The following is a 72,089-nucleotide window of genomic DNA, read 5'->3' on the forward strand; positions in this document are numbered from 1 at the left end:
TTTTATAATTATTTTTAATGCATATCAATTGTTTTCCCAAATATTTATTTTTAGTACACATGTATTTATATTCATCCATCAAATAATAAAATATTTTTTGTAATTCTTTAAAAGAGTAAAAGTTAGAGTTATTACCTTCTTCCTCTGATTCAGTTATTGTCATGAAGTGTAAATTGACTCTTTCATGCTCCAACTCTCTTTGAATTATCGTTGTTGCTCCAAGTGGCCGCAAGAACTTCTTTTTTTAGTTTCTTTTCCTTTTTCCTTTTCATGAGTTGAGGACATTCTTGTTGGATATGACCAGATTTCTTACATTCATAGTATATCACTTTGTCGTCACTTTCCTCTTTCTATTTTGATTCGGAGAAGTTCTTGCCTTTGCTTTTTGAAAGAAATTTTTTGAATTTCCTCACAAAAAGATTCACATCTTCCTTATTCGTTGAAAAATCATCATTTTCATTTTCTATCTTCAAGACAATATTTTTCTTTGGTTTGGTATCTTCTTTCCTAGGCTTTCTTTTCATCGCAAATGTTAATAGGCTTCCAATAAGCTCATCCATGTCTATTTTGCTTACGTCTTTTTATTCTTCAATGGTTGTCACTTTCATGCTTCATGATTTCGGCAACGAGTGAAACATCTTCTTTACAAGCTCAATGGTCTTAAACTTTTTTCCAAGTCCTCTAACATCATTTACCAAGTTTAAGAACCTCTTGTACATATCAATTACATTCTCTTCTGACTTCATTTTGAACAATTCATTCTTCCAAAAAAGAAGTTTGATTTTGGACACCTTTACTTGATTTATACCTTTATGAGTGGTTTGAAAGATAGTTCATACCTTTTGGGCTAAATCACTTAAGGAAACAAGTCATCATTTTCAATATATAGCCTTTGCATTTAGACTTATCAATTTTTCATCTTCCTTATTAAAATCTTCTTCATTCTTAGGCAAATTTGTTCTAGGATCCTTAGGCACAAAGTCACCATTTTCAATGATTTTTCATAACTTATAATCTACTAATTGAATGTGAAGTTTTATCCTAATTTTCCATTGAGTATAGTTTGACCTATAAAACAATAGTGGTCTTGTAATACTATGTCATTCACTAAGAACGAGGGTAGATGTACTAGTCATTATAAATTTGATCTTAAACTCTAAAATTCGTTGGAATTTATAAACTTAGAGTACAAGCTCTGATACTAATTGAAAAACCTCAAATGATTAATAATCCTAGAAGAGATCAATAGGATTATTTACAAACTTCAACCAAATAAAGGCTTTTGAATAAATTTATAAATAAGCTTAACCAAACATATAAACGTAAAATCTTTCAAACAAACATTAAATCAAAATCAATCACTTGAGCAATCTTAACAAGGATAATAAAACAAAATCAATATTCAATAAATTATCATAACACATATATATATATAAAACTTAAGGTAAAGAGAAAGAGATAGAAATGCTCAATAGTTTATAGTGGTTTAGAGCTTTTTATTTAAAACCTCTTATGTCTACTTCTTCAAGCAACCTGCTTAAAGTTTTACTCGTAAAAATATTATCTTTTTGTAATAGTTCTTTGGGATTTCACCTATGTATACCAGTTCTTTGGGATTGCGCCCACTATAATAATTATCTAAGATTTCGCCAAAGTATTTGAATATAGAAAATAATGTTTATGAATGCATCTATAAAGGTGATATAAAAAAAGAGCACAAATGTATCTCTCAAGAATTTGCGTTATGAGCTTGTGAGAGAAATTGAAGAATAAAATGAGTATAAGATTTTACATGTATGATTATAACCTATTCTCAATCAAAGAGTCTTCAATTTATAGTCTTGGATAACTGAAATGACTCAAATGACCGTTGGTTGGGATAATGTATTTTTTAAGCTTTGAAAATGATGTTTTGTCCTTGAAAACATGATGAGATGAGCGTTCTTTTACGCATTCTAACTTTGGCAATTTTGAATTAGATGTTCAATGGTCAAATTTTCGAAATGTGCCACTCTAGGGACCGGTGTCCTTCTTTGCACCTTCATAATTCAATTCCAAGTGCTTTAAACATAAAAGGACGGTCAAGGGACCGACAGAGGAATGGCTGTCTCAAGCAAGGGAATGGGCATCCCAGTCATAGGGATGAATGTACCTAATCTAGGAATGGACATCCTAGTAATAGGGATTAACGTCCTTATTTTAGGAATAGACATCCCTGTTTATTTGACAAAAATTCTCAAGAGCTCTAGACTTGCAAGGATGAGCATAAGACTAGAAAGGGAACCAACATCTTATAGGGGATAGACATCCCACATTTAGGGACAAGAATCTCATGTTTGAAAAGTTGAAAATATAAATTTTGCCCATCTTTTGGTCATAAGAATTTTATGTCATGGATTTAATTAGCTCAGTAAACATAAATTAACAACTTTAAACTTAGTTTTGACATAATCAAAATACATAAAAGTCCAACATAGTGCATTCAGGCTCAACACTTTATTACACCTTAAAAGATTGCATGTTACACAAGATTAAAAGGAATGAAATATATTAATACTATATTTGATGTATAGTGTAGTTGATTATTTTTACATATAAATACACAAATATATATATATATATATATCTATATATATATAAAGTATATTGATTGATTGATGTGTCAATCATAATAAATTTGTACGTACACACTATTACATAACATTTAGCAACAAATATATTACAAAATATTACAAGCTCAACAAAAAAAATCTTTTGTATTTCACTAATGAAAAAATTTTCAAACTTGAAAGTCACTTGAGACTTACTGAAAAATATTTAATGTTGATGAAAAATATATATAATTGACAAAATAATGTAGCAATCCACCAAAGAAACACTAAAGTGTTGGAATATTACAAAAATCTATTGAAGTCTTGTTCAATTGATAGAGATTTCCATATGAGAAATAGATGAAAAATCATAAGGTTAGCCACCACAGAAAATAAACTATATATAAGAGTGATTTAAAAAAAAAAACTTTTATAATATTATATTAAGGAATGTTACATAGTGCATTTTGTAACTGCTTTTTCCACCTTCTAAAATGCCAAAAAACGGTGCTTAAGTTAGCTTCTGAACTTCCTGTTCCCTTGCACCTCTAAAAGAGTTAAACCTATTGTCTTGAGCTGTTTCACGCTTACGTGTGCTTTTAACAACTATATAAGATGCTATCTTGGATCACAATTCCACTAAATGACTTAAAGTCATGGAATCCAAAATAGACTCAATTTACTAGAATCAAGTATGGACTCTAATAGATCCACCTAAAGGTTAAAACCTGTAGCATGTAAATAGATCATCAAAAAAGAAGACCAACATAAAAGGTAAAGTACATACTTATAAGACATAGTTGGTTGTAAAAGATTTCACACAAAACATGAAATAGACTACGAAAAAACCTTTTATTAGTTGTGATACTGAAGTCTATTCAAATTATGCTTATGATAGTTGCATACCATGACTATAAAATTTGGTAGATGGATGTCAAATCCATTTTCCTAAATGGAAACCTAGTAAAAGACGTGTATATGATGTAACCCAATGGTTTTGTTCTTAATAGATAAGCAAACAAGGTACGCAAGTTACAGAGATCCATTTACGGACTCAAATAAACATCCAAGAGTTAGAATATTTGTTTTGATGAAGTAGTGAGAGAATTTAGATTCCTTAAAAATGAAGATGAACCATGTGTATACAAGAAGGTCAGTGGCAATAAAATAACATTTTTTATATTATATATCGATGACATATTAATTATTAAGAATGATATACCATACTTACAATCAATAAAGACTTAGTTATTCAAGTGCTTCTTCATGAAAGACTTAGAAAAATCAGCATATAACACCCTCCTCTAGAAGTACTATCCTCTAGAGAGAGAAGTCACTAAATTGTCTATTTTGAGTATACATTTCATATAAAACATAATAAAAAACTTAAAAACCATTTGAATAAAATCTCATTTATTAAACTTTATAAAATTATTAAAATGTCTTAATCAAAACCAAATAAAAAGCGTTCAAAAGACGTCAAATTATAAATGTAATTGAAAATCATAACATGTGTAGTTTTAATACTTAAATAAAAGTCCTGATGAAATAAAAGCTAAAAAGATGGAAATACCTTCATTACACTACGCTCATTGACCGTTGCTTATTTCGCAGCCATCATAATCACCTATACTATCATGCAAGTGTGCCCCTTCAGACTTTTATTTACTTTGCTTTTTAAACTTATCACAATCGTGCCACTTTGTAGGGGTGTTCCGATCATCTCTCCCTTATACACGATTGTATTAAAGCTATACACAAAAAGTTCACGTGTCTTTGTTGACTGTTAACTAGTCAACAACATCTGACAATCATTAGAACTCTACAAAACTTAACTAGAATTTTGGAACTTACGCACATGGACGTGTCCCATACCACATAGTCATGTATCGAGTCCAAAAAATGGAAAAGTCAACTTGTACTCGAACTCTATCTTAATCTCTATAGAGTTCTTTCATCACAATGTCAATTCAACAATTTTCTAACAATTATACTTGCATAAACATCATTAATAGACTGATATTATCCATATAAAAAAGGCCAAACGACTATTTCCCACCCAAGGTATGCTGTAATGACAAGTTTCCCCCCTTTAACTATGGAAATACCAAACACCCACCCATGGCCAGTTAAATTTAACAGAACCCTAACGCCTGAAAATTTTATCTCCTTTTGCCCCCCTAAAGTTTGAAAACAAAAATTTCCCCCCAGCCTAAGTTTAAGAAAATGGCAGTTTCACCCTAGGGTTTGGTTTTGAAATCTCCGGCGACCTCTCCGGCTCCGTTGCCGACGGCTTCGTCTTCTTCTGGGAAGACGATCGTCTTCCCAGACGAAGACGACGGCTTCTTCGTCTTCGTCTGGGAAGACGAAGAACTTCGTCTTCCCCGACGAAGTTCTTCGTCTCCCACCGCTTTTCGGCGACGATCGGGCCTCCAAATGGGAGGAAACCGATCACCGAAAGGAGAGGATTCTTCGGGAGGGAGAAGCCGTCGGCAACGGAGCCGGAGAGGTCGCCGGAGATTTCAAAACCAAACCCTAGGGTGAAACTGCCATTTTCTTAAACTTAGGCTGGGGGGAAATTTTTGTTTTCAAACTTTAGGGGGGCAAAAGGAAATTATATTTTAGTTTATTTTTTAATATTATAGAGAAAATGACAATTTTACCCTTAACCCCGTTACTTTTAACTGGTCATGGGTGGGTGTTTGGTATTTCCATAGTTAAAGGGGGGAAACTTGTCATTACAGCATACCTTGGGTGGGAAATAGTCGTTTGGCCTATAAAAAATAATATAATGCAAGTACATACATATTTTTCTATTTTACATTCATCATCGGTAATAAACATAATTTATCTGAACTTTTACATTACTTGCCAAATAAATTACTTGTCATAACTAGAGATATTGATATTAATAGCCTCTACATGGAACTGTATACATACATACTCATGTATCTCAACCTAATCATGAAACATGTAATTACAAATAGGTATAATAATCTCAATTTCAATATCAACAATTCAATTCATCACTCAACTCAATTTATAGGGGATAGAATCCCTATTTATTCTACTTAGACTAATGATTAAAAAGACTAGAAAACCCTACTTACCTTAACTCTATAGAAAAATAAGCACATGAGCAAACCTTCTTCTTCCTAAAATTGCCATTGATCGAGTTACCTAAAAATGTCATTGGAGCTACTAAACAGAAGTTGGAAGTTTAGACTTGAAGTCTCTCCCTTTCTTTGTGTGACAACAAGTGTGTTTGATTAGAGATAAAAATCCCTAAAATGCAACAATCATGCTTTATATAAAAACTAAATTTGTGTTCAACACACACAAAGGTGCATCTAAGGCACATGATCATATGTCACTTAGATTTGAAATTTATGTGAAATCATCTTATTGAATTGACATGACAATGCACATAGGCATGACCTCATTATGAATGGCTGGGTGTCATTGAAAACTCACATTTTAACTTTCAACTTATATTAACTCATGCACACATTATATAAACCCATGACTAAGAACTATTTTGCCCTTGAGATACACCTGTGGGTGTTGCATAACATATATCCTTAGAATAAAGATTTACCAAAACAGATCACATAGGCTGATATAACTAAGTCAAAGCACATACATTAATAAAGTGCTAAAGAGATTCAACATGAAAAAATCCCAAAAAGGATATCTTCCAATAAGTTATGACTTATATCTCTTTAGTGAAATGTATCTTAAAACACAACAAAAGAGAGATAAAATAAAATTGATCCCATACGATTATGCGATATGATCAATCATGTACGCTATATTATGTACGAGGATTGATGTCTCATATGTTTTAAATATTTGTAATAGATATCAATCAAATTTAAGAGAGTGTCATTAGATGGTTGTTAAGAATATTTTAAAATACTTTAAAGGGACTAAAGATATGTTCTTAGTTTATGGAGGAGGATCAAGCTCATTGTGCAAAGATATAGTGATGTCATTTTCTAAACAGATCGTGATGACTTCAAATCCTAATCAGGATTTGTATTTTGCTTAAATAGTGGGGTAGTTAGCTAGAAAAACTTTAAGTAAAGCACTATAAATGATTATGTAATTGAGTATTAGTACATTGCTTTGTCAAATACAATAAAAGAAGTGGTATGGATCAAGAAGTTTGTTATCAAACTTGGTGTAGTTCCATTTATAGAAAACCTTATAGAACTCTATTGCAACAATAATGAAGTAATAAAACAAGCAAATGAGTCATGGTCTCACCAACGATGCAAACATATACTCAAGAGATATAATTTGATTAGAGAAATTATTTAATGTGAAGATGTTCAGAAAGGAAAAGTATATGTCAATGACAATTTGGCTAACCTATTGATGAAACCTCTATCACAATAGAAGCATGATATACATATAGCCTTGTATGACATTAGATATATGTCTGATTGACTATAATGTAAATGAAAAATTGTTAGGATAATGCCCTAGAGCTAATCATCACAATTGATATTTGATATAATCTTTGATATTTAATTAATAAAATGACATTTATATTATCTGTATTTTATTTAAAATAGATAATTATTTTAAAAATGGTTGAACTATGACAAGGGTATCAGTGTTTGACATTTCATCATGAGAACCCTATATATACATTAGGTAACTATTCTTAAAACGTTTATAACTTTGATATTACTTTGATAAAGGGTACGAGTAATAGTGATAAAACAATCATAGTGTTAAATAACTTTATTGAAAGATTATGACAATTTTCATGTGTCAAAATTGTTTGTTGACAACTTGACACATGGGTACACATTATAGATGTGTCAACTAAACTAAGTTGCCAAAGGAATTTCATATGGATAATTGTTCCAGTGTCTATGAAAAATATCTTTTTAGTGAATAGAGGTATATGTGATCCTTAGACTTGGGGTCACTAAACTATTTTGTATGATGATTGATGTGGTTTGACATTAGCCTAATGTAGTCTATTTAGAGGATTGTCAAATCGAGATCTATATGAAGACTATGATATATCAATAAAAGATTTATCACTCTTAAGCACAAAGGCTAATATCTTAGTTAAGGCCTACTAATGAATGTTAATGACCAATCAAATCTACAACCATAGTGAGATTAAGTTGTTGCTTGATTCAATATTATTTGGTCATTGACAAAAGTCAATCTATGTATTTCAGGGAGCCTTGATAGAGACACGTAAGCTATACCTCAACCTTGAAGGGATATTTATAACAAAATTATCAAATTATACAAGTAATCATATCATTGATAGGTTAAAAGAAATCGCATGTTAATCTCTATTGATCGGGTGATCATGATGTCTTATTAGAGGCCAATCTTGATTTGTATCTTAATGAATATCATATTAAAAGCTCAATACAAATTTGATCATTACTGACTTAATGAAGAGTCTATAGGTTACACACAATAGGAGTTGATAAAATTTGGAGGCATGAGGATTCTTCAAGTTGGATTCGATCTAAATTCTCGATGGAGAATTTAGAGCCTTGGAAAGACCTATGACTCAAAATATATTTTATTATGCTTTGACACTTAGTGTAATAATCTTATGTTGCTAGTGTGTATGCGAGAAATGACAGGATTGAGTTAGATTAACTCAAATCCACATAACCTAATTTGAAATTCAAATTAGGATGATTATATGATTTTACCCTATATTCTTTAATATCATAATCTCTTAATTATGGGTTGGTTGCCAAAAATGGTAGGAGAGTTAATGTGATATTAATGAAGGAATATACATAATTAATATGTTGACTAAATATACAACTCTTATGAGTTGTATACATGTAAGCACAGGTGGGACTATTGCCACCTAATTGATGTCTGCCCAAAATGCCTATTAGTTTCAAGCATGCATGGCTGAGTTGCTTGGAACATATTCAAGTCCCAGACAACATATGTGTTTGTGTATATATATGTATGCGTCCCTCTCATTTTAGAACATACAAAATATATTATTTTAATAACCATAGCCCCAGAGTTTTTCCTTCCCTTTCACACAAAGTTGTCCTCAAGTTCTACCAAGCTTTGAGCACAACCAAGCCCTATTGCTATTGCTTCATATGGATACCAAAGAGTAGAATTATGCTTGGTTATGAGAATAGCTTCGTGACCTCTCTCTATCAACAAAAAATCATTTATACACGTATATCTCATTAACACCTTATAAGTGTTATTGTATATTTGTGAATTAATTATATTACGGGAGTGATCTAAAAGGGGTTTTGCAGAGTGACTATATTATTTAAAATTAATTTTTTAATTTGTTATTCTGTTGCCGAAGATCACAAAATCCCTATAGATATATGATTTTATCTAATGTCGACTCCCTCAAGACTTAAAGGGTTGACTAGGTCAACTTAGGCTCCTGCTTTTTATTCTTTGTCTTCTCGAGTTTTCAAGAATATAATGTCATATTTTTTTCGTCTATTCAAATACATTACAACAATTCCTATCTTAAGTACATTGATTAATTCTAATATAAATTAAATCAATAAATATGAAACTTTGACTTATATTCGAAAGAGTTATAGTAAGAAAAAATTTACATAAGAAATTAAGAGATGCAAGGCACACATGCCTAAATTCAAAAAGCCCAACAATGAAAGAAAAATGAACACACTAATAATCTTTAGGCTAATGTATCGAACACCATATCATGCATCCATAACATGTTATTAACTACACACAATATTTATAGTCTTTGTTAAACTATCAAGATTTCAATTTATAGTTTTCATCATTTAATTAATAACCCTTTTTAGTTCCAAAATGACAATTTTGGATCTAACCATGCAATAACATGAATTCATATGAATAGTTGTTCAATCACGTGTGACAACGCATAACAAAATATATAAAATATACGCATTAACGTATATCGGTTAGACTTTTTCGTGTCAATGAGAAAAACCAAAAATACATTTTTTATTGAAATTTGATCAAAAATTTCAATGTACCGATTGATCGGATTGGTCAACCATATGAGCCTTTAACTCTTGTTTGAACTAATCAAATGATTCAATAACTGATTGACTAAATAACATTTATCTTGACATATTTTAAAACATATGCAGTTATAAATAAAAAATATCACTAGAAGATATTTAAATACGACTTAACATAAATTTATATAGTCAAGAATAATGACTCTAGAATACCAACTCTAATAATAACAACGTATCTAATCATATAGTCTTTTATGTTTTGTTAACATTATATGAGGTTACATATATTACCCATTACAAAAAGTGGATTCAAAAGTAGATTCACATGACTATCTTAACTTTGTGAATTAAATTTGTTGTTGCCTTTTTAAGTGTTGTGACATTTTTTTCGCAATATTTGTCAATATACCTTCGAAGGTGTTTGATGTCCTTTGAATTTGCACATGTTAAATTAGATATGAAATGTTTGCACAAGGTGTGTCAAATCATTATTCCACCAATATTTTCTTCTATTTGACTAAAATGTTCACAAATTGTTGACTTTTACTTTTTCTTTTTTTGGTGATAGTGATTGTGATGGTGGTTTTTCATGAAAATATTAATTTTTTTCATTATTAAAAGGATTAAATTTATTTGAATTAAAACCCAATTTGAAATGAATGTGAGGAATTAAATATAATTGATTAATGTTTAAAATAAAATGAAAACAAAAATAATTGAGAAATTGAAAGAAATTGTGTGAGCTTGATTTGAGAGTGAAGAGAGTTGAACGGTTGATAGAGTTGAGAAAATTGAAAGTTGAGTGATTTTTTGAAGAATTGAATAAAATTGTGGTAATAACTGATATTTGTAAGAAATTAAAAATTATATAAAAATGAAAAATGAAAAAATAAAAAAAATTTGAAGCAATCATTAGTAACAACAACTTGACCAACAACTATTTTTCAATAGTCTATAATTGATTCTTTTAATTTAAAAAATAATTCATGTGAGGTTACCTTGTGGGCCTTTAAGATAGCCTTAACATAAATAAACGTGGGTTTTTATATGATTCGTAAAATTGTGGGTTATGTTTGACCTGAGTTTGCTTATTTTAATTGGGTTGTACTATCTTTTGTTACTTCTAGATTGATACAACCATTTTATCATCCAATGCAAAACTTTCGTCCTCAATTTCCTTCTACTTAATTTACAAGATGTTTGAATACTTTTGTTCTATTGGAAGAAGATATTAGAGTTAGGAAAGATAAGATTGAAAGATATGAAATGACATTGGGTTACAAAGCTGTAGTTTCTACCATCAAAATATCGCTATTTATTAATGGTGTTCTGTTTGATTTGGCTATTTTGTTGAGAATTATTATTAAAAATGATATAATAAATTTTAAAAAAATAAAAAGTAATATGATAATTGTGATTTCACATATATTTTATGGCTTAATTTTCATTAATGAGGAAAAGTATTTTGTTGAAAATTATTTTTCACTATCTTATTGAAACAAAACTATTAAATTTTTAGAAGCAATATCAACATAACTATTTTTAAGTTGAAATTATTATTTATATCCTTGAGATGAATAATTAAATTTGAAATTCAATTTTCACATAAATTTACATCATAGTTATAATTTTTGCATGTGTAAGATTTGAATCTAATTTTATTATTGAAATTAAATTTTAATTTTAATGTAGAAGAATAATTCATTCTTTTTTTTAGTTTTTAAATAAAAAAGAATAATATATATATATATATATATATATAAATATAAATATATGATTAAATATGATTATATAATTAAATATTATTTTATTATTAATTTTAAATTATATAATAATTTAATAATCTATATAAAATAAATTATGTGAATATAATTTTATTGTCCCACAAAACCATGAAACTTCTAGAAGGAATTTTAAAATTCAAAACTACCATTTGTGTCTTTAAAATGATCTATTAATTCAATTTTATTAGAGACCATATCACAGGAGGAACCACAAAATAGTTCAGTCTCTTGTGATTGTTATTGGGTATGGAGAATTTATTGGTATAGTAGTCACCATCCAAGAGATTCAAGGGTTTGGCTGGTTTTGGTTGCAAATATTTTAAAAGAGCTTTTTGAGGAGGTAAAAATCAGGCACTCTCTTTTCCTATTCATGTCTAATCTACCCTGATTTGAGCTTTTTTTTTTCATGTAAACAATCCATTGCATCTCTATTATTATAAGTTTTGTGGCATCACTGTTTTCTGGCTACATTTTTGTAGCCGGTAATTGCTACCGGCCTGTCTTTCATTGAGTTGTTTGTAATTTTTCTGAGGCTTTTAACGTTTACCTCGCGGCGTATGTTCAGTGATAATTGTATTTAGTGGTAGGAAACTCTCCTTTACGTTTCACTGGACAATATAAAATCGATGAAACTACTGCCTGAAACTTCTATTGCTATGATTCTCTCCCCACACATGATATATAATTTTTGAGCAAGAATGCCCAGCTTTGAGTTCTCAATTGGGTATTCAGAGATGTGTGATGGTGTATCATCATAAGATTGAGTGTTATTTAATACTTAATTCAAAAATCATATTATGACACATTATCTTGGTATTTAGTTGATCCTTGAAAATGAGTACGCATAGTTTTATTGATAAATTTTTGTTTTGATCGAAAGCTTTTGAGGTTACGTTATTTGTTTTTCTCAAAAGGCATACTAGTGGAAAGAGTATAAATGTAAGAGTTCTATCTACTTTTCATCTTAACAGTTGTGTGAGATTGAATTCATGCTCTAATTGCACAACAAGTTGAGTTCAAGTTAATTTGAACATTTGAGTTAAGCTAGATCGAATTCAAAATTAAATTGTTTTTGAACCGAGTTTGAGCTTCAATTTGTCGATCTCAAGCCTATCTTGAATTGATTCTTTTGGATTTGAGTTGATTTCAAATTGAGTTTTGTTTGGGCTTGTCTTGGATCGTATCTAACCCTTCTCATAACCCACCATTCTCTTTCCTGGCAAGTGTAGCCCATCATTCTCTTTCTTGTTAAGTGCGATGTTGTGATGTAGATTTGGGCACTGGATTTTGAAACTTTGAGCCATCTCATCCTTCTCTAATAAAGTTAATTAGATGATGTATAATTTTGACACCTCAATTTGCAAAGAGATACGAGCATCTCAACTCTTCCTTGTCTAATAAATTAAAATGAGATTTTGAAACCTTAAACCATCATTCATTAATCAAGGGTTAGATGATTTTAATATCTTGGCCTATATTCTCTTCCTTTTGCCCATCTTGCTTTTTAAGGTAAAATGAAATTTTGATGATTTATAACTTAGAAGTGTAGAACTTGGTCTTAGTTATGTATATGTGTGTATGTAATGTATATTTTGAATTGTCTTGTGAAGTGAGTTTTAGCACGGTAAGTTCATAGTTGTCATATGGAGATTTCCTAGAAAGTAATTGGCCTTGTTTGAGTATCATATCTTACATTGCTAATGGAACTTATATTGGCTTTAAGGGGGCGTTTGGTTTAGGTAATGTTTTATTATCAAAATAAAGAGATTGCCTTGAAGATAGATTACTTAGAAGATTATTTGGTATAAATGATAACTACATTTGATAAAATTTGGTAGGTATAAATAATTATTGTGTTTGGTTAAAAGTAATAAAAGAATACTAGTAAATTATTTTACTTAAATGCCCTTGAATATAATTATTTTTAAAAATTTTTTATATTATATGTTATATTAATTAAAAATAAATTTATTTTTGTCTCAAAAAATTAATAAATAATAATATAATTATAATAAAGTCAAAATTATCTTGATAATCTTTTAATACCTAAGGTGAAGACGATAATCAAATTATCACCTATACTATTTGTCACATTAGCATTGGTAATAGAAAATTACTGTAATTTTTTATTACTGACAAATCAAATAAGGTAATGTAAGTAATAAAAAATAGATTACCAAGGTAATCTTTAAATCCTTGGAATTAAACGGCCCCTAAACATTAAGATGCTTCAATTTAGTTTATGTGTCTTGGATGAAGGATTCTAGTGTGAAATTCTAAAGCAAATCAAAATTAATAAATGATATATACATGAAACACAAAAAAGATGATATGTACCCAATTGGTTTGACCTTAGTTATTTTTTGTGATATTGGAGCCAACTTGTGCTTTATTTTTGTGATTTTATGCTGCAAAGTGGTTGTACTCATGATTGTTTGAAGTCGAGGAGGAGGGTTTGCCACATTTCAAAATTTTAGTAAAGATGAACACTAGTTTATAAGTGTTCAGAATGTCTAAATTAAATAGATGAATTTTAGGAGAGAAATATGTTCATGAAACTCAAATGCAAACTTTGTGATGTTGAAGGACATGTGTATGAAGTTAAAGGAGGATAATATCTACTCATTTTGTTAAATCTAAGCTATTAAATGGATTTGTGACAACAATGACAAAGCTCAAAGAGGATAATGCCTATTCAATTGGTTGGACTTAACTTATTACATGAATTGTCTAATTACAATGAAGACTCCTAACTTGAAATATTTCAAACTATCTCATACACGTCGGTCAATGAGGATATCCTATTGTTAGTTATTAAAATTTTATAGTTTGTTGATTGGTGAATTACAACCAAGATGTAGAATTTTTTTTTTTTTTTGGGAAAGGAGAAATGCCAAAACTCTTAGAAAGGGGGTGGTTCTTACTCATTTATGGCTGTTGGTGTTTGGTTTTTGTGATTCTGGTGATTGATTATTGTACGCAGAAACAAAAATAAAGATTTGAAGAATTCTTGCTCACTTTTATTCATAGAGAAAATGCATATATAACATAGTTTGTAATAAATTAGGTCCCTAAAAATCAGAAACAAATAATGTTAATCTAGGAACTACTTTGACTAAATTAGGAAAAAATAAAGGTAAAAATAGGAAGGAATAAAATACAAAATATATGAAGTAATTAATTTGAAATTGCATCCTAAACTTGAGACTTATTTCTAGTTTCAAACACTCTTCTCAAGTTGGAGAATAAATATTTTCTATTTGCAACTTGGGTTGTTGTTGATTGTCCATGCTCTCCTAAAATTAATATCCCATCTTGAGGAATTCAAAAAATAAAAGTAGATGTCGGGTACGATTTATGGCCCCATTGTCACATGCTAATGCTTCCTTCAATGAGTCATTTTATTGCAACTTTTTTCACTCTTTGTGGGAGTTAAGGTCCAATATGGTAGTTACACTTATTGAAAGGAACTACCATGAGAGTTTCTTTTAAATTTGTGATAAGGGGTCTTTGAAATTTGCCACAAAGGGCCTATTTTGAAGCTTTCCACAAAAAAGTTTTTTTCTTTTTTCTAATCTACCCTAAAGGCCTTTTTGAAATTTTTTATGGAAAGGGGTTATTTTAGTTGGCAATGATGAAAATAGATTGACAATTGAAACAACTGGTGAAGATAAACCTGATGAAAAAATTGGGTCAATTTTCTAGTGGAGTTGTTATGGAACTTTCTACAACATCTAGTAAATTTGACACTTTCGGTAGGCTGAGATTTCTGGCAAGCAACAAATCGACAATTTTTGGCGATAGATGTGACACTTTTGATGACTTCCAACAGATCTAGAAGTTTTTGACAAACTATAAATCACAACTTTTGTCAACAAGTGACAATAGATCGACAACTTTTGGCGGTGTGTGGTTGTAGATCAACAGTTTCCAATTTTTTCTGAAAAGGTTTGAAGATTTTTTGATGAGATCTTAGGTTTCTGACGATGTCTGTTTTTTTCGATGGCTATCCACTATGATAACTGAGAGGAGCTTTGATGGTGTCTGAAGTCTAAAAATTTTTTAGCAGTATTTCGGCAAATTACACCTTTTTTTTTTCCTTCTAAGAGTGAAAAATATAGAAAAAGAGTTCTTAAGGCCTATGCTCTAATGATGTCAACTCTTTGTTTGTTTTGGTGATTGTTTACTAACTCATCTTTCTATGTAGATAATGGTATGTGTGCTGAATTGAGGAATCCATCTTTCCACATAGGTGACAACGTGAGTGTGTTGAATCGATAAACTCATGGTTATTCATTTTTTATAGTCTGTTTAGAAAGAAAACACTGATAGGATTGCTTAACTCTGAGCTTTGAAACAAAAATGAAGATTTGAAGAATTCTTGCTTACTATTATTCATAGAGGATAGACAAATATATACATAGTTTACTATAACTCCTAGGGGATATCCAAATATATGCGTAGTTTGCATTAAGTTAAGTTCTAGAATTCAGAAATAAATCAGACTAAACTAGGAAAGAATCAAATCAAATTATGAAAGAATCAAGCTAAACTAGTAAAGAATAAAATTCAAAATATATACAATAATTAATTTGAAATTGTATCCTAAATTTGGGATTTATTTCTAAGTTCCAACATACACAAATTTCTTTAAAGCCATGATACTAAAACATTTTATTGTTTAGCAACCCATACCAGCCCAAGTCCTATTTCTTTTTAGGTGGAAAGAATCCTCTTGTGTAAGTAGCTGAAGTGATGTGAAATGAACTTTTTAAGTTCTACGTTTATTCTAGAAGCTAATTATATAGGTTTACTCAATTTTATGTTATGAGGATTTAGAGCTTTTATCTTCATGTGTTGGGGTTTTGGTTCAATTATGTGTAGATGTTTTCTGAATTTTTGTAAATGCAACACGGGATTTTTAGAGAAGACGAAATCATTGACTTAACTTCTTGCTTCAGATCTTTTGGTCATGTTTTAAAAAAATTCATTATGTCTGAAAACTTTTAAAATTTTAAGATGTTCAAACTTGGGTATTTCATGTTCTATATATATATATGTATATAAGACCCTTGATATTTTAGACTTTTGACTTGTATGGCCATTGAATATTGATTATATAGTCTCTCATACTTCTCCTTCTCTTTTCTAATCCCTTGTTTCTAAGCTTCTATTTTTTTCCTTTCTCATATTTATCTCCTATTGGTCTTACATTGAAAATCTAATAAAACTATATGTTTCTGTCACCAAAAGGATTTATGAAAAAGTGAGATTATAGAAAAATGATATATGAAACAATGAAAGCTGATTGGGGGAAGCTAACTATACTTTTTAAGTCTATAGTCCTATTGATCCCTTGATTCCTTGTGTTTTTTTCCTACTGTATCCCCCTATTTTGGTTCAACATTCTTGGTTGCCATTGTACTTCCAGTGAGGAAGATGAGCTGCACAGACATTGTGGACTTGAGTAGTGATGATGAAGCTGGACCAGTGGATATAAAAGCTATTAAGTTGGAACCAGATTCTGTTGGGAGCCCATTCCTGCACAAGTACTACCATAACCTAACATCTGAGCATTGGAAGTCCAAAACCCAATCTGGAAGACAAAAATCTGAAGAAAATGAAAGCTCAAATGCTCTAAGTGCTGGGAAAAGTAGCAATAGCATATTGGAGCGAGGACAGTCACTGGTTGATGACACAGTCATCTCTTCTGCTTCATCTATATGTCCAGCTCCTCTTTGTCGACAATTCTGGAAAGCTGGGAACTATGAAGATGGGTTTGGTTCTAAGGTCACATTTCAAAGTATGCATTTATCAATTACCTTATGTCAATACTTAAGCAAATTGTATGTGATTGTTTGCTATATTAATAAAATTTGTGATAATCTGTTCAGTGTGTTCCGACAATTGATCATCAAATGAAACACTGAAACTAACTAAATGCTATGCATGATTTTTTTTATCTACCATTTTTTTTATTGGATGACTGTCTTTGGGATAACAGATGGCAAAAATTTTCTCCATGTCCACCCTATGTTCCTTCATTCAAATGCCACTTCACATAAGTGGGCCTTTGGTGGTATGTCAGCTAATGTGGTTATTTGTTTCACTTCCTTCTCTCTTTTTGATGAATTTAACTTGCTGCAGTTTATAATTTCTACAATTTTCACTTGATCATTCCTGTTTGCAGCTTTTGCAGAGCTGCTTGACAATGCCATGGATGAGGTGATTTTCTTTTTTATTTTTAAAACTTTCTATTTTGTTATTTTTGTTCCTTCTGTTATTCTGGATCATAGTCACATTACTTTTTGGTTGCTAATATTTTGACAGATTCTTAGTGTTTTTTAAAACAACTCCTTGCGGGAAAATTTCTCTTTTTTGAATTGAAAAAATATATATCTTTTCAAAATTTTAGTTTAGTTATTTACTGTCTTAGTTCTAATCTGTTTGCCAATGACTACCTAGATTTTTAATGTATTTGGCTATTTCTAAGGATGTTGGAAGCTTATTGATCTATAGGCTTCTTCATATACATTTCCTTGACTACATGTAATTTGACAGCCAACAATTATTTGCACCTTTTTTCTTTACATATTCTTAAGAAATAAGTATCAATATCTTCAAAATTCCAGTGAAAAGATATTTCTAGTTAGATTTACTTCTATGTTTGCTGCATAGGTGCAGATGTGAGCTAAATATCAATGAAACAGGGTATTCAATTGTTTTCACTATTTGTTTTAAACTATCATATCCTGACGTCATGTTTTGCATTTCGCCTTTACTTTTTTGCTAAATTGGATAGATCCAAAATGGGGCCACTTTTGTCATTGTAGATAAAACCATAAATCCAAGGGATGGAAGCCCGGCATTGTTATTTCAAGGTATTTTGAATTGAATTTTTATTTTCCTAAACTCCTGATGGGAGAATGCACTACTAACTGTTGTGTTTCCTAAACTTCCCATTGTACATGTAGATGATGGAGGTGGAATGGACCCTGAAGCAATTCGACATTGCATGAGTTTTGGATTTTCAGAAAAAAAGCTGGAATCAGCAATTGGAAAATGTACTGGTCTTATGTTATTATACTTCAAGAGTCAATTTTTTTTTTTGTATGATATTTATTACATAGTTGTGGCTTTTTAGATGGCAATGGCTTCAAGACCAGCTCTATGAGACTTGGTGCAGATGCTGTCGTTTTCAGTCGCCATGTAAACAATAGGTTTGACCCAATCTTATAATATTTTTGCTACGACAATTTTCAATTTTTTTAATATTACTGTGAGTCAATAGGTTATTTATGATCACACAGTGCCTGAGGAAGCAATTTAATGAAGGTTATTGGAAAATTTAATTGCATTATTCTTATCATATGGCTCCCTGTTCCCTCTTCATTTTATGGAATTTTTTCCCAAAGAGATTGAAGGGTGCAAGGGTCTGACATTTTTTGTCGAGTCTTTTGCTACTTATGTAATCGATATATGATTGAATACCATTAGATAAAGTTTGAGGCTTTGTATTTTTGTCACCAACATTAAGAATAGCCTGTTGGAACATCATATGATTTTTTGCTCAAAAACCAAGTCAGAAATTGGATTTTAGTTTCTTCTGGAGAGAATGAGAGACACAAAATCGCACTTGATACTTTTCACTGGAGTTAAGATAAAAATCCCAGAGTTGGGTAATAGATTTTTCTTTCTTTCCTTTCCTTTTCTTTGTCTCTAACTTTTTCCAAACGGTTACATTAAAATGCTAATTTAGAACTGTCATTTTTATGTTTAGCTGTGGATTAATCTTCATGCAATGTTTTGTTGCCTAATCAAATCTGACCTTTTTAGTTACTTATTAGGATCTGTACTCAAAGCATTGGTCTCCTCTCTTATACATTCTTGACACAGACAGGCCTTGACAGAATAGTAGTACCTATGGTGAGTCCCTTCTGTGTATTTGACTTTCTCTTTCAATCCCTACTTTAATCTTTTTGTCAATTTCAGGTGGATTATGAGTTCAACACATCAACTGGTATATTAAAAACATTGCATGATGGGGAACATTTTAGGTCAAATCTTTCCTTGATGTTGCAGTGGTCTCCTTTCTCTTCGGAAGAAGAGCTTTTGAAGCAAGTATGCACACAGTTTTTTTTAGGGGTGATTTGATTATTTTATTTTTACAGTTGGATGATTATCACCTAACTTTGTGAAAGACTATTGTTAACTAAAGAATCCCTCAAAACAATTAGCTTTAAAGAGTGTTATTGTGATGTTCAGTTTCACTGCGAAGTGAGGCAGTGAAAAATTGGTGAAGTACTGTAATTCTTTGCTGATAACTGGATATGGTGTTCTTCATTCATTCTGCAATGTGGCCAATTGAAATAAAATTTACTTGATATGGGATATAAATTCCCACATAATGCTCCATTTATGGTATTAGATAGGGTTGATTTTGTGAAGTCAAAGAACAAGGGGTGATTTTGAAAACTTATGAGTTGCTTATCATTAGGAACATAGAATATACCAAATTATTCCTCTACTTGTTTAGCGAGAGATGTGATGTAATTTGATCGATATACTTCCTATATTGATGGTCTTTGGAGTTTTCTTTTTTCAAGATTCTCTTTATAATTTTTTTCTCCCCTCATAAATGTAGTTTGATGGCATTGGATCACATGGTTCAAAAATTATTATCTACAACCTATGGTTTGGTGATGATGGTAATACGGAGATCGACTTTGATTCAGATCCTGAGGTTGACATTTCCTTCATAATTTAATTTTCGTCATTTTAAAATCTTTTGTTCTTTCATGTTTGATGTGTGGTCTTGTGGTTGAGTGATTTCAGGATATTCAAATTAATGTGGATTTAAAAAAAAAGGAGAAGTCGATAACTGAACAACACATAGCTAGCAGATTCCATTATTCTTTGCGTGTAAGTCTACAACAAAAAGCTTCTATTTGAATATATTTGTAGAAAAGTAGTGTTATGTGCACAAACAATGATATGTCACTATGCGATTAAGTAGTTTTAAATTAGAAATATAACAACACCCAACATATAGTGACATGTCATTATTTATGTACAAAGTTGTGTAGATTGTTTGTGTATATAGTTTTATTGTTTGTAGAAAGGAGCTCATGTCTTGCTAAGCCTATTCTCTTACTTTACAGGTGTATCTGTCCATACTGTACCTGCGAATTCCTGAAAGTTTCAGTATAATATTGCGTGGGCGTGTTGTTGAGTATCATAATATTGCTAATGATCTCAAATTTCCGGAATTCATCTTATATAGACCCCAAAGTAGTGGATGCTTGGAGGTTGGTATTTTGTTATGGGAAACTTCTCATTCTTTGTTACAATATTGTCATTAGAAAAATATCAAATTATAATCTTGATTGGTTATTATGTGGTGAATTTCTCTATACCTTTGTTGAATCTCTACTTGCAAAACCAGCCAAACAAAATCCAATCTCCAAAATATAAACACGTAGACAAAAGAGATTATTTAAATGAATCTAGTATTATTGATATTGTTGAGTAAAGAAAAGTTTGCAACACTACTTCTACAATCAATCTAACCCTTTCATCTAGTAAGATGAGCAACTAAGCCTTAACTTGGTATTTCGACTACCAAAAAAAACCTTTCTTATCACTCCTTTCATAATACATTATTCTCTTTACCTTAACCACCTTCAATGCACCCTTAATTATTTGCCAAGTCACCCAACTTTTTTCTCCCTTCCTTTGCTGTCACGTTGCTTAAAGAATCTTCGTCAACTGTTTTTCCCTTTGCAACTTTTCAATTGGGTGCTTTGTTAAGGAGTGTAGGCAATATGGTTGAAGCTTGAGAAACAACCAATCGCCCATCTTTAATTGCACTTCTTTTTTAGTAGTATATGCATGCTTCTTCATTTGATGTTGGGCTTTCAATAAATTTTCCTTTAATTCATCTAAAATAAGGTTATACCCTGAGAGTTGGCAATTTACCTCTTTATTTAAAGTAGGCTCATCCATAAGGCGTAAGAGTATAGTACATGACCATACAAAGCCTTAAAAGGAGTCATGCCTATAGATTCAAGGAAGGTTGTGTTAAACTAATACACAACCCATGAGAGCCACTTATTCTACTGTTTAGGTTGCTCACTAGTGAAACTTCTCAAGTAAGTCTCCAAACTCGGATTAACTACTTTCGTTTGCCTATGTGTTTGTGGATGGTAAGCAAAATTGTGTTTCAAAGTGGTACCACGAACTTTAAACAATTTCGACGAAAAATGACCCATGAAAACCTGATGTCTATTTGATATGATGGAGCTAGGATGCCCATGGAGTTGTACAATTTTTCTAGTGAATAACATTGCCACTTCCTTTGCTATAAATGGGTGGAGCAAAGGAAGAAAATGGACATTGCTATTCAATCTATTGACTACCGCGAAAATAGTATCAAACTAGTGAGACTTAGGTAGTTCGGCTACTAAATTCATCGAAATATCTTCCCAAATTTGTGAGAGTAGTTAAGAGTTGTAACAAGTCAATAGAGCTCAAAGCATCATGCTTGCTTCTTTGACATATATTACATTCGACTACAAACTTCCTCACATGACCTTTCATCCCTTCCCAATATAACACAACCGCGATTCTCTTATAGGTGCATACGAATCCCAAATGGCCTCAAGAAGGTGAAGAATAGACCTCTAATATAAATTGAGGGCTGAGAGTGGAACCCTTTGCAATAACTAGTTGACCTTTATAAAGGAAAGTCCCATGTCGCAAAGTAAACCTTGGATGGTTGGTCGGTTCTAGTAGTAACTACTTAATACTTTACTCAAACAGTCATCGTTTGCCACCTTATCTCCATGATCTCAATTGCCATGGGTTGTACTTTTGATAAGGCTAATAGCTCACTTGATTGAATAGATTTTCTAGACTAAGCATTTGTCACCTTATTTTCAACTTTAGGATAGTAAGCAATTTAAAAATCAAACCCCAACAATTTAATGACCAATTTATGTTGAGTAGTGTTGAGCACTTTTTGATCCTTTAGAAGGTAAAAACTTCTTTAATTAGTGTGAACGATGAAATGTCAGCCCAATAAATACTGATGCCATGTTTGTATTGTAAGAACAATGACCATTAACTTACTCATAAACTACCTTTAGACGAGCCTTCTCCATCAAAACATGATTGAAATAAGTAAAGGGTTTGCTTTCTTGCATTAGGACAACCCCTAACTTTGCACTTGAGGCATCAATCTCGAACACAAAAACTTTGTCAAAATAGGGTAAACCTAATTTTGGCACTAAAGAAAGAGTCAGCTTCAAAGTATCAAGGATTAATTGGGTTTCGGGAGTCCATTATAATGCATCTTTTTTCAGCAATCGAGTAGTGAAATAATTTTTCCATACCCTTTGACAATTCACTTCGGTAATAGTTGTTTAACCTTAGAAAATCCCTTAATCCTTTAATATCTTTTGGAATAGGCCAATCTGTCATGCTTTTCACCTTAGCTAGATCAGTAGCCACCCTGTCAACCAAAATTATAATGTCCTAGATACTCAAGTTGCGATTGGCCAAACATGTATTGCTTCTTATTAAAATAAAGATCATGATCCCTTAATATTGCCAAGGCGGTTTGTATGTGCTCCAAGTGTGTTACTCAATTTGTGCTATAAATCAAAATATCATGAAACAATACCTATATGAATTTTCAAAGGTAAGACCAAAATATTTTATTCATGAAAGGTTGAAACGTTTTAGGTGCGTTTGACAATCTAAATGGTATTACCAAGAATTCAAAGTGACTTTGTTTCAAACCATACAAGGATTTGTGAAGCCGACAAACTTTCTTATACTCCCATTAAGCGACAAACCCAGGTGGTTGTTCTATATAAAGTTCTTGAAGGTCACCATGTAAAAAGACATTTTTGATGTCCAACTGATGTAAGGACCAATCATATGTAGCTATCAGAGAGATGAATAGATAGACAAATGTTAACTTAGCTACAAAGGAGAAAGTGTCAGAGTAATCCACTCCATAAGTTTGGGCATTTCCTTTAGCAACAAGACATGTCTTATGGCGAGCCATTGATCCATCAAGGTTAACTTTAATGACAAACACTCATTTGCATCCAATGACTCTCTTTCCTGCAAGTAGGTTTATCAAGTCCCAAGTACCATTATCATCTAAAACATTCATCTCTTCCACTATAGCATCACGCTAGCCAGGATGATATAAGGCTTCTTGAATAGTTTTGGGAGTAGAAATAGTGTCGAGAGAGGAAATAAAAAACAAGTCAAAGGAGACAAGTGATTATAAGAAACAAAAGATGAATTAGGATACAGGCATTGGCTTTTACCTTTCCGAAGGGCAATAAGAAGATCAAGATTACTTGTGACTGGATCTACTAACGAAGAGATCGGTTTAGGACATGTATTCAGAGGTTGTTGATGTCTGGAATAAACTTGGGTAATAGGTGGCTTAGCAAGTGTAGAATTATCAGGTGGAGAAATCTCTAGAGAACTGGCGGTTGTAGAATTAGCAGGTGGAAACACTTTTGGCGAATTGGAAGATGTAATAGTGTAAACTAGCAAATCATCATCCTTCCTTTGAACAGAATAGGTAGGGGAGGTGCAAAAGAAAAGATTGTTCACCAAGAAGGTAACATCAGTTGGAACAAGATATCGGTTAATAGTAGGACAAAAATGCCTATGACCTTTTTGAAGATGAGAGTAACCAAGAAATGCACATTTTAAAGATTTTGGATCTAACTTTGTGACATAGGGATGAATAACACAAATAAAACAAGTACTATCAAATATTTTAGGTTCAATACAAAACAAGTACTACCACATATTCTAGGTTCAATAGGAAACAAGACTTTATTTGGAAAGAGAACATTGTAAGGAGACTGATCTTGAAGAACAGATGAAGGCATGCGATTAATTAGAAAACAGGATGTGGAGATTGCATTATGTCAAAACTGTTTGGGAACTTGCATTTGGAATAAGAGAGCTCAAGCTGTCTCAAGGAGATATCTATTTTTCTTCTTAGTTACACCATTTTAAGATGGTGTCGCACCACAAGTAGATTGATGAAACAAGCCATTTTGAAACATGTATGATTGGAAAGATTTGAAAAAATATTCCTTAGTATTATCACTTCGTAACTTATGTACAAAAACATTAAATTGTGTTTTTATTTTAGTAGAAAAGGCACGAAAGTGAAAAAACACCTCAGAATAATTTTTTATTAAATAAAGTCAAGTCATATGAGAATAGTCATCAACAAAAGCAACAAAGTATCTTGTGTCATCTGAATAAACTAATTCAAAAGGAGAAACTAGCTCGTTTATTGACTTTAGAACTTGAAGATAGACGATGATGTTTGACAAACTGACATGATTCACACTCTAATGACGGTACATGACAAAATTGAGGGCAAAACATCTTCAACAAGGGTAGAGAAGGATGTCTTAGCCAACAATGTGCTTCGAATGGAGTTAAGACATTGGAACAAGCAATGGGTCTTGGTATTTGCATGTCAAGTATGTATAGAACCTCATAATTCGTGTCTTCTACCAATAATCTATTTCGTCATAAGATCTTGAAATAGACAATGGTCAGGAAAAGAATGAAACATAACAATTAAAGGCAGGAGTGAGCTTACTCACAGAAAATAAATTAAAAGAAAAATTTGGTAGGCTTAAGATAGAGAATAAGGAAATTAATGGAGTTGGATCGAGAGTGCCAGAATCAAGAGCTTATGATGTTGATTCATCTGCTAAAGTAACAATAGAAGGAGATGCATGTGATTGGAAGGTAGAAAAGAAACTAGGATTACTTGTTATATGATCTGTGACAGCAGAATCAATGACCAATTTGGATGATGAGGAAACAAGATGTGTTTGGTTTACCTGACTCAACAATAGAAGTGAAAGAAGTAGATGAAAACTTTAGTGATTCCTGGTATTGAGATAACTTGGCAAATTCATTTGTAGAAATGATGATGGTCTTTTCAGTTGCAGAGTTGGTGGCTATAATATGTGTTGACTGGGATTTCTAAGTCCGATTCTACAATTTTCTGCAAGTGCGTTTTTTATGTCCAGACTCATGACAATAATAAAAGACAATCTCTCTTGAATCCTGACTCCGATTATCACTAACTCTTTCACGATTGTTGGTTCCCCCTCATTTATTACCATTTCTATTATATGGATGACTGACTTCACTACTTCGACCAACAAAAACACTATTATTTGAAACGATAAGGTACTCTCTGTGTGAAGTACCCTTGTAAATGTGTCATGCAACAATGAAATCTCAGGACTAGAAAAAATCTGAGTCTTAATAGTCTCAAACTCAAGAGGAAGACCGACTAGGAAACTTATAATGACTATCTTCTCCTGTTGGGCTTGTTGAACTTTCATATTAGGATTGAATGGTAATAGCATATTGAGTTCTTCATAAGTCCTTTTAAAGTCCATAAAGTAAGACGTAATCGTCTTGTTGTGTTTTTCTGCACGATAAAAGGCTTTGCATACCTCATATATGCAACAAATATTCCTTCTTCCTGGATACAGGAAATCTAGATACTCCAATTCTTCAACCAATTCACAGTGATTAAATAAGCTAATCACCTCACTCTTGATGGAATATCGTATCTGTAGGAATAATTGGGCATCATCTCTTAGCTATGTCTGTCTAGTACCATCTGTAGGAGGGGCTTCTGTTAGGTGATCATCTTTCTCAAGGCTTAGCAGATAAAGTCGAATTGTCTTGCTTCATTCCAAATAATTAGAACCATTAAACTTGTGTTCCGTGATTTTTGACATTATAGGATCCACATCAGCGATAGTTATAGGTTTATTTTTGGCCGTGATATTATTTGAAACAACCAAAAGTCAAATATAGCAAGAAAGTTCTTGACTGAATGCGTTTTGCAACAATAGAGACCAAGATGTGTTGTACAAAGAGAGATGATACCAGAAAAAGATGAACGACGTTTAAACAGTCAAAAAATTCGGCAAAGTCGACTGTTTCAGCGACGGTGGTGGCATGTGCGGCTGTGAATGGCGATGGGCTTATGAGGTTATGATCGTCAGTGCCTTCTGAGTGCAATGATGTCGGCAGTGAGAACTCACGCTCGTCAGAGAAGGAGATTGACAATTGACATTGCCGAGGAAAGAAGCGGTGTGTGCAGCTCAGGCGCTGGTCTTTTGTTGACTGGATTCTTGGATCTGGCTGATCTTTAGGCAGCGTTTCTCTTCATGTTGGCGGTGAGGTGAAAAAGTCTACTACAAGGGTGACCCAAGAAGATTGCTCACTAGGGCATGATGAAATACACAAGTTTGCACACTAGGGCAAACCTAGCTTTGATACCATGTACAAAATTGAATGGAAAATAATTTTGTTCATATATCATTGCTATAACAATATATGTATATCTATAAATAAGGAATCTTATATTAGAAAAACAGAATATTTGATTTCCTAGGATTACGATCCTATAATCAAGTCCTACCATAATTAAATCTTTATAATCAAGCCCTATTGTCTATATAATCTACTTTGATATGGTAATATATAGTTGACATATTCTGTGACATTAAGAATTTATTTGTTCTTATTTATGCTTTGATCAATTGATTGATCTCACTCCCAACCTTATGCTTTCTTCATGTTTATCATATGTTCCAGATTCACTGTCTCTGGATTATGGTGAAATATCAAGCTTTATTTTTGCTGTATTATATTTATTTATATATTTGATTTTGTTATCATTCACATTGGTGTTCTCTGGTTTAATTGTGCAGGGTACAGTGATAACTACAATTGGGTTTCTAAAAGAAGCACCACGTGTTAATATCCATGGCTTCTGTGTGTACCACAAGAATCGACTAATTTTGGTATGTCATTAATTCAAAAGGTTTATTGTCCTTTCCTTTAAGGTTTTTACTGATGTGCAGGAGATTTTTATGTAACTGCCATATAAAATTCACTGCATAGTAACATCATTAAAATAGCGAAGGACCATTGTCATTAAATTGTTTTTGTTTATGCCTGTCTCCTCTTTTTCATAGTTTGTGTTGTCACTTTTGTGGCCGATGATTACAATTTGTTTCATGTATATAAATTCATTGAATTCATTTTCCAGTGGGATCTTCATATAGTCACTTTTGTGGCTGTTGATTACAATTTGTTTCATGGATGTAAATTCATTGTGAAATTGAATTCATTTTCCAGTTGGATCTTCAGATTACTACTTGTTATGGTTAATGATAGAAAGGCTACTTGATTGATGTCGTCAATTGAGGGAGGGAAACATTTGTCCTTGATTAGACTGGTTCAATGTAATTTTTTTCACTTAGATATTTTTTAAGTGAATGAGGAAAACCATTTTCCTTTGATCAGACTATTTCAGTTGTAATTTTTTTGTTGCTTATTTGAGAATCTTTATGCTTTTGAGTACGTTGAAGCTCTTATAAAAATTGATGCAGAACTATTTGCATATTAGGGGCATTCCTCTGTCTCTGCGACACACACACACATACTTCAACTCTTATGTATACATCCATGCACAAACACTTGTACTGGAACTAAGTCTTGCATGTTTATTATGCTTTATAATTATTATTTTCATTTGACATGAGTTTTTCACTTTTTTTGCAGCCATATTGGAAGGTAGTTAGCTATTCTAGCACTAGTAGGGGAAGAGGAATTGTTGGTGAGAATTTCTGTACTGAAGCATCTGCTTCCCTCAGTTTTTTGATGAGCTTGTTTGTTCAAAATTTGTATTTAGTACATGCTAGATTTTCTGTTTTTATTGCTGTAGGTGTTTTAGAAGCTAATTTTGTGGAGCCAACTCATAACAAACAAGACTTCGAGAGAACTTCCCTTTTCCAAAAGCTTGAAACTCGGTTGAAGGAAATGCAATGGGAGTACTGGTAAGCTTCAGATAATATCGGAATTGCAGGATTTTACATTAGGTATAAATTGTTAATCTACAAGCAGCTATAATTTGTTTGGATCAGGTTCTCTGAAGACACATTGATACTTTAAGGATGTTATTTCTTTTTCAAACTATATAGTACATGCACGTGTATTATTTGCTTTGAAGTTAATCTAGTTTGTTGATGAATGGGGTGATTTTGAGTTCTGTTAGAAATAATTGCTGAATTTAATGTTATCTTTGCTGATTCAATTTATGGTTAAAAAAATTAGTTTTGCAAGTTCAAAAATTTGCCCTGAAATTCTGAGTTGAGTATCTGGAATCTGGTGACTGAATTCTTCTACTGATTAGAGTTTGCAGTTGGCTGTCATACATAGCTGATGTATGTTATTGCACTTTGATAGGGATTATCATTGTGCACTGATTGGCTATCAAGCCCTTAAAAAGCCTCGAGCAACAGTTGCATCGCAGGATTCATCCCATTCTGCATTACCTAGGAATATAAAACCTGTAGTGTTAAATCAAAGTTCCATTGCTGTTGGCAGCACAAAACCAGGTAAATTTTCTAGGTTGAAAATAGAATGATTTAATATCTAACTTTCAATTTTATATTTTGCATATTGTGTCTTGTGTTGCAACAGGATCACGTAAGAGGAAGGAACACGGAGAGTTATTTGGATTTCAAAATGTTAAAAAGCACTCTGCTAAAGGGACTAACACAAGTGATGCTGAGCAGACATTGGACAAACAGGTAGATATGTCGGAAATGATTAGTTGAAACCATTTTTTATGTAATGCATCTTTCTCAAATATTATTTAAGTGCATCTCAGCTAACTTTATTTGGTGAGCAAAAATATCTTAGTCGATGGTTTTTGTATTGCTTTCCCTGATGCAAGTTCATTTGCTTTGAATTTTGATTTGATGATATATGACTTCAGAGGACAAGTGTGATAGAGCCTCTTTTATTTTAGAGTTATCATTTCAGTATCCAAAATGGTAGGGTGGCTTGCGAAGCTGGATGTGTGTGTCTTGTAGTTTTCTTGCTTTTTACCTTGATTTACAGCAAGGATACACGATTCATCATCTTTAGTAGATATATGTTCCTTTGACCTTTTTTCTGTTTTGTTTCCCCTTTATTTAGCATTTCTCCAAAACATTTGAAAATAGGCTCATACTTATTCATCTTTTGCAGCCTGTCATTACTGCCACAAATGAGTCCAGAAGTCAAGAAGCCATACACTTGATGCAAGAAAACAAGAAGCTCCATGCTAAGTGAGTATGCAAGTATTCTAATTTAGTATGTAAAAGTATTCGAGTTATGGTGGTTAGTTGCAGTTTTACTTGTCATAGAATGAATTTTAGAAACTTTGCTCTCTACGTATTTGACTTTTTCATCATTTGGAAGATTTACACTTTTGTATCATGATTATACGGTAACTGCTTCCTGAATAATGACAGCCAAACTTAGTTTTTAGGGTGACCCTTGCTACCCAAATCTGTCAAAACTTAATCCTTGTTTGGCATGCATGATGCATATTGATTTTATCTTTTGAAATCCCATGTGTTCACATCCTTCAAAATTCAGTTCTTTTTAGGAATCATGCCGACATACCTTTTTTCCTTATTCATCATTTCAAATATTGACATGGAGCACATTGTTGTTTCAGCTGCTTGGAATCTGATAAGAGGATTGAAGAACTTAACCACAAGGTATGTCATTTGACATCAATGATCATTTTGTGTAACATCCATTGTACTTAGCAAGCAAAAAATATTTGAGCAATTTGATGTGAACTTGAGCATGAGCATTATTATTCAAATTTATGCAGATGACACAGCTTCAAAGTGAACTTGAAGAGTTGGATCAGGAGCATAAGCGGCAATTAGCTGAAGTAGAAGCACTGGATACCATAAAAGAGGAAAGAAAGGCGTAAATAGTAGGCTTAACATGTTACATTAATTCTTTTTTACGTAAAAGATTGTTGTAGCAACAGGTGTATATACCAGTCTGCCTTGGAGTTGATTACAGTTGTAGCAGAGAGAGGTCCTCCCATCAAAGGCAAGGATTTTGAAGGTAGTCAATTTTTTTTCTTGTAAATATATGAGTTAGAATCAATCTTAATTGTAGTTCAAGTCTTGATACCTTGATGTGGAGCATAGTTCACTCAACTTGTCTGAATGAGTGGTTGATTCTTGTACTGACCACTGATAACACTTCCCCCTGTAAAAAAGATAATATTTAGAAGTTAATTATGAAAATTATAGAGGACGTTCAAATATATTAGTTTGTTTACAAATATTTGAAATGAAGAGTTGTCTTTGTAAGACCTTTGATACAAAATTTGGATAGTCATATCCTTCAATTTTCTTCTTTCTCTTATCGTCTATCCTCTTATATGTTTTTAGATTTGTATCTCTTTATATATGTAGAATATAAAATCTTTAAATCTTTATATATATAGATTTGTATCTCTTATAATCGTTAAATCTCTGTAATCAAACAACCCAAAAAAATTATATCTTAAAACCTCGATTATCAAATGGTTGCCTTTTAAGGAATTGAAACCATCTATTGTAGTCCCACTGGTACTTTAATTCAAAATCTGACCATAACTATCATGACTTGATGAATTTTTTGTCCATTTTTTTTCACATATTAGGATGTAATTATAACTAGTTGGGTTTGATTTTAAGCGAAAAAATATTATTTATATATTTAGTAAGTGAAAAATTGTTTTTAAACCAATTATCATTTTAAGTGATTGGATTGGGATGTCAATATACTCCACGTTATAATTTTATGTGTGCATATGGTTCAAAGTAATCAAAGATTATGTATTGTTTATTATTGATACTAATTTGTTTAGTTCGAAAGCTTATAAAAGATTTCAATAATATTGTATTATCAAATTGATATGACATATCATATATGGCATATCTAGATTATCACCTTGATTTTGTCTCAAATTTATCTTTACTTATTAACGTTTTTGGATAAAAATGTCTTTGCATTCATTTAAAATTACATGTAACCCTAAACCCTTATTGTGATTATTTTATTCTTAAACAATTTTTAAGATAAAAATACCTTTAGTCTAAATTAAAATTACTCTTCTATTATTCACACCACTATCAACCACCACCTATTGAATTCATTACCATCTATCATAGTGCGAAGAAGGTAAAGGGGATCTTAGCTTGTCATCGTGCGAAAAGGGTTATAGCACATTATTGTACAAAGAAGGCGAAGAGATGAAGAGACCTAGTTTGAGTCTCCATATTAATCGATCTTTATAATATTATATCTTCCGTCATAGTTTGAGGTCTGAATAGTTTTTTCGTAGTTTTATATTAATTGTGAGTAGTTTTCCTATAGTTTCAATTAGAGTTACAATTTTTCTTCCTTTTTTGATTTCATGGATGGATTTTAATTCAACCTCCACCTTTTGAATTATAATATTTTCTCACTTATCATTTCCTTTTACCCCCATATTTGTTTTGCTTTAATATCCTCACTTCTCTCATTTAATATATTTAAGAATATTAAATAAAATAATACCCATATCATTTTATTATTGCCTTTCAAACAAAATAATTATTAATAAATTTTCAAAGTAATATATCATAATAATCATAAACTCAGTATGGTAATAAAAATATTACGAAATCAAATGCAGTCAATATTTGCGTAGTATTTAACGCCTACAAGAGATAAGCTCCAGCAAGTTGCAACGCAAGTTGCCTTAATTTAATAATGGAACAGCCAAAGCAAGACTGTCTCCTCACCCGAAACCCTAATCTGAACCCTCTATAAAAAACTCTTTGTCAAAACTCTCATTCGTAGCCCCCTCCTCCCTTGTTTCTTACTGTTTTAGTATTTATTTTCCAGTCTCCATCTCTTTTGTGCTTTGTTCCAGCCACGTTAACAGGTGTTATACATACAGAAAGATCATTCTTCTTTCTTTATATAAAACTTTCGTGAATGTTTGTGTGTCTTTTTTTTTTTTTTTTTGATTTTTACGTGCAAAAAACTTCCATCCGCATGCGACGTGCAGTGGGCAGAGCGGCCATATTTTGCACAAATGAAACTGTATATGTGGTTCAGCTGCTTCTAAAATGGTTGATGTTGCTATTTCCATATACATCAACCTATTTGGATTGGAATCTATAAGCAGCAAACATAGTTCCTTCTCAACTCTTGTTTTTTACTGTATCTTCTAAAGTCTAGTGACCAACTGAGGTCACAATTTTATTATCGGTTTATTTTTCATCACCTTAACGAACATAGAGTCAGTTGGATTGTCATTTCTTCATAATCTGACATGGACCCTTTAATGGAGTGAAAGTAACCCACCCAAGGAAGAATGAGAGAAAAGTTGAAAATAATGTCTGAGAATGATATTGCGGAGACTAGAGAGAGAGGTGTTTGTAATGGACTGACTGACTTACCTATCGTCAAATCCCTAAGAAAAGGCTTTTTGGGCTTTCCTCATATTGGGCTCAGTTGGGGCCCTATTGGTTTTGCAAGAAATAATATACTAAATTTCAAAAAAAAAAAAAAAAAAAATTCTAGTACATAAATCCAAACCATGTATATGGTTTCACATTTTGATTTTTGTCGTAATTAGAATTATAAATTATTAGAGTAATATTCATTTTTCCCACTTGAGGTATGACTTTATAACTATTTTACACTCACGGAATGTATATATAAATGATATATTTCTATTTATTTATTGAATATATAAATCATAATTTTTTTTTTCACTTAAAACCTAATTCAATAAAAATATAAACTAATGTTGTAAGTTTTCACATTCTAAAATTTTAAAAAATCATTAAAAATGATAATTATTTTACAATTTCATTTTAACATTTAAATATGACAATATGATCTTTTTTTATATGTTTAAAAACTTATAATTCGACTTTTATGACTAAATTTGGAAATGCCTAAAATTCAACACCTGGCAATTTGAATATAATTTTATATACTCTGGAGTGTCTAAAGTTATATGAACTTGAAATTATATGTAAGTGACTCTAGACGCACATCCGATCATTTTAATTATGCCAAAGGACTCATTCCCACCCAAAGAATGTGGTATTCTCAATTCCCATATTTTAATTTAGAAATTCTATGCATCTACTAATAGATGGTTAAGTCTGTTAGTTTTAAAGACAAAATTATCATTTTATCTATAATATTAAAAATAAACTAAAATTTTATCTCTTTTCCCCTCTAAACCCTAAAAAGTAACAAAATTTTCCCTAGACTAAGTTTTTAAAAAATCACATTCCTCCCCTAAAGTTTAACTTCAATATCCGATCGCTTCCTCTGATGCCATCTCTGGTAATTTCTCTCTCCTGATGGTTTCTCTTCCTCCGATGGTTTGCCTAAGCTTCTCTTCTCCCTTTGATGATCATGCATCACTTGTTTTCGTTGGGAAAGACAAAAAACTTTGTCTTCCCAGCTTGAATAACCAGCCGGAGGAAGGAGAGATGGGAAGAGAGACACTGTCAGAGGAAGAGGAAGTATCGAAAGCAAGAAGTCGTCGGCAATGGCTTCAAATATGTCGTTGGAAATTGAAAACTAATCTATAAAGGGCGAAATGTTGTTTTTTAAAACTTGGCATAATGAGAAATTGTTAGTTTTTAGAGTTTAAAGGGACAAATGAATAAAATTTAAAGGAGTTAGGTTAACTTTAATCGTTCATGAGTGAGTAAATGAGATTTTCTTAATTAAAAGATGAGAACTAGGAAATCAACAAACTTTTGGGTGGGAATTAGTACTTAGGCCTTTTAATTAAGGGTCCTCTCTTTGCCCATTTTACTTCTCTAAAATGTACAAGTTAAGTTAAAATGTAGTTGCCCTGTTGAATCTTTCAGAATACATCCGTCAGACAAAAGTCAGGAGGCTGCCGACAACAAGAATTGAAACGGAAAATAACACCACTCTTATGAAATCATCTATTGTGTTTAATGTTTCTAGGCTTTTTAAACTCTCAACTCTTGGTACAAAAGCATTTGAAACATACTTGACTCGTTAAAGAAATTGTAGAGAGACAGAATTTTACAAACAATAAACCGCAACAAATTAAAACAAAAACTGGAAGTGATCAGACCAAGTTATCATCCATTTCCCTGTTATCCATATTGAATTGGAATATGCATGTTTTAGAAAAGTGTTCATGTTGTGGGGAAACCAATGCCATAGACTTCATTCTCCAATACTCACCATTTCTTCTTTTTTCATCTCCATAAACCCATTTCTCTTCTTCTTTCCTCTGTTCACTCCCAGGACCACCCTCCGAATTTGATATGGAAACTTTCCTCCAATTTAACCACATTCTAAGCATGATATAAACCATAATCAGGCATATCACCGTTGAAGTAAACACAATAGCCGCAATAATACCAATAACTTCAACGTTTGACAGTTTTCTTCCTCCTTGTTCCGCTGACTCTGCGCATGATTCTAATGGTGGGCCGCAAAGCTTTGCATTCCCCAAGAAAGAACTAAGCGGGAATCCTGAAATGGTTGAGGGAAGTTGGCCCTGTAGTGTATTATATGACAAGTTTAATACATGGAGGCTTGTCAGCTTTCCTAGTGAAGATGGAACTTCTCCTTGGAGTTGATTAGAAGAGAGGTTCAATCTCTCTAACTTCTCAAGATTTCCAAGAGAAGATGGAATTTCACCGGTGAAAAGATTTTTACTTAAATCCAAGATTACTTGTAGTTCAGTTAGGCTTCCTAGCTCAGATGGAACTGAACCTGTTAAGAAATTCTCCGAGAGCCTCAGTTCATAGAGCTTCTTGCACTGCTGAATTGTTGAAGGAATTTCTCCAGAAAGATTGTTTCTTTGCACATCAAGGACATTAAGAGAAGTGAGATAACCAATCTGCTCTGGGATCTTTCCAGATAGGTTATTTCCTTGGAGAGAAAGCTTAAGTAATCTTGAACAATTTCCTATTTCAGCTGGGATTGTTCCCTGGAAGTTGTTGAAGGAGAGATCAAGCTCCCCAATTTCTTGTAGGCTGCCAAGCCAAAGAGGCATTTCGCCATCGAGTTGATTGTTGTTAAAAAGGAGGTGTCCTAGTTTTTTACAATTCGAGAGCTCAGGATCTAGCTTGCCAGAGAAATTGTTGAATGATAAATCGAGGAACTTGAGCTGCGTGAGTTGGCCAAATTCAGAAGGAATGCTGCCAGTAAGATGATTATGTGCAAGGCGAAGACGGTTTAGGTTTCTTGACATGGCTAGTTCAGGAGGAATGGGACCTGAGAAACTGTTGTTTGTTAAGTCCAACGCAGTCAAAGAATTTGAACCAGTGAAAGGCAAGATGCTGCCACTAAATCTGTTGTGAGAAAAATTTATGATTTTGAGGTTTTTGAGTTGATAGAGAGATGCAGGAAGAGGGCCTTCAAAGGAGTTGTTATACAGAGTAATGAGGCTCAGTTCCGAAAGGAATGTGAATGTGGCTGGCAATGTTCCTGAAAGTTTGTTATCAGCCAAAGCCAAGGATTGTAGACTTCTGCAGTTGCCCAAGCTCGGCGGGATAGGACCTGATAAGTCATTCTGCCGCAGTTGAAGAAGCACAAGATATTTCAGCTTCCCGATAGTGTCAGGAATGGAACCTGTAAAATGATTGCCAAAGAAGTCAAGCATAGTTAAACTGGAGCAGTTTGTTAATTCTCTCGGAATACTTCCTGACATCTGGTTATCGTACAGGTAGAGAATGCTCAGCCTTTGTAACTTGCCAATTGTCACTGGAATTCCACCAGTAATCTTGTTGCCAAAAAGATAAAGGCTTTCCAGTTTACTCATGTTTCCAATTTCAGGAGCCAAAGTTCCTGAAAAGCTGTTATTATTAAGAGCAAGATCCGTCAGGTTCTCCAGCTTGGCCAGGCTTGGTGGTATTTCTCCTTCGAAACTATTATCAGAAAGGTCTAATAGTTGGAGAGATGAGCAGTGCAACAGCTCCAAAGGGAACTCACCAGAGAGCCTGTTTCGAGCTAGAATAAGTTGTTGCAAATTTGAATTGTTAAGACAGAAGTTGATTGGAATGCTACCTGTCAAAGCATTATCAGACAGAACCAGAACTTGCAGATTATTTAGGGGAGTATTGAGAACGCTTATGTTCCCTGAGAGGTTGTTTTTCGACAGGTCGAGTATCTTCAGCTGAACCAACTGGTTAAGCTCTGTAGGAAGTTCACCATTAAATCGATTCCCAAGCAAATTCAAGTAACTCAAATTGAAAAGATGACTTAGCTCTGCAGGAATGGATCCAGAAAGGCTGTTGTTGGCCAAGTTAAGAACTTGTAGAGATTTAAGCAATCCTATTGAAGAAGGGATATTTCCGTCGAGCAGATTGTTTGAGGCTGCAAAAATTTGAAGCTCCTCACAGCCATGAATGGCTTCTGGAATACGGCCGCTAAGCAAGTTGTTTTGCAGGTCAAGAGACGTCAGATGCTTCAAATTACCTATCTCTACAGGAATGCTCCCATTGAATTGGCAGTATGCAAGGCCTAATACCCTCAACTCAGTCAAGTTGCCAATGTTTGGTGGAATTTGACCCCATAACAAGTTATCTCCGATTCTAAGGACTTGCAACTTATTCAAAAGGCCTATCTCCGGAGGAATCTTACCAGAAAGAGAGTTCGAATAAAGAAGCAGTGTCCTTAGATTCTGAAGCTGTCCAAGCTCAAAAGGAACCGAACCAGTGAGTAAATTTGAGGATAAATCTAGTATTTGAAGTGAAGTCAAGTGCGAGAACTCGTGCGAGATGGAACCTGATAGTCCTGAGCCTGATAGATTCAAGCCTAAAACATGTTGATCATCTGAGCATGTTACTCCATGCCAGCTGCATATATGAGCTCTTGGTGACCAGTTGTCAAGAACTCCCGTAGAATCAACTACTTCTTGTTTGATTCGAAGAAGCCATAAGGAATCTGTTGAGTTATCTCCAAGAGAAGCAACAAATGTCATTAAAAACAGAACGAAATGAGACATTTGAATGCAACCCATTTCGAAATGCATGAAAAACATAAAATTAGGAACCAAGGTATCAGATTACAGATCCCAAGGTTTCAGTGTCATAAGTTGAGAAGAAGGTTTATTTCATGCTGAATAAAAAGGCAAGAACAAGCAACAAAAGTTCCTGAAACGAACAAGAACAACAGCAAAATGGAATAGAAAGTTTCAAGGAGGGAATTTGAAGCCGTCTTTTCTTTTACTATTTTCTTCCTTTCATTCTCAAGGCAATTATGAAATATTGAAACATGTTTATGTTTTTATATCGTGTGGGATGAAAAAATGTATGGAGATAAGAAAAAGTGATCGGTATTGTTGAAAAGACATTAAAAAAAAAAAAAATGTTAAGGGCAGACCCACGAAACAAAATTGTCCACCTCTCTGGGCCATGTCAAATTCAGATTGGATATTTTCCAAGAACAATTATAGATTGTTCAGAATATTAAGATAGAATTATCACAATTCATCAGAGGAGTAATGTCATGTGATTTGTAATTTGTATGGATTTGGGTTTTGTCATATTATCATTAATTTAAAATCATTCAAAACATATCTTTATTAATATTGAAGATTTGACTTTCTTAAAGAGATATGGTTAATCTTATCAAATTTTTTGTCAATTATATTGGTATAAATCCATTGTATGAGTGAAATTATGGAATGTTGCAGAGGACCATAGGCAAGCATTGGCTCTATCACTATGGTCCAGTTGGGTTCTTGATATAGATCAATGGACCAGCCATTGCCAAATATCTAAATCATGAAAAATGAAATTTAAAAGCATACAACTTTACAACGTTTTTAGTTTAGTGAGTAGTATTGTCCTGCAACTTTGTGTGTCAGTGTTAGTGCAATTTGCCCTGAACGTGTTCTTTCAAAATTTCAATGGAGAAATCTTATAGTTGAGAAATTGGACTACTATTTTCCTCCATCTCTGAAACCTAAACCACCTAATACTAAATTTTAATACGGCAAGAAAACAAAGACGGGGAAACAATCACAATCCATTCACAGTGAAGACCAAATTTGTTAATCATATTGAACCCATTATTGGGCCAAAACCATGTGAGGTTTGGTGTAATGTTTCCAAGAAATTCATTGGGGTATTACATCAATTTAAATTTTGTGTTAAGAAATGAGAGATAAACTCAGAATATTTAATAGGTAGATTCTGTTGAATAAGAACCCAAACAAGTGAGGACAAAGAGGTTAACTTCATACAGTTGGATTTTTCATTGATTGAGTTTTTGAATGGGGATTGTTGAGCTTTCAATAGTACTATTTTTTTGCCTTCAAGAGATAGTTTGGGTGACAAGAATAGAGACACTTAAACAAAAGAATATAGGCCTAAAATTTATTAACAACATATAAAATTAAACTCTTTATTTACCTCAAATGTTTGTGGGGTCAATTATTAAACTCGAAATTTCACTCACTTGGTGTGGTGAGTTCAATCTTGAAAGGACAATCCAAGTCAAATAACGGTTGCTTGTTAAAAAAGAAAAATTAGCTTTTTCTAAATTTTTCATCTTTTTACTATGGAATTAAGTTCTCAGTTTTTTTAGCAAATGCAACTAACCAGCAAAGTCTATAAAGGGAACAAAACATTTAATCACCTGGACCATTTGTGAAGTTACCAAAGCAAAGTGTCTATTGTTTACTTTTCACCGCTGCTAATGTGTAGTATGCAAAATGTGCCTGCTAAAGTTATGTTCATATGCCTGTTTGTCTTTTGATATTGAAATGACATTTGACATTCTCTTTGAATGTGCCTGCCTCTTATTAAGACATTTTTTTAAGGTAAAAATTAGAAGCTCTCTATATATTAAATGGAATGTTTTAAGACTGATACATCAAATTAAGAGAATTTGTCAAATACCTAATCTAAGTGTCTTTTTGTCTAACCTTCAATATGCGATCAAACTACTACCTACTTTCGAATTTAAACAAAAAATAAATAAATAAATAAATAAGGATGGTTTTGTTTTAACATATCAGAACATTAAGTCAAATGTCAAGAGATAACAGACATATTAAAAAGCCAAAGAAGGTACATTGTTGACTATGAAAACATTAATAATGAAACCTGAAAAGCAGCACAATGATTTAAAAAATGAAAAATTGCTTTCCCAAAGGCTTATTTCTAGTTAAATGAGTAAATTTAGAGAATAGGAAGCAGATAAAGCAGGCAACCACTAATACTAACGACTTCACAGTAACATGCCCTGTGAACAATAATAGAAGTATTAAAGAGGACTCAGCAGACTAGAGGCTCTCTCATTGATCGCTTGCTCATGCATTGCCTTCAAACATTATGAGGAGACTAGAAAAGAAAGTGTTGTGGATCTAAATAAAAAATTGGACATGAAGTGCAAACAACAAAACTGTAAGCGAAAATTAATACCACCAATCCAAGATCACCGGAAAAATACCTGATTTACTAAATCTGGCAATTGATGATGATTGTTAATTTGAAGCACTCCTGACGATATTCACAACACCCTTTGCTGATTTACTTCTGTTGTAATGTTGGCAAATTCAAGTTTTCTATAATAACTTGAAAATATAGTATTTTGAAGAAAATAACAAAGGAAATTGAGAGTTAAAATATTGAAGGAAGACATACTACAATACATTTCAGAAATGAGAATGCCTATTTATAGGCTTACAACCAAACTAAAATCCTAATAAATCTCAACTGCTATTAGATTTTATTGACACTACTTTACTAACTAAAAATCAGAAAATTAAGGAGCAAGAATCTGATCTGAACAAATATCAAATACTAAGTCTACCTAAGACTTTTTCAAATAAAACATGTGCTTCCCTTTTTGTAAACATCAACTTCAAATTTCAAAAGCAAACTCTCATGCGTTTTAACACTCCTCCTTGAGATTTGCCTTAGACATGCCAAGCTTCATCCTTAGGAACTCCAGCCTTGAATTAGAAAGCGCCTTAGTCATTATGTCAGCAAGTTGCACTTCAGTTGAGCAATGATGCAACTTGATAAGTGAATTCTTTTCAACTTATCTTATGGAATGAAATTTTACATTAATATGCTTGGTCTGTCCATGTTGGACAGGATTTTGAGCAATGGCAATGGCCGACTTGTTGTCACAATAAAGCTTAGTTGGTGAGCTTTGTTCCCGGCCTAGATTAGCAAGCAATTTTCTCAACCATATTGCTTGATTTGCAGCAGCTGCAAGGGAGATATACTCCGCTTCTGCAGTTGATTGTGCTACCACTTCTTACTTTCTTGCATTCCAGCAAATTGCACCTGAACCAATTGTAAATACATAGCCAGAAGTACTTTTCATGTCATCAACACTTCCTGCCCAATCACTGTTAGCATAGCCATTTAGTTTAACTCCTCCTATCTTCCAATACCAGATGCCAAGATCTGTTGTACTTTTAACATACTTCAGCACCCTCTTTGTAATTCCCATGTGAACATTGGTAGGTGAACTCATGAATCTTAAAAGCAAACCAACTGGAAACATCAAGTCAGGTTTGGTTGCTATCAAGTATAGTAGGCTGCCTACCAAGCTTCTATATGCAGAAGGTTCTTCAAGTTTCTCACCATCATTCTTTGAAATCTTCTCATTTTGTGCTAGTGGAGTTGCTACTCCTTTGCATGAATCTAGCTTGAATTTCTTAGGAATATCAACAACATATTTTCTTTGTGAAATGAAAATACCTGAGCTGTATTGATAAATTTCCATTCCAAGAAAGTAGTTCATGATGCCAAGATCAGACATCTCAAATACATCTTGCATTTCTGTTTTAAACTTGGCCAAAACCTGCATATTGCTTCCAGTAACTAGCATGTCATCAACATAAAGTGACACCACCAGTTGCAAACCATCATTATTTTGTTGCAAATATAAGGTGGCTTCATTTTCACTCCTCTTGAATCCAAGCTAGATCAGATGAGAATCAATTCTGCTATACCAGGCTCTTGGTGCCTGCTTTAGACCATAGAGAGCCTTATGTAGCTTGTACACTTTGTGTTCATTGCCAACAACTTCAAAGCCTTCTAGTTGTTGAACATAAATTTCTTCCTGAAGTATACCATTTAGAAAAGCTGACTTGACATCTAAATGGTACACTTTCCATCCCAATTGACCAGCAAGAGCAAGTAGTAGCCTTATAGTGTCATGTCTAGCTACTGGTGCAAATATATCATTATAGTCCACTCCAGCAACTTGGGCAAAGCCCTTTGCAACCAATCTGGCCTTGTGCTTAAAGATTGAGCCATCTGAATTGAATTTGGTTTTGAAAACCCATTTCACACTAATTACCCTATTAGCTTTAGGTAGTTTTGTTAGCTTCTAGGTTCCATTTTTTTCAATAACATCAATTTCAGCCTTTATAGCCTCAATCCATTCTGGAAATCTTACAGCTTCTGTGTAACATGTAGGCTCAACATGTACAAGATTGCACCTCTCATACACATCAGATAATGATTTCACCTTTAGCACATGTGTGTTTGAAGTTGCTTCAACGAGTTTATCTTCAATACTTATGCTTTCTGTTGCTTGTTCAGGAATAGATGGAGTGGCTTGATCACACTTGTTGACTTTCTTCAAGTCTCAATCCCAATAGGAATTTTCATCAAAGTGTATATCTCTACTTATCACAATTTTCATTCCACTCAAGCTATAAATCCTGTAACCTTTTGATTCTGCTGCATACCCGACAAATATACCTTTCTCAGCTCTTTCATCAAGCTTCCCTCTCCTCACAGATGGCACATGAAAGTAACACAACGAGCCAAACACTTTCAGGTGCTTAATAGAAGGTTTTAGACTAGACCATACCTCTATTGGTGTTTTGCTTAGAATATACCTAGTTGGAAGCCTGTTAAGCAAATATACTGAAGTATTGACTGCTTTAGCCCATAAAAGCTTTGGTAACTTCTTTTCAAATAGCATGCACCTTGCCATCTCCATCACGATTCTATTCTTCCTCTCGGAGACTCCATTCTGCTGTGGTGAGTATGGAACTGTCAACTGATGTATAATTCTAGCTCCTTCACAAAAAATGTTGAACTTTATTGAGGTATACTCACCTCCGTTGTCAGTTCTGAGCACCTTAATCTTCTGGCCACTTTGGTTTTCAGCCATTTTCATGAAGCTTTTGAATTTGGAAAGCACTTGTGACTTGGTTTTTAGAAATAAACCCAGGTCATTCTGCTAAAATCATCAATAAATGGTGTAAAATACACATTGCTGCCTAATGAAACTGTGCTCATTGGTCCACAAATATCTGAATGGACTAATTCTAACTTCTGAGCAGCTCTCTTGGTCGTATCATGAGGAAATGGTTGTCTAGGCTGCTTCCCTAGCTTACGACTTTCACAAGTTTGAGCATTGATTGTGATTTCAGACATGTCTTCAACCATACCAGCTTCTTGCATAAACTTCAATGACTTCAAGTTGAAATGACCATATCTTTTATGCCAAACAATACTTTCATCAATCTTAGCACTAAAGACATGATCTTCAAATAAGTCAAGCTTCAAATAAAAGCTATTTCCATTCATTTTGATTTTGGTTATTTCGGTTCCATGAACATTAGTGATGAAACATAATTTTTCTTTAAAAGCGACTGCATATCCATTTCTTAGCATTTGAGCAACACTAAGAAGATTTTGATCTAGTTCTAGAATATAAAGAACATTTGTGATAATTTTTGTACCTCTCTTGGTGTTGATAGTGATTGTCCCTTTTCCTTTGGCCTGCACAACTTCACCATTTCCCAGCTTGACCTTTGGTTGAATTGATTTATCAATGAAGGTGAAAACCGATAGATATTTTGTCATGTGACTTGTGCAGCCACTGTCAATGAGCCAAGTATTTAGTTCATGAGAACTAAGTACTTGTGAGACCATAAACAAATGCTCAACATCATTTTTATCTTCTTCAGTCACATTGGCATGTTGCTGAGGATGCTGCTGAGATTGGCTTTTCTTGGCCCTGCAATACTTCTCAGTGTGGCCGACTTTATTACAGAAATTACAAGGAGGTTTATTTTTATGCCAACAATCCTTTTCAACATGATTGGTTCTTTTGCAATGACAGCAAGGAGGAAAATTCTTTTTTTTTTTTCTGCTGTAGGTGAAGATCTTGCAAATTTCCCTTTGTTGTTCTTGAAAGACTTCTTTCCTTTGTGATATGCTTGAAAAGCACCTTCAGTAGTTACATCACTTCTCATTGAAACTCTTTGCTTTTGTGCATGAAGCTTGCTAATTAATTCTGAAATTGTGAGTCTTTGCAAGTCACAAGATTCTTCAATTGTAGAGATCTTGGCTTTAAACTTTTGAGGTACTGAAACCATAATCTTTTTTACCACCTTCTGATCAGGTGGATTCTTACCATGCAATCTGATCAGGTTGACTAGCTTCATAAGCCTTACTGAGTAGTCCTTCACCAGCTCATCATCTTTCATTTTTTATAGCTCAAACTCTCTCTTAAGAGTAAGTACCTTGCTTGCCTTCACTCTTTCATCTCCTTCAAATGTCTTCATTAGCTTATCCCATACAACTTTAGGAGAGTTTAAGTGCATAATGCTGGTAAAGATGTCATCAGCCAAACCTGAATGGATACATGTCAAGGTTTTGTCCTTCTTCATCTTTTCTTCTTTATGTGCCTTTATCTGAGCAAGAGTTGGATTTTCTCTCAAGGCAAGTGGATCTTCATCAGTTTCCACTACATGCCATAGACCTTGAGATCTCAAATAAACTCTCATTTTTACGGGGCATATGTGAAAATGATCTCCTGTAAACATCGGAGTTGCAAGAGTAGAAGAACTAGAAGAAGCCATAAATAAATGTGGAAATCTCTCTCTCTCAACCTCACAATGTTTACACTCAAATAACCCTCACAGCCCGAAGGAATTAAGCTCTGATACCACTGTTGTAATGTTGGCAAATTCAGGTTTTCTATAATAACCTGAAAATATAGTATTTTGAAGAAAATAACAAAGGAAATTGAGAGTTAAAATATTGAAGGAAGGCACACTATAATACATTTCAGAAATGAGAATGCCTATTTATAGGCTTACAACCAAACTAAAATCCTAATAAATCTCAACTGCTATTAGATTTTATTGGCACTACTTTACTAACTAAAATTCAGAAAATTAAGGAGCAAGAATCTGATTTGAACAAATATCAAATACTAAGTCTACCTAAGACTTTTTCAAATAAAACATGTGCTTCCCTTTTTGTAAACATCAACTTCAAATTTCAAAAGCAAACTCTCATGTGTTTTAATAGCTTCCTCGTTTCTGTAAGAATTCTTCCAGAGAATAGAATAGAAAGAGTACTGTGTTTATTTTGTTTTTGGCGTAAGAGTTCTTCATACCCAATGGAAGTTATGCTAGTTTTAAATAAAGAGGGAGAGTGACAGTTATCTTTAATAACTACCAAGGGCAAAATTAAAATATTGTATATCATGGGTTAATATTGTATTTGCAACCCTAATGGATTGGGTTAACCCATCATGGGTGAACCGGATCCAATTTCTTCCACTCACACATGATGGGGTGATCCGAATTATAATACTCTTTCACAGAAATCTTACAGAACAAAGCAATTCATACTGGCAAATGTGTCATGCGACCTTGCAAGCAACCTACACTTGAAAGCTAATTTACTATACATCTGTTAGGAATAACATAGTCGCTTCAACCCAAAATAAAAAATAAAGTGTTAATCTCGCAGCACCCCAAACTTACTCGATAACACTAGCTCCCTTTAATCCCTAATTTATTATTATGTTATATTCTTATGTATCCATGATCAAGTCAAATCTCTTATATGAGTGACAAGATTGGCCGGCCAATGGACACACTTAATATGTAAGTCTTCCTCTTCTACTCGAAATTCTCAATTTAAACTTAGCTGTTTTTCTAGTCATGTTCTATAGACCGAATCATTTATGGCCATAGGTTCCAAGCTAAGATGACAACACTAAAAATAAACATCAAATGACAACAAAGAGTCAAACGGTACCATCATGAGGTAATCCTCATAAAGTCTCACACGGTGAAGGAGCAGGGACTCATCCTTCCATTACTTTAAACGGTCATCTTATTTATGCACACATGATATGAATCATGTGCTACAATGTGTATCTTTTCAAAATATCATTACCAACATTATACAGATCTTAGTTCAGTCGCTGTACTCAGTGCTTAACCTGAGTTCTTAATCATCTTTCTAATCTTGCAGGTATCTTTATCAATTAAAAACTCACTTCTGACATTCACAAGTTATTTGGATGTGGGGAATCCAAATTGGTCATTTTCAAATTTATCAAGTCATGATCTCATCTTGATTAATCATCAAGGCGACATATCAAATAACTCATTTCTTGAGCAATTCTTATATTCTAAGTGCGCTTTTTTAGCGGCATCAAATCAAGAAATATGTCTCATCTTTGCACGCTCTTCTTAACATTAAAGGCGATTGCTTATGTAAGAGAGCCAATCAAACTTATGTGATATTATCATCTTGTTGAGTTTTCAAAAAACAATGTGTATATCCATAAACACCAAGAATTCAAACACATAAATAGGATCAAATTCTTTGATGTTCTAATATTATGTTACAAGTACAATATATACTCAACAAGTAATCTATCATATTCTACTAAGCCAAGAGACTTAACATATGCAAGATATACATCTTCTAAGATCGGTCTAGTTAGAGGATTAAAGATCATGTTACGCGTAGAAATATATTATACCATTACTTTCTTCTTCGAAATGATGCCTTTGACAAAGTTATATTTGGTGTCGATACGTTTGGTTCTATTGTGGAATTTGGGATCCTTTGTGAAAACTATCATAATTTGATTATTATAATGCATAACTATATGACCAACTGTTGCGTCCAATACACCCAAATTCTCAAAAAATCTTTTCAACCAAACAGTTTCTTGCACAGAAGCAGAACATGCTACAAATTCTGCTTCTATTGTGGATAAGACTATGCACGTTTGTTTCTTACTACTCCAAGATATGGCCCTATTTTAGAGTAAGAAAGCATAACTTGAAGTTGATCTGCGTTGGTCCAAATCACCACCCCAGTCCGTATCCGAATAGTCGACGATAAGTAAATCCTTTCCTTGGTAGTATAAACAATAATCCATAGTACCTTTCAGATATCTCAATATCCTCTTGACAACCTTCTAGTGTTCCCTTCCTAGATTTGATTGATATGACTAACCAATTCGATAGTGAAGCATATATCAGGGTAAGTACACATCATCGCGTACATAAGACTTCCAACCACATTTGAATAAGGTACTAGAGACATTTCATTTCTTTCGTTTTGAGTCTTTGAACACAAATCTTGGCTCAACAAATCACCTTTTGATAAAGGATTATCTACGGGGCTTGCAGTTTGCCATGTTGAATCGTTCTAGAATCTTTTGGATATAACGCTCTTGTGATAGAGCCAAAAGTCTTTTGAATGATCCTTTCTGATTTTTATACCTAAAATATAATCTACTTCACCCATATCCTTCATGTCAAAATTTGTGGATAATCAGTTTTTAATAATCATCATATATTCCAAATTACTCCCAGCTATCGACACATCATCCACATAAAGAGATAAAATTACAAATTTGTCATCAGACTTTTTCACATAGACATAGTGATCTTGTTCTAACATCTTAAAATTATAAGACAATATCGCCTTATGAAATTTTAAGTACCATTGTCTTGATGACTGTTTTAGGCTATATATTGATTTTTAGAGTTTGCATACTTTGCGGTCTTAGCCTTTTACTATAAATCCTATAGGCTGATCCCTGTAGATTTCTTCGTCAAGCTCTCCATTAAGAAAAACTGTTTTGACATCTATCTGATGCAATTTTAGATCTAAGTGTGCTACTATAGCTAGAATGACACGGATTGAAGTAAAAGTTTCTTCATAATCTATTCTTTTTTATTGGGTATAACCTTTTGCCACTAGGTGAGCTTGATATCTATCTATTGAGCCATCCGCCTTTTGTTTAATTTTGAGAATCCATTTATTTCCAATGGGTTTTTGACTTTGCGGTAAGTCCACTAACTCTAAAGTTCTATGAATTTCATTTCTTCCTCTAATACTTCTTGCCACTTTTCCTTATTGAGGGATGATAGAGCTTTTTTGATATTTTTAGGCTCATCGTCTTCAAAAGGAGCAGTTATGAAAACTTTATTTTCAATTTCGAAACATCTCTTAAGGATTTGAGAATGTTCGCTCTTTCGCAATTAAGGATTTTTGCTCCTACTATCCGAAATAGGTTAGAGCAAAACCTCATTGCTCCTATTATCTATAACAGGTAGAGACATTTTCTCTTGTGACATAACTAATAGTCATTGAGACGAACCTTTTCCACATTCCTTTTCCGTTTCATGTAGATGAACCTTTTCCACATTCCTTTTATCAATATCACCATTTTTAGGAAATTCATCTTTTATGAATGTCGTATTTCTAGATTCTATTTCAGTTATTCTTCCATCAGAGTCCTCTCCTATGAACACATACCCTTTATAGTGTTTAGAGTATCTTATAAAGATACATTTCTTGCCTCTTGGTCTTAATTTTTCAAATTTATGGAATATGTCATGGATATATGCAGCAGACCTTCAAAGGCACATCATATTTAATTCAGGTTTCCTACCTGTCTATAACTCATAAGGAGTGGTAGTTATTGACTTAGTGGGCACACGATTAAGTATATAAGTCACAGTCAATAAAGTGTCTCCCTAATACGAAATTGAAAGATTCGATTGTGCCATCATAGACATAACCATTTCTAATAGAGTTCGATTTCGTCTCTCCGCTACACCATTTTGTTGCCTCATAATTCCTTTTTCTCTACATAATTTCTTAAATTCGGTAGATAAATATTCACGACCGCGATAAGTTCTCAAGACTTTTATTCTTTTGTCTAATTGTTTCTCAACCTTATTCATATAATGTCTAAAACAATTTATTACTTCTGACTTATGGGGGATTAGATAGATATAACCAAAACGTGAATAATCATCTATGAAAGTGATGAAATAAAATGCTTATTTTCTAGCTCTAACATTCATAGGGCCACAAATATCTGAGTGTACAAGTTGTAGAGGAACTTCAGCTCTAACAACTTTGTCAAAAGGTTTTCTAATAGTTTTTCCTATTAGGCAATGCTCACAAATAGACAAATCAATTTCACGATAGGTCCTAATAAACCTTCATGAGTCAGTCTGTTCATTCTCTCTTGGCCAATATGCCCTAGTCTAGCATGCCATTTATTTGCATCCACATTTAGACTATTAGGATTTGCAAATAACGAAAAACTAACAAAATTATCATTAATACAATATAAGGTGTCCAACACCATAAAACCTTCAGATAGAAATCCACATCCATAAAACACATCATCATAATAAAGTCTAACCAAGTTTGCAGAGAAAATAAGGCAATATCCTAGTTTTAATAGAATCATTACAGAAACCAAATTTCATCGAATTTCTGGAGCATATAAAACATCATGTAGGTACAAGGTTTGACCACCGCGTAAAACTAATTTACATGTGCCCATTCCTTTTACTTTAACTTTGATATTATTACCTACATATATCCACCGTGTTTCCCTTAGTATTCGACGAAATTCTACGAAAGTTGCTCTATCACGAGCTATATGGTCTGTGGCTCTTGAGTTTATAGTCCACATAGGATAAGATTCAGTTAAGAAAACAATATTGGAAACATAAATCTCACAATTTGAGATAAGATAAGGTAATACCTTTTTCGGCTCTGTGCATTCATAAGCGAAATGACCATTGTTATCATAGTTATAACAGGTTAGTTTTGACTTATCTCTTTTCCCAGAACGCTTGCCTCTTTTACGCTTGAACCGTTTATTCTTGTTCACAGGTCCTTGGACAATCTCCTTTCCTTTTTTGGATTTTCTTCATTTTCGTTTATAACCAGAAAACTTCTTCGAACTGGACTCAGCAACATATGCATGAGCATTTGGTTTAGTAGCCTCTAGGCGCTCAACTTCTAGTTCAAGATGGCAAGCAATGTCATCAAAGTCTTGATGTTATCATTATGAGTCATATTCACTTTCACGTGCTCCCAACTATCAGGAAAAGATTGTATAACAACCTGCACTTACTATTCATCAGTCAGTTCATGCCTAGCTTTCTTTAGCTCAGTTATCATGTTCGACATTTCCCTCAGATCTTCATTAGCTTATTAGGAACTTTCTTATATGTATCAAACTTGATAGTTAACAGCCTAAGTTTGGAGATGGTCATTCCTCCAAACTTTTCTTCCAATGCCACCCACATAGCATTTGCAGTTTCAAATTGCTCATATGGATAAACAATATCATCATTCATTCAGCTGATGAATATACCTTTGACAGTCGAATCTTTTTTTTTCCAGGATTTATAAGTGTCTATATCACACTTATGTTGGACATTATTAGGATTCTGCCCCTCAGCTAACCGAGGCTCTTCCATGACTTGATTAACAGCTTCCAAGGCATTCTGTTTATCTAGGATATAGTACATTCTCATTCTCCATATTTTATAATTATCCCCATTTAGTCTTTCTCCTTTATTCAAATCGGCAATTATGTTTTTCGAAGCCATTTCTATATATAACTACAGAGATATGCAACACAACACTAACAATAAGATACATACACATTTTATTATTGCAATTGTGCATTAAAAATTAAAATATTTCACATAAGGCATAGAGTTGACATTTACTATGTTCCAAATCACCGTCTATAGCACAAATGTTCTACATTTTACCAATTAATCTAATCGCGTCAATGTATATTCTAGATGAGAATAATTAAATTCTACCAGTCTCAGAATTCTCACAAATAACCATAAAATATATTATATTATATCAACATAGAGTTCAACATATCCATAATTTAAATAAGTTTAGTACCATAACGTATTAATAAATAAATAAATACGCATGAAAATAAATATGGACATGAAATTCAATGACTATAACTATTCTTGACTTGAACTAGAATCTGAACTCTCCTTGATCCGTGGTTTACAATTGTTAAAACATGACATTTTAACAATCAATCGATTTTTAACTCGATACTAATTTCGGAGACAATAAACCTCTTCTGTTTTTTCAACAATTCCAGAGTAACTTTGTCCAAAATAAAGTTTCTACATTGTTTGCGATAGCCAACATGCCTTGCACTCCGCTGATTTGGGAAAATAGAAAGAGCTGTTGATTTTCTTATATTCGCTCTTCTGCCTTTTCTAACTCATACAAACAATCCCAATAGTTCAATACCTCGTCATCCTGAATAATATTGGTGATTATATTGGTCTAATGATCAGACAATGACATCAATAGTCCATAAATCATTTCATTATAAGTTAGGTATATGCCCGTATTTTTCAGTTCTAATATTCTTCCAGTCATGGTCCAAATGTGAGTAAAAAAGTTATGCTTCGAATTCATCTTATAGTTCAGATAGTAGTCCTTAGTCAATATGCTCACCTTATATATGACCAACAAATGGACAATAATAAATTATACATGCATAACAATATAAACAACATATGTTCACATGTTTAGCAATGTATAATTTAAAACCATGATCAAAATAATACCTATAAGTGTTCAATTCATATATAAACAGATCACACAAAATAGAATCTGAGTTAATATAAGTTGCCAAACATAAATAGAAGCATGCACGTGTTCCCATTTGCCAAAACACTGGCTCATGCACAACCACCCGCTGAAAAACTCAACTCACGCGCGATCATGTGCCTCTACGTGCCAGAACTAGGTCATCACCTGCCGCCATATGCCTTTACGGGCCGAAATAATGTCTCACGCATTGGTCAAATGTTGACTATTGATTGGTAAACTCTTTGACCATTGATCGGTTAACATTTGGCCGAGTTACCCATGGGTCAAGACAGGGTTGGGTCGACCCGTTACCAATGGGTTTTAACCAACTCGTTGACCAATCAGGTCGGGTAATAGAGTTTTCCTAACCCGATTATGACTTGCAATGCAATATGAACCTTAACATTTTGATAGCGAAATTGGCCGTCTTTCGACCACCCTATGGTGGTGATATCATAGGGCTTTGAAGCCCGTGACGTGTAGATGCATATCTATGAAATTTTCGGTGACGACGTCGTCGGATTTCGATGAATTAAATGCAAGAATGTTATGGTTTTGGGTTAAAAATAGGCCACTGAATTTCGTCTAATTTCATACGATTTTGGTGCAATTTATTTTAATTAAACATGCATCTCATATCCAGAATTCATCTTAACATGATTCTGAGCATCAATTTCACAAAATTGCAATAAATCCATCAATAAGCAAAAACGTCCGTACCCATTATTTTAAAGCAAATTACTGTTCACACAAATTTAATCTCTAAACATGCTTCCTAATCATGTTTATATCACCAGTATCATAACTGCACAAATATAATATGACTCTGATACCAATGTAAGCGAAAATTAATACCACCAATCCAAGATCACCGAAAAACATACTCGATTTACTAAATCTGACAATTGATGATAATTGGTGATTTGAAGCACTTCTGACGATGTCCACAACACACTTTACTGATTTGCTTTCTCTTTTTTGCAAGAATTCTTCTAGATAATAGAATAGAAAGAGTACTGTGTTTCTTTTGTTTTTGTTGTAAGAGTTCTTTACACCCAATGGAAGTTACGCCAGTTTTAAATAAAGAGGGAGAGTGGCAGTTATCTTTAGTAACTGTCAAGGGCAAAATTGTAATATTGCATATCATGGGTTAATATTATATTTGCAACCCTAATGGATCGAGTCAACCTATCATGGGTGGATCGGATCCAATAAAAACATTATCAATTAATGCAATTCTCGCACAACATTTACAAATTACTCAAAAGATCATCTTATTAGGAAATTATTGAACAGTCATACTCTTTCTTAGTTAAACTTGATGTATAGCGGAAACTAAAATAAATAACCTTTATGCTATTGAAATATAATAAACAAATAAAACAAAATATGGAAATATAAAAAAAAATAATAACACAAGAATTTACGAGATTTGGTAAATGTGCCTACGTCCTTGGCACTCCTGATCACTTTCACTATCTTTAAAGAACAATTACACAAAAAATATAAAACTATTAAAGATTCCTAATAATAGAATCTTCTTAATACAATTGTAATTTTGGGATGATTTTGGAATTAAAACCAAAACTTCTATTTATAGCCTTTGGTAAAACACAAAGAAAATAAACTAACCAATGTGGGACCTAAAGAGTCACTTGTCAACAATCTCCACCTTGGTAATTTAGCAAGTCCTACCAAATTTCCCATATATTTTATTCTTCAATAGCGATTTTAAATGCACCTTTCGAGGCTATTCAAGCTTGCAGGATGTTGATCAAATTAAAATAATCATTGAACTTGATTGTTGTCAACACCTTGGTCATCATATCTGCAGGGTTTTCAGTAGTCCTAATTTTCAGGAGTTGTTTGTTCCCTTCTTTAATAATCTTTTGCACAAAATGATGTCGAATGTCAATATACTTAGTCCATACATGGAATATAGGATTCTTTGCCAAATGAATTGTACTTTGACTACCAGAATACATATCAACAAGCTTCTGAACAATATCTAAATCTTCTAGCAATCCTTGTAACCAAATAGCTTCCTTTATAGCCTCTGCAACTGCTATATACTCTGCTTCTATAGTAGACAAAGCAACTATAAACTGCAAGGAAGACTTCTAATTGACTGGTGCTTTTGCAAGTGTAAAGACATAACCAGTAATTGATCGACGTTTATCCAAATCACTAGCATAATTAGAGTCAACATAACAAATCACACGTTGATCAAGGGTATTATACCAAACCAACACCTATAGTCTTTAGTAAGGACCGTAGAATCTATTTCACAACTTGTCAATGTCTTTTAGTGGGATCATGCATATACTTACTCACAACTCTAACTGCATGTGAAATGTTGGGCCTTGTACACACCATTGCATATGTTAAGCTAGCAACCGTATTAGAATACGAAACATGTGACATATATCTTTGTTCTTCATTTGTAAATAGAGATAAGGATGCATTAAGCTTGAAATAAGGAGCAAGTAGGGTATTTACAGGTTTTAACTTCTCAAAAATGTTGAAACATTGTAATACCTTCTTCATATATACTTTTTGAGTTAAACTAACCTTGCTTCTTCTTCTATGTCTATTAATCTCCATACTGCGACTCTTTTTTACTTTTCCCAGATCTTTCATTTTAGACTCTTGATTGAGTTGTGTATTTAACTTCTTAATTTCTCCTTGGTTCTTAAAAGTTATCAACATATAATTAACATACAATAATAGATAAATGAAAAACTTATCTTGTAGTTTGTGAAAATATACACAATTATCATACTTGCTTTTTGTGTACTTAAACACTGTCATAAAATAATCAAATCGCTTGTACCATTATCTTGGTGACTGTTTCAATCCATAAAGTGATCTAGTCAGTTTGCAAACCTAATTCTCTTTATTAGTAATCTTGAATCCTTTAGGCTGAGTTATGTAGATTTCCTCCAAATTACCGTGTAGAAATGCGATTTTCAACATCAAGTTGAACTAGTTTGAGATTCAATTGCGCTACCAAGGCTAGTAAAATTCTAATAGAGGAATGTTTAACAACGGGAGAAAAAACCTCATTGAAATCAATCCTTTCCTTTTGAGCGTTGCCTTTTTCTACGAATCTTACCTTGTAGCGAACATCTTCTTTATTAGGAAATCCTTCTTTTCTTGCATACACCCATTTGCACCCAATTACCTTCTTATTCTCTGGTAGTTGAACTAACTCCCAAGTTTATTTTTTTTGAAGGGATTGTAATTTCTTATCCATGGTTTTCTTCCACTTTCCAGCTTCTGAACTTCTGACTACTTCTTTATAGGTGGAAGGAATATCATCATTTACAATTGGAAGTGCATAGGCCATTATATCAACAAATTGAGTAGATTTATGTATTTCTCATTTTTAACAACTTTAGCTAGGTTTATTGATGTAATTTTCTTAAACTCCACGTATTGTAGAGTACGCTTCATTTGTTGTTGAGTACCATTAGTCTTCTTTGTTACTATCTTTAACATGACATATTTGTCAAAGGTAACATTCTTGTTATGAAGAATCTTCTTTGAATTTGGACACTAAAGATGATATGCCTTTACTCTAGAGCTAATTCCGTGAAAAGTGCTTTCTTGGCTCTTGGATCTAACTTAGACTCCTTCGTACAATAATAAACAATAGAACCAAATAACCCGTAAGGAATTATAGTAATTAACAGGTTTTCCAGACCATACCTCAAGGGTTGTTTCACCTTTAATTGAAGTGGATAGTAAACAGTTGATGAGATGACTTGCAAATGTAATTGCCTCAGCCTAAAAAACTTTGCCTAACCTAGCATTGGACAACAAGCATCGAACTTTCTCAAATAATGTCTGATTCATACATTCTGCCACCCTATTATATTGTGGTGTTTCTCTAACTAAAAAATGACGTACAATACCTTCAACATGGAAAACTTCTAAGAACGGATCACTAGTAAACTCGCCACTATTGTCAATCTTTAGTCGCTTGATCTTTTTGCTTGTCTGAGTTTCAACCATCTTTTTCCATTTCAAGAAAACACCTAATACATCATTCTTCTTCTTTAAACTATACACTCATACTCTTCTTGAAAAGTTAGCGACAAAAGTAACACCCATACTTTCAATATTCCATTTCGTATAAACATATTTAAGCCTTTGGATTCCAAAACTTCTAAAGAAATGAGGTTCTTTTTTAACTGCAGTACATGTCAAACTTCTATTAGAACTTTAGTTGGTCTATCACTATTCTTTAAATGAACTGAATTTATCCCTATTGTTTTGCAAGAGCTATCATTACCTATGAAAACAACTCCACCATTTAGGTTTTTATAATTGAAAAATCACTCTTTATGTAGACATATATGATAAGTGCAACCTGAATCCAAGATCCACTTATCAAAATTCAGTGTCGATGATAGACTAACTAGAAGAAATTCTGACTCATCTTCTTCAAGTTTAGTTGCACATGCATTTAGAGCTCCTTTAGTCTTCCCTTTATCTTTCCTTTATAGCTTTGGACAATCTTTCTTCCAATGTTTATTCTCTTGGCAAAAAACACATCTATCTTTACTAGGTCTTTTTTTTTTTTTTATTGAGATTTAACCTATCTTTCTTGCTTACGATTTTGACTTTGTCCTCTTATAGTAAGGGCTTGAGCTATCATGTCTCTATTTTTTTATTGATCTTTCTTTCTAATTTCATTATTATTCAAAGCAGCTCATACTTCGTTAAAAGTTAATTTCTTCTTTCCATAAAGTAATGTAATGCCTAGATGATCCAATTCTTCAGGAAGGGATCCTAGTAATAACATTTCCATGAAAGTTTTATCCAAGTTTATTAAATCAACTATCAACTGGTTGAAAGTATCAATATGATTATTATACTTGCACTAGGTTTCAATTGAAGGTGAAACAATCTCTTCTTTAAATACAGTCGAATCTCATTGCTTTTCTTCATATACTTGTTTTCTAATGCCTTCCACATCTTACTTGTAGATGTCTCTTTCATAAGCGGATATTTCTGCTCTTTACAAAGACACATACGATTTGTACCACAAACTTGGTGGTTAATCCTCGCTCATTCTTTCTCATCCATCTTTTCTAGTTTCTCTTCCTCTAGAGCTACATCAAGATTTTCTTGACATAGGGCTTTTATCACCTTACACTACTATATGCCAAAATTATTTCGGCTATCAAATTTCTCCACATCAATTTTTGCAGTTGTTATAGTTGTCTTTGTTGATATTGATACCATTTCTACTTACTATGATATACTTGGTAGACAAATTTCTTAATAACCAAACTTCACAAGTTATTATATTTAATAGCTAAAAAAAAACTTCACAACACTTAGGATAGTAGTAAGTGGTCAAAATGATTAAATATGCACCAGAAAAATACCTAGGAAATATTGAAGGGGTTACAACCTCCTTAAAATCCAGCCTCCTTAGACTATTATAGTCTTGTTGACAATATTTTCCTAGACATGTATATAACTATATAAATAACTACTCACTGTCCTAAACCCAGGCTCTGATACCAATTGTTATGTAGCAAAAACTAAAATACACAAAATCTATCCTATTGAAATATAATAAATAAATAAAATAGAATATGCAAATGCAGAAAAAAAAAGAGAACACAAAAATTTAAGAGGTTCGGTAAATGTAACTACGTCTTTGGTGCCACTAATCACTTTCACTATCTTCAAAGAACATTTACAAAAAAAATATAAAACTATTAGAGATCCCTAATAATAGAATTCTCTTAATACAATTATAATTTTTGGATGATCTTAGAATTAAAACAAAGGTTTTTATTTATAGCCTTTGGTAAAACACAAAGAAAATAAAATAACTAATGTGGGGCCTAAAGAGCCACTTGTCAACAAAACTCACTGAAAAAACATCCAAGAGGTGACTATGGAAGCCACATGCAACAACTAGACCTAACACTTATACGTAGCTTAACTTATGATGCAAGTAGAAGCCTTTTTACCTGGAAATAGTAAGGAGATCAAAACTAGACAATATTGATCTTATGACACAATCTCTTCAACATGTCAAACTCAATCTCTGATAGGGCTAGATTCCAATCGAGCTTGAACTTGAGCTTGATTCGAACGGGTCTAAAATGAGTTACATCTAAATGAGCTGTATCTAAATGAGCTAGAGCTCGAGCTTAAGCTTTATATACTTGAAAAAATGAGTTTGAGCTTAAACCTGAGCTTTGAGTTAAGTAGATTAGCTCGGCTCGTGAGCCAAAGCAACTCACCCATTTTCCTTTCTTTAACTAGGTGAGACATTATCCTCTTGGTCTTTCAAAAGAAGAAGAAGAGTCTTCCATATATATATATATACATATAAACACATCTACAAATTATGAAAGTTTGACCAATCACTCAAATTAAAAAAAAAAAATATCGTTGTAGCTGAAACGTGGCACTATCTTATTAGCCAACACAATTCAATTAAGCTCAATTCATGCAAGAGAGACTATGTCTCTTGTTTTACTCATTCAAAACGACGTTAGTGAATCTCCTTTTCTTCTTGTCCTCTATAAAAGTCGCCACAACTTATGCCTCTTCTCTAAGAGCTAACTTCTTTGGTATTGTTATACCTTTAAAGAATGACAGCTATAGTTATGAGAGAAAGGTTTTGCAAGAATACTAATTCAAATTTGAGATCGAACTCTATAGAGATTTGATACAGTGGCACGAGAAAGAGTCCATGGGGTCTTTACGCTATCAAAATCTATGATCTAAGGAAGAAAACCTACCTTTGGCAATTATTTATTTGTATGTAGCAAAGAGAGAAAGGAGAAATAGAAAAAAACAAAACAAGAGCCAAGAAAAGATGGGGTTTAAATGAGTAGGTTAACAACATAGACAAATCAAAACCTTCATTGAATAATTCAATATACTACAATAGCTAACATTCCACAAAACTCTAAATTCTTCTCTGCTTACAGGAGAACAAAGTTACAGTTGCATTAATCAAAGGACAAACACTAATATTCAATTACAAGGTACAAAAATAATTTTCATTTCAATATATTAACATGTTTAAATCTCTGGATTGAGGCTACTACCTCCTTATATAGTGTTATTTGTGTACCTTTTAAAGAATATTATTCATCTTTGTTTGTTGTATTTAATAGAATTGAAGTTTGTTATTTATATAGTGTTACTGTTAATTTGTTACATATTCATTTTTCAATTTTTAAGAATTTTTTTCTTAACAAAATTAAGTAACTTTGTGCTTAATAATATATATTTTATATTCAAAATGATGAGGAATTCCATACTTTTTGTTATTTCATTTTTTTTTTGTTGCTTAATGAATTTTGATTTAAATAATGATATTTATGTAGTTTGATTTCATTAGATGAGTTATTATAGTTCAGTTTAGTTCCAGATTATTGGAAAGAAGGCAAAAACACATGGGCTTTGAACAGGCTCGTTTGAGAGCCTACCTGAGCTAAGCCTATGAGTGGCTCATGAGCAGCTTGGCTCATGAGTGAGCCGAGTTTGAGTACTGAATTTTTTGGTTTGTCAAGCTCAAGCTCATGCTTGGGCTTGTTTCAACAGTAACCATGTCAAGTTCAAGCGCGGTTCAAATCTAACCCCAGTCTCTGATAATAACGGATTATATTCCATAAATATCTCTAATACATATGGGATAACAATCATGCCATCATTATCTTCTATTTTTTTAATATGACCAAACCAAATGGGACCGATTTTTAAATTGAAAACCAAACTGAAAAACATGTTATTTGAAAAACTGGTTCAAATACCGGTTCAAGAATATTAAAAAAAATCAATTTTTTGACCAAGTTACTTGTTTGTCTAATTTTCAAAATTTATAAAAATTTAATAAACTATTGATTATATTTTAAAAAAATTGAGAAAAATAATAAAATAGAATAATTCTTTGAAATTTGGTTCAAAACTAGTTAATTGAAAATTCGATTCAATTAATTGATATTTTTGGTTTGGTTTGGTTTTAATTCATGAGTTTTTTAAAATCGAAATTTTAATTCAGTTAAAAAATTGGCAAATCGGTTTTGAGCACCTTTACCTATAGGTATGTCTCAAGAGTATTTTAGCCATTTCATGCATATTTAAGGTTATTATTGTATGTGGCATGAACTAGGAATTTAATTATGGAAATTGAAGTTTTTAAGATGATAAATGCTTGTGTATGAATGGTGGATGCACATTCTTCCAATTTTGTGTCAGATGAGTGGATAACATGCCACATATAAAATTTTGAAGTTTACAATTACAGATAGAATTTACATATAGGGCATGTTATCGTGTAAAATGTAAACATATCTTATATTCAATCTTTATCGAAAGTATAAGAGAAAGAGAAAGAGAGTTGTGATTTAGAGGATATCTCTGATGAAAGAAGGCTTTCTAGTGATAATCATGGACTATGGATGAGAGAAAATTTGTATTGCATGTTTTGTTAGAAGACTTTGATTAACAATGATTATGGTTCTATTTTGACTACTATATATTCATGGAATGGACCGAAACATTCTATTAATTGGTTTGTGATGTTAATCGATCACTGAGTGGTAGTGAAAAATCTGGAATGAGAGCATGTTAGGTTGAATTTGTTTTAGATTTGCATATTGGATAAGTTTCATTGTGTTTTTATGACCTAAAAAACAAGTTAGATATTGGTATGATTTATGTTTTGATGTGCTAGTAAGGAAAATAGGCTAAAACTGTAGGAAACTAACCCTTCAAAAACAGATGCACGACCATCCTAAGGAGAAAAATGATCGCGATAGACGTATATCCTAGTCTTTGAATGCACGGTACAATTGTGCATAAGAGCATGCATGCTCGTACATTTAATGGAATAGAGGTGTCGATGATTGATTGTACGAAGGATTGTACAAACTTCCATGACTTATAGAATTGGTCATAATGAACAACTGTGTAGAGGGGTGTGTAATCGTTCATATGGATAAAAAGATAAGATTACCCCTAGGTCCACGTATGACTGTGAAATAAAAAAGTAGTTGTTCATGACACAAGATGTATTACCAATGTAGCACCCACAGGTAAGCCCAAAGGCATTTTAGTCTTTTTTAGTTTTTCATTATGATGATTAATGAATTCGGGGGTACACATCATGCATGATCAGTATAAGTCAATAGGTGGATTAGATTATGATAGTGATGAAATAAGAAGTTGCCTTAGTTGTACAACTAGACACACAATCATGTATGGTCTATACACGCTCATGTATCACATCTTGGAGATAAAAATAAAATGCGATCAACCCTAATTCTCACACATTCTTTTGCACTCCTAACTACTCAAAAAGTGAAAGAATGTGAGAGAAGAGTCTGTGGTTGTTTGAAAGAGTCATCGCCGATCATCGGAGTCACCATAGCCATACAAAGGAGATGTTTCATCAATATCCAAATAAGTGGAATGAAATTCCTTGCTTAATTATGAAATCCATGAGGTTATCTGTTTTATCCATGATCTAGAGTTAATTAAGCATGAACGAGATATATTTGATTATCAGAAATTGTATGAATGCTTAGTCCCTTAATTGTATGAATATTGTGTATGTTGGCTTAATAGATCAATAAGTCATGGATGTTATGTGTATGTTGATTGTATGACATGACTTTCCATAAATAAATTATCTAAGGGACTTAGAGATTCTTTGTATTGGCTTGAATATATGTTTGATTGATGGTTTACATAATTGGAACAACGTAGACACCTTAGGGTGTGATTTCTAGATCATGACACATGGTCGTGTATGGTCCTCTACAAGCCTATGTGTCATTCTAAAATTTTAAAAACTTGAAGATCTTGTGCTCAATCTGAGGGGAGAAATGCATGGTCGTATAGTATAAGGCACACACATGTGTATGGCTTTCCAAAAGTGGACAACGTGTACCAGAAGACATGTGGCTCATGCACATGGATCTGAGTACATGAGAGTATGTATAGGTTAACTCCTTGTGTGCATATGCCCTAGACACGATTGTGTTCTGAGTGTCATACATCTATGTATATGGTTCAAAAAGCACATGGGCATGGGTTGAGAAGCATATGACCTTGTAGCCTTAGACAAAGTCAAAAGACAATTATATTCTTAGGCTATGTGTGTAAGTGACGAGATTCATGAAAGCAATAAGGTTGGATACACATGAGATGCATCATACACTCGGTGCTAAGGCATATAGCCATCCGGTTCAGTTCAAGTATGTATGGTAAGGATATAGCTTTCATATATTCATTACATGATTAGCAAGATACACCATATATGTACTTGAGGTGAGGTCACCTTCGGATGGTTAGTCAGTAGTTTCAATCAACTTATATGGTAAAGTAAAGAGCTACTATTAGAGATTTTCCTATGTGATCATGGTGTCCCAGTTAGATAGCCTGATAGGCCGTTTGGCAAGTGCACGAGACACTATGACAATTTTCACTATGGCATCAGATATGCCGATTCCAGCTTAGGTCTTTGCAGTTTTTGTAGATGATCCATATCTAGGCATCGAGGTGCTATAACGTGACAACATTTAGCTTACAAACAGAACAAAAGTTTTACTGCTAGATAATTTAATATCCAGGGATGCCAAAAGGACTCCACTTACTGAGTTTTATTTATGCATTTCCTTTTGTATGTTTTGCAGGTAGAGGTGAGTAATGGGGTAGATGAGATCCAATAGTCTAGAGAGTAGCTATATGAGGAAAGGGGAATTTATGTCATTTTAACTTTACTAGATATATATATAATTTTATTATTATCATTATTATCTTTAGATGCAATGGTTATCGAAGATTTATATAGTCATTCTTTTTAACAAAGATTACAAGTACTTATTGTTTTATGAGTTTGATTAATAAAGTAGTTATTTTTATTACATCACCTTTTTGCATGTTTTATAGTTATAATCATGCATTAAAGTTTTTAAATAGTCCAGTTGTGAACGTCTCTTTTGGTATATTCCTATCAAGGGTATGTATCGAGAGTGGGGTGTTACATTTATGGTATCAAAACATGATCTTGATTCCTAAAAAGGCAAAAAGTTTTATATGCTTGAAAAGTGCAAATAAAGTTAAGTAGTCTCTTATACAGTGTTCACCGCCCTCATATGCCTACCGTTGTAAGTATTTTATACCTACATTAAGATTAAAAGTAATATATGTCTAAAGGTTGTTATGATTTCAGGATATGGAGATCCAAGAGATTGATCAGAGATGCCCTAGATGTTCTTAGTCAGGAGATGAGCTGAGCTGAGGCTTAGAGATAGGCATCTAACGCTTTAGTTGCATTTTCTATTAATAGTGTTACCATCTACCTGATTATAGAAGAGGTTTTAAGGTTGAATAGAGAGGTGTCAACTAGTATGGGGCATCCAACCTAGGCCTTATCGATACTAGAGCAATAGTCAGATACAAAGGTACCCTCTCAATAGAGTAAAGGGAGTGTAGAAGCACCTCAAGCTAAGATTGAAGCTAGTAGTAGAGGATATGTACATCCTATTTACCACATATCTAGTTGTCATCAACCCTAAGATTTCAAAAGTGGAACAGTGTCAAGAGGATTGCCAATTGAGGAATGGTTGGAGGTAGTTGAGGATGTCATGAGAATCTACTCGATGACAAATGCTAATAAAATCCAGTATACTAGTCTTTTGCTAAAGGATGATATTGAAGTCTGATGGCGAACATTGCGTAGGACCCGTCAAGTTCCAAAGATGTCATGGGTTGGTCAAGTATATGTCAGTTGATGTCATGTATGTGAAGGCCTATGAATTCCTTTATCTAAGATAGAGGAATATATCAGTAATAAAGTTTTTGAACAAGTTGAACTCGTTGGTCAAGTATGCTTCTGACATGGCTAATTCAGAGAAAGGTAAGCTAGATGTGTTTATAAGAGGACCGAGGCTAGATATAGCCAAATATTTGATGATGAGAGAAAATCCTCCCAAGACTTTTTCAGAATCCTTCAGTTGAGCCCTAAGATTTGAGGCCACGAGACAATGTATGGCCAGAGATAGAGAGTTGTTAGAAGAGCTTACACCACCAACCTATGTGCAGAGGTAAAGTCAACTAACTATTTATGGCAATCAAAGGGATGACAATATAGATGGTATTGATAGAGACATAGAGGCAAGAAACCCTTCTAGCCTAAGAATAAGAAGAACTAGAGGGGTAAGAAACAAAGAAAAGAAAAGCAGTTGAGACATGATGATTCCTTTATATGTCATAAACGTGGCAAGAGGCACATCGATTAGTGTTTAGTTGGGTAGAGGGTGTGTTACAGGTGTAAGTAGCCAAGACACTTTGCTAGATAATGCACGACCCTAACAGTAGTGCCAACCCTAGTAGGGTAAAGAGTTAGGGGAAGACATGCCTATGTATTCACAACTACTCAAACACAGACAGATGCTAGCCCTACAATTGTGACAAGTTAGTTACTGTTTCATACTTGTCCTTTATATGCTTTAATTAACTCTAGTGTCATGCATTATTTTACTGCTAAAAACATAGTTGAGAGATTAGGATTGGAGCCATCAGTTGTTCCCTAGATCAAAATAGAAATGCCAATTAGAGATCAGGTTCATAAAAGTTTAATGTTGATAACAAAGATAGTCTTCCTGAGAAGTCATGCAATAGCCATAGACCTGATAATCATGGATATGCTAGACTTCAATGTGATATTGGGCATGAATTTTTTGAGTAGATATATAGTTGAAATAGATGTAGGAAACAAAAAGTTATATTCGGTATAGATGATAGTGAGCAGTTCACAAGTCAAATCCTCAACATGATGATTAGAAGTATCAAGGCTAAGAAGATGCTTAGTGGTGTATGACATATTTGGTGCACATGGTTTAAAAATTAGCTAAGATTGTTCTAAGCATAAAAAATTCTCTAATGGTGCAAGAGTTCCCAAATATATTTCCTAAAAACCTTTTAGGGTTATCTCCAGAGAGGGAGGTAATGTTTAACATTGAGCTAGCTCTAGAAACAACACTAATTTCTAAAACCCCTTATAGAATAGCCTCAGTCGCATTATAGGAATTAAATAGACAATTACAAGAACTGCTAAATAGTAGGTTTATTAGATCGAGCCACTCACCATATGGTGTACTAATCTTTTTTGTAATGAAGAAAGATAGATCAATGAGGATGTGCATTAACTATAGAGGGTTAAATAATGTGACAACAAAGAATAAGTATCCATTCCCAAGAATTGATGATTGTTTGACTAGCTCAAGGGTACTTTAGTGTTATTCAAAATAGATCTAAGGCCAAGGTATCACCAAGTTAGAGTAGTAGAGCAAGATATACCAAATACTACCTTTAGAACCAAATATAAACATTATGAGTTTGTGGTCATGCCCTTTGGATTGACCAATGCCTCTGTAGTATTTATAGACCTCATGAATAGGGTGTTCCAAGATTGTTTGGATAAATTCTTAGTAGTGTTTATCAATAACATCTTGGTCTACTTTAGAACTCGATAGGAGCATAAGTAGCACTTGAGATTTGTGAAAGTTCTCTAAATATAAGTTTTGGCTAAATAGAGTGACATTTTTAGGTCTGTGGTTTCAGTAGATGACATATCAATGAACTCCAGCAAATTGAGATAGTGCTAGAGCAACAAAGGCCTAAGACAGTTAAAGAGGTAAGGAGCTTTCGAGATTAGCAGACTACTACAAACACTTTGTTTGAGGGGTTCACTAAGTTAGCTCTAACCTTAATAGAGTTGACATGCAAAAAGATTCCTTTCATATAGTCAGAGGCTTATGAGCAAAGTTTCCAAGAATTAAATAAGAGATTGACCTTAACTCTTATCCTTGCCTTACCAGAGAAAGGTAAAGAATGTGAATTATACAGAGATACCTCACACTAGGGTTTGGGAGTAGTACTGATGCAAAAAGGAAAGGTGATAACTTATGCTTTTTATTAGTTAAAAAAGTATGAGACCAGATACTCAATTTATGATCTTGAGTTTGTAATAGTGTTGTTTACACTTAAGATATGATGACATTACTTATATGGGGTGAAAAGTAACATCTACACAGACATAAGAGTCTCAGATATTTCTTCACTAAAAAAGAATTGAACATAAGACAAAGACGATGGTTAGAGTTGGTAAATGACTATGAATGTGAGATTAAGTACTACTTGAGTAAAGCTAATGTGATTATAGATACCTTTAGTAGGAAAATGTTCCTACCAGAGATTATCTCTCACTGTAAGTTACAACAAGAGTTGATGAAAGAGCAAATTGAGATTATCACTAGGCAGTTAGTAGGTTTTCAAATCCAATCGACCCTATAAGATAAGATTCATGTAGTGCAGACTTTAGATAAGGGATGTCTACAAATTAGGCAAAAGATGAGTGAAAATACTAAGACTAAGTTTTGTATGGTAGAAGACATCTTGAGGTTTTGAAGAAGGCTATGTATTTCCCAAAAATAGAGTTTGAAAGATAGGATCCTTGTAGAGGTGCACAATTCCCTTTACACGACCCACCCTGGGAGTGCAAAGATGTATTAGGATATGAGGAAGATATTTTAGTGCCCAAGAATGAAAAAAGACATTTTAGATTATATGGCTAAGTACCTTGTGTGTTAGTAGGTCAAGGCTGAGCATTAGAGGCCATCTAGACTTTTATAGCCCTTTAGTATTCTTGTATGGAAGTGGGAACACATATCGATGGATTTCATGGTTAGATTGTTGAGGATTAGAAATGGTTATAATGCATTATGGGTTATAGTTGATCGATTGACCAAGTAAGCACATTTTATAATAGTTAGAGACATTATGAGTACAGATTAGCTAAGCTATATCTATATGAGGAAGATTGTTAGACTCTATAGAGTACTTAGAATGATAGTATTAGATCAAGACATTGGATTTGTCTCAGTATTTTGGTAGAGTATATAGAAGTTCTTGGGTATGAGATTGGCATTCAACACAAATATCATCCCCAAACTGATAAACAAACTGAGAGTCAATTAGGTGGTTGAGAACATGTTGAGGGCTTGTTACTTGGATAGAGAAGCGAGTTAGATAGATATGTTGTCATTGATAGAGTTTTCTTACAATAATAATTATTAGAAAACTATCAAGATGACTCCTTATGAGGCTTCATATGGCAGAAGATGTAGATCACCATTGCATTGGAATGAGATAAGAGAGATAGATGTTTTAGCTCAGTCATTGGGACCTAAGCTAACCCAGAGGATGATTGAGGATGTGAAGATGATTAGAAAGAGGATGAAACAAGCCTATAACTGTCAAAAGAGTTATGTAGATCAATGGAGGCATGATCTTGAGTTTTAGATGGGTGATAAGGAATTCATCAGAGTGGCCCCCCAAAGGCATATAATGAGATTTGACAGGAAAGACAAGTTAGCGTCGAGATTTATAGGACCCTTTGAGGTGTTAGAACGCATAGGTAAGGTTGCCTATCGACTTATACTATTAGTGAACATAGATAACAATTATAACGTATTCCATGTATCATTATTACACAAGTATATCAATGATCCTACCTATATGCTCAGTGTTGAAGATGTCAAGCTTAAGGATAATCTGGTCTATGAGGAGCGACCAATTCAAATACTGAATAGGGGAGTTAAAAAGCTCAGATGTAAATAGATTTCCCTGACAAAGGTTTTTTAAAGGAATTACCAAGCTGATAAGCTATATAAGAGGTTGAGCAGGGTAGGCAACAAAGATTCCCACACCCATTCGAGTGAATTTCGAGGATGAAATTCATATTAAGGGAGAGGATGGATTGTAGGACCAACAGATAAGCCCAAGGGTATTTCGATCTTTTCTTAGTTTTAAATTATGATGATTAATGAATTCAGGGGTACATGCCTTATATGGAGGCATACACGACTATGTAGATTAATAGAAGTCAATAGGTAGATCAGATTATGATCACAGTGAAACAGGAAGTTGTCTTAGTTGTGTAACTAGACATACGACTATGTATGGTCCATACACGCCCGTGTATCATGTCTTGAAGTTGCCTTAGTTGTGTATCACGATCAGCCCTAATTTTTACACATTCTTTTGTATTCCTAACAGCTCAAAAGGTGAGAGAGGAGTTTGTGGTCGTCTAAGGGAATCACCACTAGTAGCTTAAAGGAGATGTTTTCATCAGAATCCAAGTAAGTGGAACGAAATTCCTCGCTTAATTATGAAATCAGTGAAGTTATTCATTTTATCCATGATCCATAATTAATTAAGCATGAACGAAATGTATGTGACCATATATTCGATTATGAGAAATCATATGAATGTTTAGTTCCTTGATTGTATGAATATTGTGTATGTTGGCTTAATAGATCAATAAGGTTATGGGTGTTATATGTATGTTGATAGTATGACATGAGTTTTAGTAAATAAACTGCCGATGGGGAATTAGAGATATTTTGTATTGGTTTGAATATATATTTCATTGATGGTTTGTGTGACTAGAACAACATAGAAATCTTAGGGTGCGATTTCTAGATTGCAACACATGACTATGTATGGTCCCTTACATGCCTGTGTGTCATTCTAAAATTTTGAAAACCTAAAGATCCTATGCTTGTTCTGAAGGTTGAAATGCACGGTCGTGTGGTATGGGACATATGACCGTGTATGGGTTTTTAAAAGTGGATGACATGCACCAGAAGACATATAGCTCATACATATAGATTCGAGTACATGAGAGTGTGTCTAGATTAACTCCCTGTTTACATCTACCCTATACAGGACTGAGTGTTGAGTGTCACACGCGCTTGTATATGGTTCAAAAGGCACAAGGGCATGGGTTGAGAAGCACGCGATTGTGTACCCTTAAACAAAGTCAAAAAATGATTATACCCTTAAGCTATATGCATAAGAGGGGACAGTTATATAAAAAGAATAATGAGTTAATAGAGTATAAAGAATTCAAAAAAAACATAGATGGGGTGCTCGATTATGTAACAATAGTACAAACTCAAATCGAGTCAAATTCGTATCGAAAAGTCAATAACCTTAAGGTTAGTGTCTCATAACTAGATAGTCACTAGTTATGTGCATAAATGACGATATTCATGAGAGCAATAGGGCTAGATACTCTTGTGATACATTATGTACTCGACGCTAAGGTGCATAACCACCTAGTTCAGTTCAGGTGTGCATGGTAAGGATGTGGCTTTCAGATATTTCTCACATGATCAGCGGGTTGCACTATATATATACTTGAGGTAAGGGTAATTTTTGGATGTTTAGTCAGTAGTTTTAATCAACTTATGTGGTAAGGAAAGGAAATGCTATAAGAGATTTTCTCGTGTGATTAGGTTGTCCCAGTTAGATAGCCCAATAAGCCATTTGGCAAGAGCGTAAGACACCATGGCAGTTTCCACTAAAGCATTAGATATGCTGATTCTAGCTTGGGTTTCTGTAGTTTCTGTGATGATCCATGTTAGGGCATTGAGGTGTCATAGTGTGACAACATTTAACTTACAAACGGGACACGGGTTTTTCTGCAAGATAATTTAATATCTAAGGATGCCAAAAGGTCTCCACTTACTTACTCACACATTTCCTTTTGTATATTTTACAGGTACAAGTGAGTAGCAAGGCAAGTGCGGATCCAACAGTCTAGTAAGTAACTGCATGAAAAGATAGGCGTTTATGTCATTTCAGCTTTACCAAATATATATATATATATATATGAGCATTTTTTTATTATTATTATTATCTTCAGATGCAATGGTTACCCAAGATTTATATAATCATTCTTTTTAACAAAGATTACAGATACTTGTTGTTTTATAAGTTTGATTAATAAAACAGTTATTTTTATTACATAACCATTTTATACGTTTTATTGTTATGATCATGCATTAATAAAGCAGTTATTTTTATTACATAACTCTTTTATATGTTTTATTGTTATGAGCATGCATTAAAGTTTTTAAATAGTCCAGTTGTGCACATCTCTTTTGATATATTCCCATCAGGGGTATGTATCTAAAGAGGGGTGTTACAACATTGTTGAAGACATGTATGGTCATGTGTAAGGTCACGACTTAATATACCTATGAACAAGGAAGTCATGCATTAGACAAGTAGGTATGATTCTGCATAGGATATGCATAACCATACGTTAAGTTAAAGTTATGTCTATCCATAAGTAAGCAAATTATGCATAAGAGGAAGGGATGCACACCAGTTAACCTAAGATATATAATTATACATCTAAAGAGAAGATGAATGAACATTAAAGGTCTATACCCAAGTGATTGTAACAATATCCTGATATATTGATGTATAGGGTACGTGTAACATTCCTAGTCCAATAGTCTGATCCACTATTAAAATATTGTCTATTTTGTGCACATAATTCATAATGGTTTTATTTTTTGGCTTTGTAATAAAAAACGTGTCTTGACAACTTAAAGAGCTCACAGACTATTTGATTAGTCATATCTTAGCATCCCTATACTATATGGGATTACACATAAACCTAACTTTTCTCACGTTCTTTACCAATCTGAAATTTGCCTAAGAGTGTCACAATCACCCCTCTGTGGGACTCAGTGTCCTAGTTGAAGTTTGCCTTATTATCGCCCAAGAAACACTTATAGTGACTCTAATATCATTTGTAACATCTTTGGTTCAATAGTTTAACCCATTATCAAGATATTGTCCACTTTAGATACACGATCCATCATGATTTTGCTTTTGTGCTTTATAACCCAAAATGCATATTAATAGCTTAAAGAGTTTACGAACTATTTGACCAACCATATTTTAGCATCCTTAAGCTATATGGGATGCACATACAAACCTAACATATCTCTCATGCTTTGCAAATATGGGAGTTGCATAAGGGTGTTATAGTATGTAAAAGTACCAAGTTATCCCAAAAGACCACATTTATGAAATGGAGTATGAAAGAAAGTAAAGTTAAAGGTGAAAACTATTCACAAGCCTAAGTTATGATAGTGGCTTGAGTGCATATCCACTTGTTACATGAAAGCATATCCATAGATTATTTATGGGCTCCGATCTTATAAGACACAAGAGGACATAATATATCTACAAATTTGTGTGAGATAGATTCCCTAGTCACAATTTTCAACACAGAATACCCATGAAAACTTTTTTTCTCATAAGTTTTAAATATGTTTTCATAAAGGTCGTTACGAGGGAGCAGTTATGAGATTCTCTCTACATATGCCTACAATAAGGTATAGTCATGACACAACAATCTAATAATGTGTAAAGAAAAGGGACTATGCAGTGTGCAGTATGCAGTATAGGGACCAAATGTTCATGAGATGACTAAAAGTGACCAAAAGTGTTCCCGAGAAAATTAAGATAATTCATGTGAGTTTCATGCTATCCAAGTTTAGGGTCTGAAGGTGTACTCTTGATGACAAAGTCTAGGTGGAATAAGTAAATAAGTAAATAAGGATTAGGTTATTAAGATGTAGGACTAAGTTCTCCTTACTTGGTGAATTATCTCTCACTCCTATTTTTTTAATATTTTACAAGTAATAGGTAAGGATGGCAACTATAATATGAGGTCAACAAGTATGAAGTCAGCATGAGGGCATTATGGTCATTTTCCATGTTATGTTATATGAGATGTATTTAGTAAACTTTTTATGTTATGTTGCACACATTTATATGATTGGGATGATTATGCTTTTATTTAGATATCTTTTGTTAATTTTTGTTGAACCATTTTTTATAAGGGTTTTTTCATAATTTCTCAAGTTAAAGTTTAATTTTTTCAAGTTGTTTTCATACTCTTCAAGTCAAGTGTAGTAATATTTTCCTCTTGAGGGTCGTATTTGTAGAAGTGATATTAAATAACGTGATTGATAATTTCCTTTTTTATAACTAGAGTTAATGTATAATTTAGTATATATCTCTTATGTAATTTCTTCAATTAAACTAACCTTTTGGTCGTATATATAAAGGATTATACATAGATAAGAAAAGATGATAGAGTTGGTGTTCTAGAACCAATAATTTTCAGTTATTGTTGTGTTTGTGTGCATAAACTATGTTTATGTGTTAAACCATGTCCTTGCCCTATCCTCAACCTTAGCCTCAATTGCGACTTGCTTGTCCTTCAACTCATCATTATTCTTGAAAACCTCCCTAAGCTAAGTCTTAAGTTAGTCTTCCCTCTCTTTCTATTCAATGTCATTTTTATTCTCAAAGTAGATGAACTTATCCCTCTTAAGCAAGCCAAATTCCAACTTGTTGAAGTCCTTCATTTGCAAGTGTTCCATCTTAATGGCCAATTCAAGTTGCAAAACTTCAACTTCAACTTCAACTTTAAAGATTTGCTTAGTAGTGACTAGCCTTTCTTTCACGACCAAGAGCTACTCTTTTGTGGCTAACAAACTTTCCCTCGAGCGAGTGAATCTTCCACCTATACTTGCCATTATCCAATAAGACAAGATAATCCTTATTATAAAGGAGCAGGATCATACTCAAAAGCCTATGGATAAGAAAAAAAACAACAATGGGATCAACACTTGAGAGAAAACAAAGATTGAAGAATCAAGGTAAAGGTAAACTACCTCAACACCACGTTTGTTAAACATTTTAAGCTTTATGGATGTTGCAAGGTCCTAAAACCATGCCCGAGTTTTCTTTGAGACATTCTCATTCACCAATGAGGTGATCGAGATATATTTTGGATGTGATTCATTGATCTAGTCAACCCTCTTGAGATCAATGAGAATTTGGAAAAAGAGCATGTGCCCTTATTTTAAGTACAAGTAGCCTACAAGAAGCTACCTTTAGTGACTGTGCAAGGAGCATTGCCCAAGTGCGGCCTTTTCTCCTGCGATTCCATTGTTCTCTTCTTGTTATCCACATTATGATAAGGGCTCAATTTTCTCCAACTTTGTTATGAATCTAGGACAGGAAAGCAAATAGAAGTATTCATAGAATAAATATTTCTTCCAAGATGAAACCTGAACTGTGGTCTATCGATTTTATTCAACTATTGAATGCAAGGAACTAGTGACCTCAAATCTG

General features: G+C 33.1%; 2 protein-coding genes across 3 annotated transcripts; one reads left to right on the top strand and one right to left on the bottom strand.

The window, feature by feature from the left end:
- Positions 1-11,545: 11,545 nt before the first annotated feature.
- LOC123204827 (protein MICRORCHIDIA 6-like) lies at positions 11,546-30,589 on the top strand. Of its 2 annotated transcripts, XM_044621630.1 has the most exons (21): positions 11,546-11,713; positions 15,581-15,633; positions 16,805-17,176; positions 17,378-17,452; positions 17,564-17,598; positions 18,176-18,254; positions 18,348-18,437; positions 18,518-18,593; positions 19,221-19,299; positions 19,366-19,494; positions 20,018-20,116; positions 20,209-20,295; positions 20,535-20,681; positions 27,174-27,266; positions 28,030-28,084; positions 28,193-28,304; positions 28,714-28,865; positions 28,951-29,060; positions 29,503-29,582; positions 29,978-30,020; positions 30,140-30,589. In XM_044621630.1, exons 3-21 carry the CDS (start codon positions 16,813-16,815, stop codon positions 30,242-30,244), a joined length of 2,010 nt encoding a protein of 669 aa, XP_044477565.1. In that variant the 5' UTR covers positions 11,546-11,713; positions 15,581-15,633; positions 16,805-16,812; the 3' UTR covers positions 30,245-30,589. The 2 variants fall into 2 exon arrangements, with proteins under 2 accessions (XP_044477565.1, XP_044477564.1); XM_044621629.1 differs by lacking the exon at positions 15,581-15,633 and having other exon boundaries at positions 11,547-11,713.
- A 3,655-nt stretch (positions 30,590-34,244) lies between these two features.
- On the bottom strand, positions 34,245-37,554 carry LOC123204141 (LRR receptor-like serine/threonine-protein kinase GSO1). The gene has a single exon (XM_044620716.1). It carries the CDS (start codon positions 37,355-37,357, stop codon positions 34,430-34,432), a length of 2,928 nt encoding a protein of 975 aa, XP_044476651.1. The 5' UTR covers positions 37,358-37,554; the 3' UTR covers positions 34,245-34,429.
- Between the last annotated feature and the right edge of the window lie 34,535 nt (positions 37,555-72,089).

This window comes from Mangifera indica, chromosome 20 (genome assembly GCF_011075055.1).
Source record: "Mangifera indica cultivar Alphonso chromosome 20, CATAS_Mindica_2.1, whole genome shotgun sequence".
NCBI classification, from domain to species: domain Eukaryota; kingdom Viridiplantae; phylum Streptophyta; class Magnoliopsida; order Sapindales; family Anacardiaceae; genus Mangifera; species Mangifera indica.

Coding starts and splice junctions, on each gene's coding strand:
- LOC123204827 (XM_044621630.1), top strand. CDS start 16,813: ATGAGCTGCACAGACATTGTGGACTTGAGTAGTGATGATGAAGCTGGA. Junction 18,255..18,347: donor CCCGGCATTGTTATTTCAAG/GTATTTTGAATT, acceptor TTGTACATGTAG/ATGATGGAGGTGGAATGGAC. Junction 29,061..29,502: donor AGCAGACATTGGACAAACAG/GTAGATATGTCG, acceptor CATCTTTTGCAG/CCTGTCATTACTGCCACAAA.
- LOC123204141 (XM_044620716.1), bottom strand. CDS start 37,357: ATGTTTTTCATGCATTTCGAAATGGGTTGCATTCAAATGTCTCATTTC.